This window comes from Trichosurus vulpecula, chromosome 6 (assembly GCF_011100635.1).
Source record: "Trichosurus vulpecula isolate mTriVul1 chromosome 6, mTriVul1.pri, whole genome shotgun sequence".
Lineage (NCBI taxonomy): Eukaryota > Metazoa > Chordata > Mammalia > Diprotodontia > Phalangeridae > Trichosurus > Trichosurus vulpecula.
The window spans coordinates 156,567,304-156,639,392 of record NC_050578.1 but is presented as its reverse complement, the minus strand read 5'-3'; the positions used below and the strand labels follow the sequence as shown (position 1 = coordinate 156,639,392).

Genomic DNA, 72,089 nt, shown 5'->3' with positions numbered 1-72,089 from the left:
CCCAAAATCTAACCAAAGAGAGATAAGAGATTAGTGTTTGATAAACCAAAGAAAAATTAAAACCAATTTTTAAAAAAGACTTAATAGAGTTGGAAATATTGATTAGCAATTTGGTGAAAAACAAATTTAGAGATACAACTCATCCTTCTCATTACATGAAGTCACAGCTAGATTATAGACTTAAACATTTAAAAATCTATTAAAAATGAAAGAAAATGAAGTCATGTTATCGTAACTGTGGAGGCGAGATAAAATTTTATCTGCTAAATAAGATTAATTATTGGGAAAAAGTTAGATGTATTCAATTGCACTTAAATTAAGCATTTTATGCAGTAAATAATATAATAAAATAAAAAACAAAATATTTATGGCAAACATAACAAATATTTAATAATTGAAATTACAAGGAATTGATAGAAATTTTCACGAACAAAATCCAATCCTTAATGGGTGAAGGATATTAAAAATTTACAAAAGAAGAAGTATGTAAATACTCACTTGAAAGGGTATTGAATCTCACCAAAAAGTAAAGAAATGCAAATTCAAACAGCTTTGAGGTACTACCTCATCTTGTAAAATGACAAAACACAATGCTGGTAGGACTGTGGAGAAGAAGGTATACTGTTACATTTCTGACGGGATTGCAAAGTTTAAAAATCTTTTCAGAACACAATCTAGGAGCATACTTTAAAAGTAACAAATAGCCATGTCCTCTGACCCAACAGTTATTGGGAATATGTGCAGACAATATTATTGAAGAAAAATAAAGCTTATGTTTAAAGATGTTTTGATCAGCATAATTAGTAAAAACTACTACAACTACAACGATAATAATAGCTAGCTTTTATATCATGCTTAAAGTTTGCAAAGTGTTTTACTTATTATCTCATTTGATCCTCACAACAACCCTGGGAGGCAAGTGCTGTTATTATGAAGATACCAAGGCAGACAGAGGAATGATCACTTGTCCAGGGTCGTACAGCTCATACATATCTGAGGCAGGATTTGAACTCAGGTATTCTTAATTCCAAGTACCACCTAGCTCTTCCATTGTTTATTATTGCATACTAGTTCTCCCAAGTCTCATACGATAGCACAATAGTAAGGTTGTGACTACAGTAATGGAGATGAAGATGTGTCCTCTGCAAATCTGTGAAACAAGTGGAATCTGTTGTCAGAATACTCTGCTTCCTTTTTCAGTACCTCTCCAATTAGCAGGGACCCATTGCCTTCATGCCCTCCTTTTTAGAGGCAATTAGGTGGCTCAGAGGATAGTGCTGGACCTGGAGTCAGGAAGACCCAACTTCAAATCTGGCCTCAGATACTTCCTAGCTATGTGACACTGGGCAAGTCATGTAAGGTCTGTCTGACTCAGTTTCTTCAGCTGCAAAATGGAGATAATAGCACCTACCTCCCAGAGTTGTTGTAAGGATAAAATGATATATTTGTGAAGTGCTTGGCAAAACTTATAAATGCCAGCTATTATTATTGTTTCTCCAATCACATAGAAAAAGAATCCAAACTATTCACACTATAGTCATAGATTTAATCCAATAGGTTATATATCATATCAATAGGATTAATATATTAATTTAATATATTCAGATGAAGTGACACTTTAAAAGAGAAAGGAGAAGCCAGTACTTAATAAAGAGTGATAAATCTCTTTTTTTTAAAGGCAAAGAGTTGCTAATGATGGAATTTTAGGTTTTAGTAAGAAAAAAACACCCCATGAAAATTCATCTTCCCACAACAGAGAAAAAACAAAAATTTGTATAGAACTAGATGGTAACTGAATCAAAAGCTTTATTAGGTGGTCCTTTGGAATACTGATTCAGTAAGAAGGATGAGGGTGCATTATAGCAGTAGTCCATCAGTTACTCTTTATGCTCTGCCAATCACACTCATGTTACAGCCTAAAGCACTTACACCAGGCTTTCCACAACCTACATCATCTGGTTGGCCTCCTTCCTGACCCTTTCCAGCACATAACCATATAAGATGATAATGGATGGAGGAAAGAAGTCAGACTTTCTCAACTCTCAATTTATGTTTTTCTTTGCCTAGGAACTGAGTAATGAGTTGAAACCCCCAAATAAGTAAGAAGATTTCAAGAGAACTCCCTTGATGAGTTCAATTCACTAGGCTGCTAATGAATTTTAGGGTATTAAAAACATGAGCAGCGTTATTGTTGAACCACCATCAGGGATCTTTAAAAGATTATAAAGAACCAGAAGTTCTGAAGGACTGAAGGGTAAATTCTATTCTGACTTCAGAAAAAAGGAATAGTTTTGTTTTGTTTTAAATAGGACAAGTAAGCTTAAATTCGCTACTAGAAAAATTCAAAACTGAGTAATAGATTTAGAGCTAGAAAGGATCTAAGGTCATCTAGTATAACATTCTCATTTTACAGATAGAAAAGTAAGTTATTCATACAAAGTCACAGAAGCAGTAAATGACAGAGATGAGATTCATACCCAGGTCCTCTGATTCTAATCCTAATGCACCACCTTGCACCTCAATATTATATTCAATCAGTCATGAAATCTTATCTATTCTATCTTCATAGTATTATTCAAATCCCCTCTCTGTTCATGATGCCATTACCGCAACTTACATTTTCATCAATTATCGCATGAACTATCTAAAAAGCCTTCTAACTGGTCTCCTTTCTTCAGCTTGTCTCCCTTTTCCAATCCAGCCTTTACATTGCTGCTAAAATGGTGTTTCTGAGGTGCAAGTCTGAGCATGTCATTTCCCTGCTTAACAAATTTTAGTGACTTCTTACTACCTCTAGGATCAAATATAAACTCCTATTGGGCATATGAAACCCTTTGACAACCTGGCTCCAACCTGCTCTTCCTGCTTTATTATACACAACTGTACTTTATGCCATCTACAATTCTGTCAAATTGACATTGTTCTTCCTCTTCCTCATCTCTCCCAGGTTCATGCCTGAGTCTGGATGTTTCCACCTCCTCCCCAATAGCCTTCTCACCCTGGAGATGTCTCTGCATCTGAACCCTCTCCCTGATTATTAAGTTTCTGGCCAGAAACACCCTTCAAGAAGTGTCCAGGTTATCCATGACTTGCAAGTGAATTGGATTTCAATGAGGGAGGGCTATACAAAGTCACCAGCCTCGCTTTCTCCTCTAGAGTCAGGTGGGTCTAGTGGCAAGATATAGATCAGGATGACTGGAGATGGCCCCAGATGTACTGGGAGGCCTTGGCCTTTTTACGCTAAGGTCTTTCTCAGGTCTCAGTTTGAGTAGGCAACGCCCAGTCAGTGATTAAGGCTAGGTGAGAAATGAGGCAAAGAATGGCCTCTTTTGAAAGAGAGAGAGAGAGAGAGAGAGAGAGAGAAGAAGAAGAAGAAGAAGAAGAAGAAGAAGAAGAAGAAGAAGAAGAAGAAGAAGAAGAAGAAGAAGAAGAAGAAGAAGAAGAAGAAGAAGAAGAAGAAGAAAGGAGAGGAAAGGACAGGACAGGAGAGAAAAGAGGAGGGGAGAGAGGAGAGGAAGAAGTTAGAAGGAAGAAGGAAGAAAGGAGCTCCTCCAACTGGAACTGGCCAGTTGCATCCTCATCATTGGGGCAGCTCTTACTACTCACAGGCTGTTGTTTGTCCTTCATCTATAAGAGGAACATGACCTCAGGAAAGCCAGTAGGGAGTTAAGAGCACAGAAATCTAGGAAAGGATGAAATGTAACAAACCCAGCCTCCAGGTGATGAGGGGGAAGGCAATCACTGTTACACTTGATATATCAAATGGGTTAATGAATGTAAAGTGCCTTGCAAACCTTTGGTTTAAATAGAGGCGAATGCACACACTAAGAAAACATGTTAGGAATACATCTATGTGTCTCCCCCTTGGGGAGAAGGGTCTGTCTCATCTTTGTCATGTCTCCAACACAAGCACTTAATGCTTGTTGGTTGATTGATATTCTAATAGCAGTCCCCCTCATTTTCCATCTCTCTCCATGTGTTAAGATCAAGTACATTGAGACTAAGGCTATTCTTAAGTGCTGTTGTCTGCTTATTATAGCAATTTTACATGAATTAATTAATCAACAATCATTTATTAAGAGCTATGTGTCAGGCATTGCGTTGAGAGCTGGAGAGACAAACACAAAAGCAAAATAACCCCTATACTCAAGGTGTTTACATTCCCACAAAGGAGATAATAGATGTACATAAAGATATACACCAAGTACAAGTGCAATACACACATGGTAACCTAGATGGGAGAGGCATTAGCAGATAGTGGGACCGAGAAAAGACTTCCTGGAGAGGTGACTGAAGTAAAAGACCAAGCATTCAAAGAATCACAAGTTCAGAGGGAGATAATTCTAGTCATGAGGGACAGCCAATGCTTCTCTAGCATGTTCTTTATCTGGGTCACTGGAATAATCAGGCCTGTGTATTTTAAAAATATCACTTTGGCAGCTATGTGGTGATTAGGGCCTGAACCAGAGAGGTGGCTACATAAGAGGACTGATAGAATAGAGGGTGTTAAGGTAGAATTGAGTTTTTGACTGAGTGATTGAATATGTATGGTGAGGGAGAGTGAGGAAGTGGATTGTGCCCTTGGTTCAGAAGACAAAAGTATTCTGAAAAATAACATTGAATCTGATACGTTTTTAAGTAGATCAATAAAGTGCAGTTTATATAAAATCATACAAAAACTCAGCATCCTCCCAAATGAGTCTCTCACACTGTATAAAATGTAAAAATAGCTAGGAAAAATTACCCAAAGAAGGTTGGAATGATTGGTTAAAAGAAAATTAAATTATGCTTTTTGAAGTTAGTACCAATGTTGTTCAAGGTTTGTGATATTAAAAATTAGAAGAGAATCAGATTGGATACCTTTCATAGATACAGCTAATATTTTTTTAAAGGAATACATGGAAATCAATTCTATTAGAAGTCCATTTCACAGGATTCTTGGGGAGTAATTTTACTTGCATTTCAGTGTATCTCATAATCCAACATTTTTATTTATCTCTGATAGCCTTACACAATTTTGAATGGAGTCCTTGGTACATGATTTTAGGATTCCTGTTTGAATTATTTTCTCTGACCTAGAAATTTTGGTGTTTGGCAAGCACATTTCTTAGGTGCACTAAAACTAGGTTTACTCTCTGATGACATTCTATGAATTTTTATGGCTCTACATTTTGCTCTCTGGGTCTGATATTTCTAGGTAATTTTCATATTTTGAAATATAATATTCATGGTTTTTTTTTTATTTTTCTAGTTCTTAGCATAGTGATTCACACCTAGATGCTTAATAAATGTTTAATGGATTGATTGTTCATGCTTTTCTTGGATTCTGAAGATAGTTAGGTTCTCTCCTTGAATCCTAATTTCCAAGCCATTTATTTTTTATTATAGAACTCTCAAGCATTTTTCTGATACTACATTTTTGACAATTATCATTATTAAAATTTTATATTATTTAATCTTTTAGGTTTTTTTTCTAGGTAACCATTGCTTTAATAAAGGTTTCTAGATTTTTAATCTGTCATCTATTTTATTTTCAAGTCTTCTATTAGAGCTTTAACTTTGCTAATTATCTTTTAAAAATACTATTCAACCCATTCTTGGGGTTCTTATGCCCACTGTATTCTCTTTTTTGGGTGGTTTAGTAAAAATTATTGCGCTTATTCTGGCAATTTCTCTTGGGATTGCTTATGGAAGTTTTTCTTTGCTTGCTCATTCCCTCAATTGTTTTTTTCTTTTGAGGATTTCCTAATGGAGACTTTGTTGTCTTTTTTCTTTTGTTACTGTTCTTTTGTTTGTCCTACTGGTTCTTTCCCAAAGTCAACACTTTAGCCATCTTCTTGCTACGCTAATATGCTCCACCCTTTACCACTTATCCAATAATCAATCCAGTTCTCACCCTGGGGCCCTTTGCTCCTGATTGATGTGTGCTGACCATAACTAGGTGTCCACCATTCATTCCACCATGATAAATGCGGGACATCATCCTGTCATCCTGCCACATGCGCCACCCTCATCTCCAGACTTACCCCCTTGGTTTCTACTTCGTGCTCTCAAAATAGTAATCAAGAGTGCTTTTCCTTGGAAGAACATGTTAATCAACCACCTTGACTGCATTCATCATCCCTGCAAAATTCCAGATCATAACACCCCTTTCTAGCTTTCCTCTTTGTGTTACCATTTCCTATTAGAATATAATCTCCCACTCCCATGTTAAAGTTGATGCATGCTTTTTTAAAAAGCTATAATGCTATAAACTCAGTTTTTTATGCAATCTTCTTTTTCTGTCCTTCATATGTGGAAATGCTTTTGTCTGTTGGACTGTCAAATTCACAAAAAAATTTTTAAGAATGTAAATTTGGGGGGGGGCGGGGTCCAAGATGTTTGAGTGAGAGGAAACATTTTTGCCAAACTCTCCCAACATCTCTTGTCTACAATAACAGAGAAAATGTGCCAGATCAAATTCTGATGGGGAAAGCCAAGATAAAGTCACAATGAATCATTTTTCCAGGCCAGAGCAGCATAGGAAGACAGAGAAGTCTGTAGACATTCGAGTGGGGCTGGTCAGAAATTTAGCATGATGGCAGGAGTAGCAGTGGTGGGACCAGGAACATTCCAGTGCCCAGGGGCAGAAAGGGAACCAAAATAAAGAACCAGATTACAAAGCACCATGACAGAAAGAGACCCTACAGAACCCCCAAACTAGTGTTTGAGGGGGAACAGAAACAGGTGCCATCTGGCAGCTCTGTCACCCATTACATAATTTCAGGTCACAGATCCAGGGAAAAGAGGAGTGGTAGCTTAGTACTGAACCTAAAAGAAATTCCAGAATCTTAGCTATGTGACTCAGAGCCCAGGCATAGTGAAGCCTCAATATTAACCTTTAGCTCAACACATCAACCTGCAGTGGAAAAACCAGGGCAGGAGACCACTATCAAAGTGGAGTCAGCAGTTCAGTCACTCTAAACTGTAGAATCTCCCAGTGGCTAACAGTGACTGAGTCCAGAAACAGTTGACTGCAATTAAACTATACACAAGGCAACAGAAGCAAACCTGGGTCAGGAACTTGCAGAATTCAGACCAGGAGGGCGGTGAACAGATTTCTCCCTGCATCATATCATTTTAGAAGCACTGAAAATTTGTAGGCCCCCAGACTGATCTGTGAAAGCAGCAGAAGCTCAGGTCCGACATTCCCTGTAGAGGTGACCAAAATCCAACACTAACATAAAGTCTAAAGACAAGAAGCAAAAAAACTCAAAAACCAACAAACAAAAACTCAACCACCACTATGGTGATAGGAAGCTCAAGACAGAAATACAGAAGACAATGACTTGAAAATATCTTCAAGCAATGCCTCAAAGGGAAAAAAAAATGCAGATTGGACACAAACTGAACAAGAAGTCCTAGAAGAATTAAAGCAAGAGCTTAAGAAAGAAATTGAAAAGGAGCAAAAAAAAAATAATTAAGAAACAAGAATGGTAAAAGAAAAATGAAAAAATAAGAAACAAATGAAAATTATTCAAGACTTATGAAGAGAATTAATGTCTTGGTAAAGGATATATAAGACTTTACTCTTCAGCAAGTTAATTTCTTCAAAATGACTCCTTAAAAATTAGAATTGACCAAAGGCAAACTAATGACTCCATGAGACATCAAGAAACAATAAAAATGAAGGCAAAAGACTGAAAAAAATAGAAAGATATGAACTATCTGGCAGGAAAAAAAAACTGACCTAGAAAATAGATCAAAGACAGATCATTTAATAATCACTGGGCTACCCGAAAATCATGACCAAAAAAGAGGCTAGACATTCTATTTCAAAAAATCTTTAAAGAAAATTGCCCAGATCTCTTAGAACCAGAGGGAATCATGGAAACAGAATTCACTGGTTGCCTTTTGAAAGAAACCCCCAAATGAAAATTCCCAGGAATATTAGAACCAATTTAAAAAATTTTGAACAACCAGAAAGCACTCAAAGTATTGAAGGGCCACAGTCAGTATTACACATGATTTAGCAATGACTACTATAAAAGAGCAGAGAGCTTGGAGTATAATATCTCAAAAGGCAAAGGCTATATAGACTTATAACAAAACCAAGTATAATCGTACAGAGAAAAAAATTGCAAGGATGCCCATCAATTGGGGAATGGTTAAACAAGCTGTGGTATATAGTTGTGATGGAGTATTACTGAAACGATGAGCTCAATGATCTTAGAAAATCATGGATAGACTTGCACAAAATAATGAAGAGTGAAATGAACAGAACAAAAGGAATGTTGTATATAGTGACAGTAATATTGTCTTATGAACAACTTTGAGCAAATAAGTCATTTTGGTTATTATGAATACCCAAATTAACTACAAAGGACATGTGAGGATGCTATCTGCATCCAGAGAAAGAACTGATAGATGTATAGAATGATTTTACATATAGATAGATATATAGATTGTGTGTGTGTGTCTATATGTGTTTGTGTATGTAAATTTGTGTCTAATGGTAGCTATCTCTATGGTGGGGGAAGCAAAAATGTACACAACTTTGTTACACATTTAAAAGGAATAGCAAGTTGTATATAATAGATTTGCAGTTTCCATCATCTTTTTTTATTATACTATGTTATACGAATGCTTGTTTTATTCCATAAATTACAATTTTTAAAAAAGGTAAGCACAATCCCTTCCCCCACACAGCCAGCTCCCCTTCCCCCCTCCCCCAGCACTCATGTGGCCAGTCAAAGGAAAGTTCAATTTAAAAAAAGACAAATAAAGAAAAGGTGAGTTGCAAACAAAAAAAAAATAAAATAAAAAAGGTAAGCACAATCATAAGGGACTAAACAAAGACAAACTGCTTACCTTCCATTTTGGGGAGATGATACTCCCCTCTGAACCCTATCATCAGGGAATCATAATGGGAGTCTAATTAGATAAGGCCCAGGAGTGGTTATGTCTGAAGATCCTAAGAGAAGAATGGAGAGGGAAAGAGAAACACATTGGTGGGGGGTGGGGGGGGGGATAAGGACAAGAAAGGAAGTTTAGGGGAAATTATCTCACATAATCAGGGTGAGCAAGAAGACATCTGTAACAAATGAGGAGTGGGAAGGAGGGAGTTGCTGGCACTTTGAACCTCACCCTCATCTGAATGGATCAAAAAAATAAAGAATAAACACACATATTGGGGTACAAAAATACATTTTTCTGTACAGGGAAATAGGAAGGAAAGGGGGAGAAGGACAAGGGAAAATTAGAGGATAGATTAAGGGAGGGATTAATCCTAAGTAAAACTCTAAGCATGTACAGAGATATTTATAGCTCATTTAGAGGAGACAAAGAATGAGAATCTGAGGGGGTGTCCTTAAAATGGGGAATGGTGGAACAAGTTATGGTATATAGAAACCTGTCGTAACATTATTGTGCTGTAAGAAATGATTAAGGGGATGGTTTCAGAGAAGCCTAGGAAGATTTATATGAACTGATGCAGTGAACAGAAACAACAATTCACACAATGACAGCAATATGGTAAAGGCAAACAATTCTGAAAGAATTAGAGACTTTGATCAGCATAATAAACAACCACAATTCTAGGGACCCAATGATGAAACATGCTACCTACCTCCTGACAGAGGCAAAGGACTCAGAGTGCAGAGACTTTTTTAGACATGCCCGATGCTTAATTCTTTTTACTTGACCTGTTGACATGTTTATAATGAGTTTTTTTTAAAATTCTCAATTTGGGGGGAGGGGGATTAGGATTGGACAGATAGAAACCTGATTTTTGCCAATTAAAAAATAAAATATAACCTTAAAAAGTGAAATGAGGAGTTGGGGGGACAAGTGTGTACCTGGTTAAATTTTGTTCAAAGGCTGTCAATAGTTAAGTGGTTCAAAATATAGCTTTTTTTTAAAATAATACAAAGCTAAATGGGCTGCATTCATGTGATGGTTTCATCAAAAATCATCTTCTGCAGACACTTGCATGTGGCAATCCCCAAAGATTTTACTCTAGCTTGTCACCATCATTAGCACTTATGCAATATGGCCGGTCTGCTGCCATTTTCACATTGCTTGAAATTGACCTTTTGCAATTTGTAAATTACAGTAGTAAGTATATGTGTGTGTGTATATATATGTACGTATGTGTGTATGCATTTATACATATATATAAAAACATACAAAAAGTTCATCTAATTAAAATTCCTTGTGAACACTACGTCACAAGAGAGCATAGCATGAATACATTAAAATTAATGTGGTTGATTGCACTTTTGTCAGATTGCCTTTTTTTTTTAAATAAGGAAATGTTCAAACAGGGTGGGAAGGGCAGGTATTTCCAGAAATTACATATAAAAACAAAAAGTCATTAGTAAAACTTATTTTTAAAAAACAGTATGGCTGAAAAATGGAACTGTTTACCAGGATAAAGCAGAGAAATACATTGCTATTTACAGCATTCCTTGAAGAATCATACCAAATTCTTGGAAAGGCAGTATATTGTAGCACAAACAGTGCTGGGTTCTGTGTCAGGAGTGCCCTGGCATTGAACCTGTATCCTCATCTTTAAAATTGGGAGCAGTACTTTCTATAGCTGTGAATTGTAGTATACAGGGTCTGATGGGCTGAACTATAAGTGTTTTTGTAGTGGCTGATGGTAGGGGAAAGTTAAAACTAGTATGAAAACAAAAGAGTACAAAAAAAACTTTAAATAAAAAAATAAAGTGAGGTTGGTGACAACCTGCAGTATGTACTACACGAGGTTCTAGAAGTGACTAATTGTGTAAAGTGTTGTAAATATCAAAGTCTTATACAAATATGAAGGGAACAGACAGAAAAGGAAAAGGAGTCCTATCTTTTCATTAATCTTCCAGAAAAAACTACCCAATATTAAGAGATTTCCTCTAGGTTTTAAACAGTTCATAGATAGCCAAGTACTTGAACTGTGTCTATTTTTTTTAAACTCTCACTACTCTAATGGTTTACCATCTTTTCTGGTATTTCCTTGATAGTATCTTTTACTCTGCATCTTGTGCAGTCACTAGTACTACACACTACAATCTAAATATATATGCCATGGGTGTTTCCACTACCATTACACAGAATTTTAAGTCTTTGAAGATTATGGTATTCCGTGGCTCACAGCCATCTCTCATCACCAGGAGAATATTCTGTATGTAAAAACAGGCATAGCTTGGAATAGCTCGGAATTTTTTAAAGTGCTGCATAATTTTCCAAAGGCAATCCAACCCCACTCTTGATTCTGGGCCCAAATAGTCATTAAGACATTGTCTATTTATAAACACAAAAATAAAAAGTCATCAAGACTGAATTTTCTATTGATGATGTTAAAAGAAAAATATATTTTTTTTAAAAAAGATTTTATTTCCTTCTTCCAAGAAGCTAAATTTAAAATGTACAACTAGAACCTTGATATAAAGAAACTTCTATAAGAAAGTAAAGTCTTAAGAAAACTCTTGTGATATGCTCTGCAATAAACAAGAGAAATTCCACTGCAACTAAACAAAGGAATGTACTCTTAGAGTTCCTAAGAAAGTTGTGATTACATACTGTAGAAAAAAAAAGTTATTGCTAAGAGAAGAAATTCAATCATTCTCCAATCATACAAGTTCTTTTGGAGGCAAATATATTCAACTTAATGGACAAAGCTGTAAAACAATAGCACACATAGCTAAGCAAAAGGCCAACTTTTAAAGTAAATTTTCTGGATCAAAATGGATCTTGATTTGCTTTCTCATTTATAGTGAAAGCTTTTTTGTTTACTTATTTCAAAACTGCAAAGAATTAAAATTGGGACAGCAAAAATGCCTGTTTCAAGTGATATAACCTTGAAATTTCAATAAAAATGGAACATACTATGAGTAGGAAATAAAAAAGATTTTGGATTTGTCGTTTGTACTAGGAAATGGTGTCTTTCTAAGATAGTTCCATGTCGATAGATTAGTGCTTGCTCAAATACCATCCCACTTGTATAGTATTAGGTACTTTATTTCTGTAGGATTGGTTGTAAATCTTGAGTAAATATGTTTAGCACAGTCTTAAGCTCAAATTTCTAAGCCTTAAGTTACTTTCTATTGAAGAGAAAGAAGGCAGAAGAATTTACTTATCAAAACAAACACAGAAATAAGGCCCAGCTCCTCAATTCTACATGTTATTTTAAGACAGAGGAATAGGTCCCCTTGGCCCTCTCAAACACATTCTTGACTTACAAAAGCAGTTCATTAGAGGAGTTTGTATTGCTGCTTATACTGGTGGCATCATCTCTACTTTTGCACAACCCCTTGTTACAAGATATTACATAAAAGCTCCTCATCAAAAGGTTTGCCTGTCATTAACATAGTTTCTAGAAGTAATATGTTCTGCGTGGATGTAAACTAACTTCCTGTTTTCCAAGAGCCTAATGGTGTCTTTGAAGCATTTCTTCACATTACATGGCAATGCATTACTTTACTTTCAAACAGTATTTTACTCAATTGTGGCATGAAGCCCAAATGCCATTAGTCTTGATGCCAGTGATTAGGAACAGGGGGGGCTTGCCTGCCATTTCAGAGGCACCAGCTTGCCAATCACCTTCAACAGACAGCCCAAGCCCAATAAGAAGCCAACTTCTCCTAGAATACAGAACACTTGGTCCTTATTTCTATTCATCGCAACAGCCACTATTACCCTAATCTTTTATTTTATCATGTCTACAACCTATAGAAAACAATACACTCAAAATTTGGCTTGTGCCTTCATAGAGCTTTCTAATGAGTGCTTGCAAAAAGAGCATATATGTGAAATTAGTGACATAATGGAATAAATGGTCACATGACCTCTTTTGTCCTAATCTCTCCCAGTAATCCTCAGAGTCAAGGCACTTCAACTCTTCCTTGTCACTCATATTATCACAATTACCCATTTCTGTTCTGGAGGGGCCCAGAATGAGAATGACAAGCCAATGGAGAATAAGCTTCCTATATAACTGAGCAATGAATTTCAAAGCACACCTCATTATTAAAAATATTTAATCATGTTTTATGTAACGTGGTATTAGGTAACATTTCCATGTGTAGATTATTCAGATATAATGAAGATCAATACTGCAGGATTTCTTGTCATTAATTTGTCAGCACCTGAAAATTTAAAGAAATCTAACATAAAAAGATGAAAGCAATGAAGACAATATTTGCAGAATTTATCTCACACACACTACCAAATATTCTGAAAAATGTAATTTGACACATATAAAAATCAAAATTTTTATTTGTGAATCTTCATAATCTAAAATGCTAATGAAACATAGTGTTTCTTCAGGTCAAAACTCATGAGCATTTATCTTCAGACTGTATCTGATCAAAGAAGTCTTTAAAAATTGTACTGTCATAGCTTTCTTACGCTCTCAACTATTCCCCTCTCCCCCAAAAAAGACATAAAAGTTCAACCAAAGATTATGCATTTTCTTTGACATCACTAAAGGACAGCAAAACATAAAAAAGATTTAACGTTACAAAGCTCAGCACATCCCACGCATTTTTAGTATAAAAATGAGTTGTTGGGGCTATTCAGCATGTACAGAATGTGTTTAATCTGATGTGAAGTTAGCTATCAAGCAGTCTAGCCAGCCCCAAGAATGTTTAACTCAAGTTCTGGTAGGCTGCCAGCCATTCTAAATGTTTTCACGTTGGTTTAATAAGCACTCCCAGGAAAGCTGAGGGCATGGGTGGGCAGTAATTAAAAGACTGTCATAAGAACTTGGATTGGGTGAGCAGGGGTAGGGGTGGGGGTTGAAATTTCCTCTCTTAAGGTTAACATTTTTTAGTCCTACAGAATTTTATTTTAAATAGACTAAGCACATGAAGTTTCCCATTATTAAGACAATTTGTCTATTTTTAATGTAATGAAGATTTTGCCAAAAGGAATGCATAGGACCTTTCCTCAACATCTGAGCTTTGTTTTAGAAGTCATATCTAGCTTCTAATCCTGGTCCTACCACAAATGAGCTGTGTGAGATTGTGCAAGTGAGTTATCCTCTCTGGACTGCAATTTTTTTTTAATTTGTAAAAATTGGGGAATTGAACTAAATCTCTTTCAATTGATTCTTTTTTAAAACAAATAATTCATTTTTAGAACAAATGTTGACTATGACAAAATTAAAAGGAATGGGATTTTTTTTTTCTTAGTTCTTTTTTGTTATGGAAAAGTACTCAAACAACTCAATAGTGTGTATATTTCTTTCAGTGATACATATTGTGAAATTATCAGGGCCTGCACACCACATTTGTCCATGCCGGGCCCTAAATTCACCATGGAGGCATCTACTCATCTTCTGGAGGCCTTTCTCCTGACAGCACATGGATGGCAGTACAGCACATGAACTGTCCAACAGTTATCTCTCTCTCACCATGCAATTACAATAATTAATAGAATGTATTGATGATAGCTACAATTAAAAAAAAAAACTTTTCAAGGCATTTTCACAAAGCCAATCCTTATCCTAAAACATTAAATGGAAGAATACAGCATGGCCAGAATAGATCAGTTTCTAATTCTGTCACTGGATCTAAGAAAACATGGTATTAAGGTGCTAAAGATTTAGAATTGACATTCCAGTTGAATTTCAACTTGGCTGATTCAGGAAAATTCCTCTATGTGCTAATGCTTTCTGGGCATGAAAGAACTTGCCCAACCACTTTCTCCTTAACAAGAAGTAAATACCAACCTAAATCAATCAATAAGCATTCATTAAGAGGCTAAGTGCCAAGCACTGGGCTAGGTGCTGGTAATTCTTAGACAAAAAGCTTAAAAAGAAACAAAAAACTTTGCCTTCAAAGAGCTTGCAACCTAATAAATGGAAAAAACATGTACATGTAGACAGATATATAAAAAATATAGACTTGAGATAATGGGAGAGGAAAGGCACTAGTAGTTGGGTTTGGGAAAGGCTTCATGGAGAACAGTGGTTCTCAAACTTTTTTGGTCCATGGCTTAGTCTTATTCTTTGCCCTGAGGAATTGAGATACAACATGGGTATGGGGAGAGACTCCCCAATACTCATCTATCAAAATCTGAGGCACCCTTTGAGATTCACTTGTGTATAAGGTGAACCTCAAGCTGATTTTGATGGAAGCTAGGGATTCTAAAAAGCAGAGGTTAGGACACAGCACATTCTAGGTATGAGATATCCAGTGCAAAGGAACAGGTGGGAGACACAACATCACATGTGAAGAATTCTAAGACAGTTTAGCTAGATGGAAGTATGGCCGGGGGAACAACATATAAAGCTAAATATTTAGAATGTGACCAGGTTGTGATGGACATTAAAGGCAAGCGCTGCTTATTAGGCAATGTGCTCACATCTTTCAAATATGTTTTCACAATCTTAATTCCTTAATTCACTTGTCAATCTGTTGAGCTGCTACTATGTATAATATGTATAATAGCACTGAGCTAAGTGGACATGTGATTCCTTCTTATTCTGAAAAAGACTGGAGCTTGATAGTCTTCCTTCAGAGACCATATGTTCACATAAATAAAATGAGATAGGCAAAGTAGTTACTTTATTCTGAAATACCTCTTCATAATGTGATGCTTTATTCACAAATATTCCAAAGGTTCTCCTTACTCATCATCCAAACCAGAGTCCAATGCTTGCATCTGGCATTTCAGCATAACTACAAGCGTGGGTTAGCTAAAAAATACACTGTTTTAAAGACACCATTTCTTTTCTTAGTTGATGGTAACTTCTCTAGTGTTACCAGACATACATCTGTCAAAATCTAAAGAGAAAACAGATTAGGGATCAGTTTTATTTCATCCTCTATCATCCTTAATATGCAAGCATACAAACATGATTTGAACCATGGTTTGAACATTATGATTTGAACATTACCTTAATAAACAATAAGCTTTAAGTTCCAGTTCCACCCAAGTGAATTCCAACTTGGAAGAAGTGTTCATGTATCTTTTTCCTCACTAACTTTAATGCCTGGGGATATTGTGGGAAAATGGAGTTAATGCAGGTAGAAGAGTAAAATAAAAATTTCCATAATTTTTCATTTCACTCTTCTATAAGCTGAAATTAATTCACTGAAAGTGTTTCTGAAAACAGACCAGTGTTTGTCAAGAAATACCTAAATCAGTCATGAGCTTAGAAGGATACACCAAGATCTTTACTGTCTAAAGGGCTGGATTCTCACCACTGAGAACAGAATACTTGATTGACGTCAATGTCTTGGTTTTCTTGTTGTTTTTACAATTTTCAAAAGTTTAGATGCAAAACCTTAGTTTAAAATGTCTTTAAAAGTATCTTTAAAAGATACTCTTGATAGGAGAAACCAAGATCTTCCTTTCCCAAACCATGCTTTCCATAAATTACATGCTTCCCAGTGACATTAGAATGCCTCTGCCGAATATATTTATTGGTCAGCTTAACATTATAACACTTATAGTTTAAATTTACAATTATTTTGCTGAATCAATTTACCACCTAATTTTTATTTTTGAAATTTTCATCATATAACCTTACATGTATGCAGTTCTAGTTTATAAAAAGTTGAGACTTTCCATAGTGTCAAATTCTGAAATTCCTTTAAACCTTGTTTTAGAAACTATTTTCCCCATAGAATTTGTCAAGTCTATGCAACTTTCAAATAAATCAACACCCCTAAATCTTAGTGACATCAGTGTATAATATAATGGAGTATGTGCAGTCATGTCCCCCTGGAATGTTGTCATCTTTGAATGTAAGCTCCTAAAGGGGTTAAGAACATGAAGTGCTCAGCTCTTCAGCATAGCACTTAGTAAGTTGCAAGCAAGCCAATTAATAAGTTAATATGAATCCCTTCTTAGGCTCTGGGCCTACTAATATTAATCCCAAATACTCTGATGCCATCAGAAAAAAGGGCAGGTAGCTAAAACCATTTATACTTCCAGTTGTCCTGCCCACAAAGTAGAAGCACCAACCTCAGCATTCACATACCAGGAATCAAAAGCCCAATGACCTGGTCCATCATCCTTGGGATTCCCCTTAAAATACTTGGAGATCACCTGGAATCCAAAATGTGGTCTTAGCCATGCTCTGGGTGAAACAGGCCAAAGAGCTACAGGGGTAAGCTCTTTGCTTCCTCCTTGTTTCAGGAGGAGTTTCTTGCTTTGTAATGGCCCTATATTAGTCAATGAGGTAATCTATGGAGTGCCAAGCAAGGCTACAGAAAGTGGGTGGTCTTTCAAGAGGGAGGTGCTCACTCTCCCTCTGCCTCTGGCTTGGGCCAGTTCCTGCAGCTGGACTGAAGGCAGCCACAGACTGCACTCGGCACATTTCTTCATTTCTCACTTGAGTGCCCTTCTTTAGTTCCCTTTCAACTGCCCACTTTATATCGGCTTCATTACACCACCGCTCCATTTGTGATGTAAATTGGGAAACTCGGGGAAGTTTTTCTTTTGGCCTTGTCTAAGGAAGAATACCAAGAGGTATTCAAAACGTATTAACACAAATCAATGGCACCAATAAAAGCAAAATCTCCTTAGCAACATAATCTTGATTGCAAAAGGAGAACTGAGAGCATTTAGCAGAACAGTGGCCCACATGGAATACGCATTTGTCTGGAAGAATCCTGCACAAAGCCTAAAAGAGAGATTTTGAAAAAATCCAAAATTAACTCACAGGGAACAGTTACTCTTTTTTTCAAAAGTACACAATTGGCTACATTAAATCTTTCGTGTGCTTTTCTGCTCAGCAACATTGTATCATACCACTTTGCAAACTGAAATTATAAGACCCTGCATGCTTCACAGGAGCTCCAGGGAGGGGTTTTTTTTTTTTTTTGAGGAGTTTAAGATTTCTTTAGTAAAGAATTATCAAGTTTCAAGAAATATGCATCTTACACACAACATACAGAAAGTTAGAAGGTTGCTTGGCTCTGTCATCTAATAGGTACCAAATCACTACATCTATTTTAGGGCTGGATCTAGGGATGCTAACTATTCACCATTGACAATAGTGTTTCTGCCGGATACAAATACAAAATGTCACAGTAATCTAGGAATTATATGTATTTCTTCCACTAAGTAAGAGTATTTAAACAACTTGTCCAAATGGCCATTATCACTGCATAACTGAGGTAGAACTCAAGTAATATTAACAGCAAATATTCAAAAGCATTTCTGCCTACTGTATATAAAAGACTAATTCTTAGTGAAATGATTCATAATTGTTTTATTAGTTGTAATACAAATAAGCCTATTTTTAAAAAGGTTTAAATTGCAATTTTTCAATCCCAGGGTGGTTAGGAAAACAAAAGATCATATCTGAATCCTCTGTATCTGTACACACGCACACACACACGCTTATTTACCGATGTGAAAATACTTAAATTTATTTCTACCTTCTAAATTTACTATGACGCTTTAAATACAAGTGGAAAACTAAGACACTACAATTTACCTTTTAAAATGGTGGCACTGTAATAAGGTTTTTGGAGGAAAAAAATATAGTAATGAAATCAGACTTTATATCTAAATCTTCTTCCAAACATGAGAAATTCACTAAGACAAGTGTACATATTTTTCTTTGGAGAAAAAAAAAACCTAAGCTTTAATCCAAACTCTTAAGTATGTACTAACAAAGTCAATGTATTGGTTTGGAAAATTTATTCCTGGTCATTGTATAAAGGAAAGACAAATATACATTTATTCATTATGAAATGCTCATTTATTTAATCCAGTTAAATAAACTGCTAGTTTGGTCAATTTCCTTTAAGTAATTGCTCCCTTAGTCCCCAGCTTCCTTCCTCATCTCCACTCAAATTGGTTTAAAAGGATTTTATTCAATATTATGATCTATAGAGACAAATAAGCAATAAATCCACCACTCCATATTTTAGATTTGAGTGTTGAATAATAATCTTAGTTGCACAAGTCATCTAAAAATTATCACCTTGTGTTTAAATTAAGGTGTGCTAATTTGTTTACTAGAAAAATTCAGGAAGTGAAAATTTAATACAATGAACATTTTGATAGTTTTTTTTAATCAAGACAATTATTTTCCTGGTACATGTGACTCAGTCAAAATACAGACTTATCCCTAAACATATCTTTCCATAGCCACATTACAATGGTAAGTCCCTACCTACCTCTTCTATTTCATCATCCCTAGATCCAACATTGCCAAAGCATTATAATTTTTTTACTTAAAAGGAGGAAAATGTTTTTATTTTACCATGATTCCTAATTTCTTAACAATAAAAGAAAAGCAGCTTTAAATATTTGTCACGGAAATTCACAGAACATCAACCATTAAAATTAAATTTAAAACACTTGACCAAAATTTTGCTTGAATAAAAAGTATTACTTGACTTACCTGATTTTATATTCTTTGATGGCAGAATGGAATAGAGTTCCAGCATTTTATTTTTTAGTTTCTCATGGGTCATCAGTAGTTTCTGAACAGTGAGCTTTTTTGTTTGCAATCTACCCCCAAAGTTTTATTAGTAAATATTTGCAAATTCCCAAAACCCTTTACTTTGCAATCACTGTTGAGCTAACTTGAGATCAAATTTAACAAGACAAATGAAAACATGCTTTATTTGACACACTAACCATAAGCATCTCAAAGAACAACTTAGTGGACAAAATCCCTATATTAGATTGACTTTTTAAAATAATTTTGCGTGTGATACACATAAGATCACATTACTCTGTCTACAGCCATTGGCCATGGCATAGCCTTCGACCTTTGTGAGTCAGAACCCCTACGTAACAATGTAATTACTTCCCCAGTCTGGCAGTTACCATGAGTGCCTTGTTTCCACTGTCAATACTGGTAAATTTTTAAATGCTTATATTCTGAAAGAATTCAATGTCATTTACTTCGCCAAAGGTCAAAAAAAAAAGGAGAAACTTTAACAGAAATTTAATACCTGCAGTTAACAAAAAAAAAAAAAAAAAAAAAAAAAACAAAAAAAACCAACCCAAAATTATAAAAAATTGATGAAGCTATAATAAGATACGGCTGAAATTGCCTAGTTAAATGGGATGTTACTAAGGAACGGGAAAGTCTTCAATCTGAAGCATAAGTTTCCATTAGAAAGTAGAAAAACCTCTCACACCTTCATGCCGGACTCTAGAGCTAGACAAACATTGTTTGAAACAATAAGGCTACAGTAAAAAATTAAATGGGGGCAGCAATCTTTTTAAAAAAAAAGAGTCTGGGGAAAAGGCAGTTTTTCAAGAATAAACTGAAATTCAACAAATGACAGTAGAGAAAAGCATTTCAGTAGATTGCACTGCTCTTTCTATTGAAAACTAATCTGAATTTTTTTTCTAGGCAAGAGATCCAATTTTCCATAAACAAAGTCTCTTGCTCTAATCATTCAATATTTGCCTAAGAAATACTGTACTCAAAATAACAATAATAACTCATACTTAGTGTTTTAAGGAAAAATAAATTTCCTCATAGCAATCCTCTGAGATAAATAGTGCAAGTATTACAGATAAGGAAACTGAGGATCTGAGAGATTAAGTGATTTGCTAACAAAACACTAATAAACGTTGGAGCAAGGACTCAAACATGGTCTATTTGAAAAGAGAAAGGAAAGCTACCTATTCTAAATTTCAAAGCAATTTTTTAAGTACATGTAACATGACACAAAGGAATATTGTATCAGAAGTCAAAGAATGTTAAGAGTAGGAGACCTTAAGAGAGATCAGAAGGCCCAACCCCTTCACTTTATTGAAGAAACTGAGGCCCAGAGCTTAAATGGCTTGCCTACACACATAATGATTTCCTGTAATAAACAAAACAGTATTCCAGCCACATACACCAAGTATAATCAATTCTGAAAATTCAGATGTAAACTTAAAACTTTTAACTACTGGTCAATCCACTGATGTTTGTGTTGACATGGCAAAAATAAAATGTCAACTACTACTACTCAAATATTACTCTTAGATGTTGATTAGTTACTTTCATATAGAATTTTAACAAATAACTATAAAATACTGCTTCATATAATACTATGAGGTAGATAGTCATATCTTTGTTATGTAGATGAAGAAACTAGCAGAGATCAAGTAACCTGGTCTCACAGAAGTTAGCAGAAGAAATACATGTCAACTCCTGAATTCCAGTGTTTGGCTAGCCTAAATAATTTTGAGGTGATTTTCTATTTTGTGAAAATCTACTCCTCCATGATCAAGAAATTTTGAATCTTCTGACTGATAACTTTCTAAACCAAACCATATAAGACCTCTAGAAAGAGAATACAATAATAACTCTTAACACTTCAGGAGATATGGCTGAACCACCCCATATTACACTGCCAGGATATATGCCTGAAAAATATGGAACTTCATAGGCATTAAGCATATGGAAAGTTGGGAAACAGAAACTATAGTAAAGAACTGGTAATCTCAATTCATTGTTATAAATGTATCAAGACTCAAAATATTATAATAGAATAACCTTTAAAACCTTTAACAAAATACTAAGGTGCTAGAAGATGGGAGAAGAGCACAGAAAAGGAAGTGATTCTGATGTGGGGTAGGGGGAAAAACTATCTATTCTAGTACTTTAGCTAGGACCTGTCCTAGATTCAGCCTTTCCTCCAAAAGCCTCCTGAGACAGCAACTATGCCTCTTATCATAAAACAGGGCAAAAAGACTGGAGTACAACAGTTCCATTTTGTCCTATTTTCATTTCTTTTGTTCCCCATGGAAGGATTTTTTTTATGTTTTCTTTGAGAGAACAAATGCATCGTTCAATGAAACAGCTTTTAAGGGGAATATGAAATAATTAAAAGGTTACAGAACAGCTTTGGGGTCAGAGGGTGGCAGTAATCTTAGAAAGGAAGAGAACACTAGGTTCTATTTATGTACAAAATAAAGACCGAGTACATGCTTTGAACAGGGTGCTAGGCATGAGGGCTTAGAAAGTTAATCTTGGAGCTGCAGTTAGTGGCAACAGAGATGAGGCTAGAGTGATATCCTCTCAATAATACAAATAAATAAGCAAGTCATCTGGGCTTTATTAGCTTCTCTTTTAAAAATGCAAATATCCCCAGAAAAGGCTGAACCTATCAGTGATTCTCCCTCTTCCCCCTACAATAATCAGACTGTCTAATACTCAGTTAAGAAGAAATTATGAATTTTACTTTAAGAAAACAGGAAAGGAAGAAGAGATAATTTGTGTGCTTCAAGGAAAGGAAAAGGCAAGCTTATAAGAAGGTAGGTTGTCTCAGATGAGAACAAAAGAGCATGGGAGATCTAGATATCCAGGGATAGAGAGGGAAAGGCTTCCAGGAGAGGAAAAGGGTACAGAAATGAAGGTACGAGGGGCACCAAAAACAGACTTTGCAATTCTGCCTTAAGGTAGCCTATAAGCTACTGAAAATCATCAAGATATAATGGGATTGACCAGTTATATTTAAAGAAACAACCTGAAATGCTCTACAAGTTACACTAGTAACAAAACCTTTAACCATCATCTTCTGGTTCTTAGCTAATATGGGTAGCTAATGAAACAAAGGAAGCCTTTGGCTACTACTGTACTGGCTTTGAAGGTATCACTATTTTACAATATACACACAAGTTTTGCTGAAAAGAACAGTAGCCGTCACTACTAGATATCCTAAAGTACAAACATAGTCATACAATGAACATTTTCTACATAGGCAAAGTAACTTAAGAGTATAATTGAGGTGGGGGGGGACAATTGACATTTGTCTTATAAGCTAATAACATCATCTCAGACTGGTTATGGTTTTTACTAATAAGTGAGTCATAACTTGCATAGCTGAGTTTCCAGGGACATAATTTTACCAACATAATATCCAAATCAATGGAATAACAAACCATATTGTAACATGGTTCTATTCTACATTTAAATACCACCAAATGTTTTTTTCTACACAAGAATGGTGAATTATTTCCAAAACCACAAATGATATGCAAATGATTCACTAAGCTTATGTAAGAATCTACACATTCATTGAGGTTTTTACAAATATCCCACTTTGCCCGTACAAAAATAATAATATGGCTCAGAACTGATGGGAACTATGGAATAATTGCCATTTTAAGTTATTTCCTTCAGACCAGCCTACACATAAAGGCATCTCTGACATTTGCAATTTCCAGGAACATGGCCACTCAAATTCATAGTCTGCAAAAAAGAGTAACCCAGTTACACTGGGGGACACTAATGAAAACCAAAGCACGAAAACCTAACTGTTCAAGGCATAATTGGCTCATGGTAGTGCCGGCATATTAAGCATTCATGGTTCTTTTCCAGATACACATTGAAAGTCTAAGAGTGCACATTCCCAGAGAATCTCTTTAAGCAAATGACACACTTCTCCATTTAATTAAAAAAAGAATTAGAAAGGCTTAAAAAGGACACTATACTCAACACTACCAAGTAAGTTTCATATTCTCTTGACATTAAAAATGTCAATTCTATTAAAAATACACTGTTAAAATACCCTACATCTTTTTGGAAGGCTGATTAAAAGAAAGATTAAAGGTAGGAAGAAAAAATATATATCTTTCTAATCAGGTCCAGCTCTTTTTACTAAGGAAGCCAAGACACACATCTACACATGCAAGATAAAGCACCACATATAGAGACAGAGCATTCTACTGCATCATCTAACTCTATACAACCAGCCTACCTTTCCTCTGGTTTTACATCCTGAAGCAGATAAAATATTCTCTACACATTCTTTTACACTAAACCCAATAAGGAATATTACAGTGTTGTTTTGAATAGCATAACATTTTAATTGCACTATTCAAAGGGCAGCAGAACATACCCTAGATACAAGTTAAGTGAGGTGAAACATGTGATTGGACTCTGCAATTTGAGCTCTTCAGAAGAAAGGTAATCATTCTTTTCAAATAGTTACTATTATTTTGGGCACCAAAGGTAAACAATTCTCAGGAAAAAAAAATGATAAGCTATTCAGACAGTTCCTGATGTCAAATATAAGATGATATTCAACCATTTTAGAGAATACAGTACTATGGAGAAATACACTGAACACTTAAAAAATACAGATGTATAAATTAATGAAACTGGTATTTAAAAGATTTAATACAAGGAGGAAGGTATTTTGTAGTGGTACCAATTCTTAATACAAAGTATTAATCAGAGTATATATTTTTCAAAATTATTCACATTATTGCTCGATACCACAGCTGTATGGAACAAATTTTTAACATACATTAAAATTTGTATAACTCCAGGCTTATAAAAAGAACAAAAACTTACATATACACCATTGAAAAGTAAAAAAAAATTTAAATGCATGAAGGTATATACAACCAAAAGAAAAAAATGATACAATGAATATAACTGGACTGACTCAAGAATAGGTCACATCCCCATGAAAAAAAAATTCTTAAACAATTGTGCAGAAAATTAAGTCGCTCTAATGGATAAAAATTTTTAAAAGAGCCATCACATACACAAACTGTCTTCTCCATATCTTGAGTTCTCACTACTGTCTTACATACCCTATTTATCCTTTGGAGATTAGGTAATGACATGTATTTATCTCCATTATTGAATTTTTCAAGACTTTTAAAGATTATCCAATCTAGAACTGCAAGGAAGATGTCATGGAAAATGTGTTCCTTGGACAAATACTTAATAAAAATTAATATTTCTGCACCTTGGTATATAAGATTTGGTAAACAATAAAAAGTAACCCAAGTAAGGCCATGATTAAAGATATAACCTTGAATAAAGATATATGTAGGTTGTGATGCTACTATGTTTTCTGTGATCCTGAGCTCTAGTAACCATTAGATGCATGCATACCTTTAATCAATTCTCCTATTCTAGACAAAATAATTCAATGTCTGTTTTAACAACATTGAAGGTAGAATATTTTTCAGAACTATTTGATATGATTTATCCATGAATGAACATAGATATTACTACTCAGAAGAGGGGTAAGGATTGGGAGCTGGACTTGGGGAATGGAGATTTAAGTCTCAAAAAGACTAGTATGGAAAATTCACTATTTCAAAAGGGATACCTTGATTAAATTAAGAAATAAAGAATATAAAATAAAGCATATCCACTGGGAATGATACACAAAGAGTCACAGAAAGTGTGTTTATGTTAAAGGAATTTACAATGAAGGGATCGTGAACCTTGGGTTAAAAATAAAAAAAGCCTGGTCACTTTTAGGCTATGTTCAAATGTATTTTTTTGATAATACAAAAAAGTAATCTTTGAAAATCAGAATACATTAACAGAAAAAGCACAATAACTTAATTGTTTAACATCTGTATGAAATAACTGTTGCAAAGTCTGACAAAAATGCACACTTAGAACATGCGGTTATTTAAAAAAAAAAAAAACACCACAAGATTCTGTAGAACCAATGCTATGTCACCACCAGGAGAGCACCAAGCAAGGCACCATTGGAAAGACAACATACTTGGATAAGTCTCTATAAATAAAGCAAATGCTAATCTGGTCGAAAAATCGGTGTCTTTGGTAAAAATTCTATGAGGATGACCTGTTAAAAAAAAAAAAGACAAAATTGAATAAATTTGACTGTAACAAAATGTTAGCGCTTTTCTATCATTTGAAAAGACTGCTAAGAATACAACAATCACACACACTCCTATCATCACTACTTGGCATTCAAATAGTCTTTCCCTGGGAAATTCTGATGATTTAGAAATGCGACCATAAAAAAGTTATCCTTATTAATTTTCTCTCTATCTCTACCAAGCAGGGCTTATCTCAGTTTTGCAATTTATAAATTGAAGGACCAAAGAGGCAAATGGCCAAACTAAGGTGTGAGGGGATGGCCCAGATAGGAAGGTATTCCTTTCTGATCCTAATTCCACTTCTGGTCAGATATCCCTACTGGGTTCCGAACTTATGTACCCTCTACTTTCACTCTGTATTCTTGATCAAGGTGTGAATAATTAATTCTCTTTCCCTCCAATTTCAATCAAGATAGGACTATAATTTTTCAGCATTTTTACTAGAAAATTTTGGATAGTAGTGGGAGGAGAGTAAACTAAAGCATAGAAACAAGTATTCAGAGTGTAGATTTCTAATCCCCAGTGGCTCACCAAAGATCAGCATAGCTGACACAAATTACGAAGCATCAAGTCCTAGTTCCTTTGACTTCACTTAAATCCTATTTAAAGTTGATAATAAGATTCTCAAACTTCAAGCCAGGTCTAGTGGGATTCTTCAATCCTTTCCAAAATCAGTTTCCTGATTTTGAATTCAGTGAATAGATTGTCTAGCCTTGGGCTAAGCTGCACTTCCACTCTGTTAACTAACTACATTGGCCCTCTCAGGTTTTGCCTCATTGTTAGTCAATGGAATGAGCAAAGAGCTTCTCTACTTCATCACCCAAGATTCCCTTCCTGGTTTCACTTACCCTGCACTGAACTTACACCTACCTCCTTTGCCTCTCTACTGCAGGTTCTCTAATGACTCCAAATCTTTGAAAGTTGTACCCCTACTCCAATCCATTTCTTCTAACTTGTTTGATTTGATTGAAACATATTCATTAGACTCTCAGTTGCTAAGGTTGGTTCTATCTTTTGGTGAAAGTATGTTTTTCTACCTATTTATCTCAGTTGGCTATCCAGGTTTGCTTTCATTATCAATTATGTAATCTTGATGGAAGATACTAACTTACTGAGGAGCCCATTTACATCATTCAGGTCCCTCAGATGGCCAAATTCAGATTCTGTCCCTTTCTGGAGGAAAGTAGGTGGCACAGTGGATAGAACACTAGGCCTGGAATCAGGAAAACCTTGAGTTCAAATCTAGCTTGAGACACTAGTTGTGTGACCCTGAGCAAATGACTTAACCAACTTGCCTCAGTTTCCACAATTGTGAAATGGGGATAATAACAGTACCTCTTTTGCAGAATTGTTTGTGAGGAACAAATGAGAGATTTGTCAAATGTGCCTGGCACACAGCAGACATTATAGAAATGCTTATTCCCGTCCTCGTTCCTTTTTCCTGTTCAAAATCTATTGCTTCTCTTTTAGAGTTCCTCAGTAAATTCCTATTTCCTATATGAAAGGTGTCTCCAAGCTCTCAATTAATTTTTAGACCATAAATAGTTGGTAGGTGCTGTGTCTAATAAAATATTAATTCCTTCCTGGCTCATATTACCATCTCCACAGTGCTTTTCTTACTTGCTCTTCAATGAATTACCACTTAAGAAGCCTGAGGAAAGAATCTAAACAAATTACTGTTTTATCAAACAGCAAAAAGACGTCACATAAATTTAAATCAAGTAAAGGCTATTCCTTCATACAGAGTAATTCATAAAATAAATGACAAAGCCAAGACTAGAATCCAGAACTCCTAACTTCTAAATAGAGCATACTAGATCCAACAGACTAAGGATGTCCACTATGAACTGTTTGTTTTCACCTTTGAACAATTGTGATCCTATGATAGTGAGAAGAAAAAATAGTTGAGGAAACAAGAATGCAGAGAAAGAACAAGCAAGGCCCAGATGATAAAGATGGAATATATACTTAAGGGCTTTGAACAGAAACCTAAGGTTTAAATCTATGTAAATTTAGAATTCTTCACATTTTATCCAAGAATTTTAATAATAATGATTCAATAATATAATACTACCTCTTTCCAAACAGAAACAATACAGTATAAAGATAACCAAAAGTCTCTAGGGGACCTAGGTGCAGATCTACCACTTACTAGATGTATTATCATAGGCATTTAATCCCTCTAAATTTCTTTACCTACAAAAAGAGGGAATGATGCTGATAAAAAAGAGGGTACAATTTCTTTAAGATAATCTTTGAGTTCTAAGAATTAATATTCAACATCTCTATTCTCAAATATTAGAGATACTGCATTTGAACTATGTTTTTCCAGGTACAAAATTCTATGGCATGTGTACAGCTCCTAGAATACTGAATTCCACAAGGGCATCATGCCTTATATCAGTCAATTAAATTAAGCAATTCATAAAGGATTTATGATTTCCTTGGTCAACAAAAATTTCAAACCAACTATAACGTAGTAGTAGTAGTAGTAGGTAAGTCTTAGAGAGTTGCCTGAAGCTCAGAGAGGTAAACTGGATTGCCCATGGTCACAGAGCTAATAAATGTTAGAGGTACAATATGAAAACAGGTCATCTTGACTCTGCAAGTTCAACACTAAGGCTATTTCATTATGTTGTCTCTAATTTCATCAAATATTAAAGGCCTATCTCTATCTCTACCAAAGGCATGGTGCTAAGTGCTAGGTGCTAGGCTGGGGTGCGAAAACAGAACTATTTAGCCCTCACTTAACAAACATTTGTAGAGTTAGATGGCAAAGCAGAATGCTAAAATATAAACTCTGTTCATACCTAATATTTGCTGTACCATACATATTATGATATTTAGCATTAAATACTACCATCAAAAATAAAGCCAGCTCCAGTCATATTCTTAAGCATTACCAATTTTTTGAGAAAACATGTTATGACTATGGTCTCATTACTTTATATTTATACCATGTAGTTATTCTGCTCCAAAGATCTATGATCTCACCTATGTGTGTTCTTTCTCTACTAGCAAAGGTTGTAAGCCCTTTATGAATTAGTAGATGGTTTAATTAATTGCTATGATCCCCTCCCCTCCCCTGCCCTCCCAATCAAGCAATATCTGGTGCCAAACCTCAAATGATGAGCTTCTCCAAAGTAAATGGAGCTATCCTCACACTAAAGACATATAGAGGCAATATTCAAAATAGTGAGAGGACTACCACAAATCATTTTCTATTGGCAAATTTTTGAAAACTTGGAGTCATATTTATGCCACAATGGTACCAGAGTTGCAATTAAACTCCACTGATAAAGCACTGCCATTTCAAGTTGGACTATAAGTCTAAATTGGGTTTTCCCTAGCATGCCTCTAATATTTGAAATATGACTGGAGTCCTTTCTTCAAACTCAAAGTATTGCTCAAAATTACCAAAAATTTGTCCTTAAGAGGAATACTTAGCAAAAAAGCATGTATTAACTAGAGAGAAAGCAGTATGTTCTTAATGGAGCACTTCACAGAAAAACATAAGAATATCTGAGATTATGTTCTTCCCTTCCAACTTCTTAAAAATATAAAGACCCTTCAGTGAAAAAAGCAAAACTTACCTGAATTTTTAAATTTAATCTTCTCATAGGTAACTTACATGTTATTACAAAGTACAATTTAGCTAATTTTACTAATCAATCTCTTAGTGTTCTAACTAAAAAGTGTATATAAGCATAGTAGAATACAGAAATATCCAAAGTGACTTAAAGAAAACTAATAAAAAAAAAAACTTTGATAATATACAACTGAGAATGTTTTCTAAGATTACTGAAAAAAAAGATAACTATATGGCTTAACAAAATAATTTCATAAAAAGAAGCAATGTCAATGATAAATATATTCATTAAATAGGTGAATTTCATACACGTAAACCTTGAAAAGATAAAACAGTATTGGCTTAAGACTTCTGCTTTCTCCATAGCAAATTCAAGAATGAAAAGAAAATCAAAGCTTGAATTTTCAGGTTAGTGGGTGAAGTCTTTGATTTGTCAATGTATTAAATATTTCTATACACCCAAAGTAACACTCCCTAACCTACATTCAAACTGTCCTCCTGACCAAAAAAAAAAAAAATTAAAAATTACCTAAAGAAAGTATTGTATGGTTTAAAAAACATATCTATATAGGACTAGCATTTTTACAGGTCAAGCTCAAAACAACTTATTCAGATGTGCTTTTTTTTATGGTTATAGAGAAGTATCATGTGTCTTTCTCATCATCATAAATTAACATGTTTGATATAATAGATAATGATACGAAAAATCTACATTATTCGGTTCAGTGAATAGAGCTATTCTATGAAAAAAAAGAAGCATTTTTAAAAAGGTCTTTTATGTTTCAGGCTAGAAATAGGACTTGATAGTATGAAAATGGAAGAAAGGGGAAATGCTAACAGAGAAAAGATGATTTTAGGATAATTTCCAACTATTTAAACACTGTTTTAATCAATCTTTTTATAAGCGATCTATGATGGCTGCATTGTTTCAAAGAATAGACAAAATATCAAGCAATAAAAGACCATAGATATGTTAGAAGTACTATGCCAGGTACTTCATGAAGGTTAGTCTTTAGTTTCAGCAATTAACCCTTTAATGGACCTTTCACTTTATCCATAAACCTACACATAAAGGACCCAGTTTCGAGAATATCAATACCTCAAATTTCCTTGTTGTCCATAGACTTTTCAGAAGGACCAAAAAATTCACACAAATCAAGCCAGCAACAGGCAAGTTAAATCCCATAACTAAATTATTCTAAAAAATTATGTAATTGCTAGATTATATACGATTTGAAGAATAAACACAGAACGGCATATCTTTTGCTTACTTTTAAGATGAACTTTAAAAGTAATGTTCTAGGAACCCAGTGAAAGATACTTTGAAGACTGCTGAGGTATGGGCAGTTAAAATCTATAAAGGCTAAAGGTTTCTTAAGCTCCAGCAGCTTGGCTGAAAGGTCTTCTTCCATACTTGGAGACTTGATTAGCATTATATAAAAAAGCCATATCTGACTTGCTGCGTAACCAAAGTTGTGGTTATTCTTTATACAGCATCTAAAATTTCACACTCCATCAACACACGCTCAGGCTATTTTATTTTGGCAATTAATTTATTATTTTTCAGAACACAGTGAAGCCTTGTTTTCAAGTCATTCATAACTTTATAAATCAGTCTTGCACATGAAACCATGCATCTGTGAACCGTAGAAAATCCTTGCACTCAGGAGATTAAGCTCCTGACACCTTTGCTGATTAATAATCATGAAAAGAATAAGATCAGAAGCAAAATAAATGATCATTTAATAGAGAAACTCACAAAACAGCCCTTTAACTTACATATTCCATCATGTTATTCGTTTCACATTTCCTTTTGCTCAGTCTCCAGTGCAAGCACAACTAGACAAGAACGAGAGTAAAGGAAGAAAAATGAGCTCTATTTTATTGCAGCACAGAGAGTAACCCATTTGTCCACCTTTCATATTTTTAGTTCAACAAAAGCATCTGTTTCCATACTGTGCAATTCAGACCCCAACAGTACGAAGCTGCTCCCTGCGGCACTCACCTTGTGGTATAACCTATTGTTTTCCCATTCTAATAACTTCTCAATCGATCTTCGTGTCTGGAAGACAAATGAGAAAAAACTTTACTCTTGACTGGTTTTAGAAAAACTTTCTTTTGCAGCTGCTTTTTGTGTGAGAAGGGGAGAGGTATAGGACAGTGACTAAGTACAGGGTGGTCTATAACACTATCAAAACTGCCTCTGGTGATAAACAGTAACAGAAAGGGTCCTCTCTATTAAAAAGCTAGGCTTTTTATTTTAGCATGAAATGGCAAGTATTTTTTACTGCTTCAAACTTAATGGCCTCTAAATTTAAAATATTAACACAAGAATTATTAACATTAACAATGTTTTCTACCAAATATTATATTTATTATATAATATAATATATTATATTATATACCAAATAAATATATTGCTTTCTATGTCAATTTTAAATACTTAAATGACAATAAAATAATTCATATGTTAAAATAATATATTAATATTTAAATAGTCCTGTTTAATTATCAGTTTAAAACTAGCCATTAGTGAAAATCAGTAATAATGTCATAAAAATCAGTAACTATAATATACTTAAATTGAATTTCGTCTAGTAAAGGCTTAAACTTGACTTAGAAAAGATAACCTGTAAAGTTTTTGTTTTTGTTTTAAAGGGGAGGGGAGAGAGATCTGTTGGTAAAATAACTTCTGTTGAAAATTCTATTTTTATTTTCACACCCAAAGTTCAAACTCAGGACTGAAAATACATTCTTTGGAAACTCTTCATTCAGTTTCATAGAACAGTTTAGACATTTACTTGACATTTATAACCATTTTGCTACTGCAACAGATACCATGTAGCCCTAAAAGTGACCTGCTTAGGAGTATGAATAAAAGAGAGGATAATTCATGATGCCAGGTGTTAAGATGAGCCTGACACAGCTGCAGGTGCAAAAGGACAGAGAACTGCAGCAAGAATCAACTGCAACTTAGTGCAGCTGCAGCTTCTTTACAAGGCAAGAGGAAAAAAGCATCTTGTAGTTAATACTCCAAAACAACTGAGACGCTATAAAAAATATTAATATAAAGATGTCAAGCAAAGACGATTTGTAAAGTAAAAACTGTTAGACTCAAAGTGTTTTAAAATTTTTAACATTTTACAATCCAAAGTTAATATTTATTTAAAGCACCCAATGCCAATGTGGATGCCATACTACATTTTTCATTTTAAATGTGCTTAAGACTACGCTATAGTCACATGAATGCCAATTATAATTCATCATTATCTATGAATTGCCACTATTGGCATAAGTTCCCTTAAATTATGCCATAAAAGCAGGAACTCAAGTAACTTTCTAGGTAGCAGTGTGTCAATGACTAATTTATTGCATTACTTTTTTTTTAACATAGTCTTTTGGGCAAGAATTTAAAAAAAAAAAAACAGTGCCCTTGTTAACAATGATCAGCAGACCTCACTTGTTTCTTTGTAAAGATAGCCTTTTAGAGACTGCTCTCCTTTTAAATGAAAATAGGGCAGCAGTTATGGTCACACTTTTTGTTAATTTAGTTGCCAGTCAGCTCCAAATCAAAAGAAAATAAGGCTGCAGAGTGTAATTAACATTCAGTTCAGTCGTTTTGTCCCTTGTCTAGCCCCCAAGCTTTGTTAAAATTGCCATCTGAATGCTGAAGGCTGTAGGGAAATCGATTTGATTCTAATCGCACCATGAAAAGAACATGATCTAACTGCTTTCAGCCCTCCGTAAATCTGTACTAGGTCTTTAGCACAATGCAACTTCCAATTTAAAAAGCACTGAATGTCTCGTCAATGACTTTGTGAAGAAAAAAGAACAAGGAGCAGACATAAAAATTCCAATAGTTGTTTAAGCATTAAAGTTCATTTGCATCACAGCGAACCTGAAAAGGGCTGACCTCTCAAACCGCCTCTCAGGTCTATGAAGTTGTAGCCTTGACAAGCTCACATTGACAGAGCTCATTGACTCTGAAAGGCTACTCTATCAATGGTGAAAAATGGCAATAGGTTCTACTCTGAGCAGGCATCTGCCTGCCCACCCGCTGCTAAACCAATGGCAAAACTGATTCAAAACCTGAATCTACCTTGTAATCTTCCTTTCTAGGACCTTTTAATAATAGATTAAGATTACTATACAATTTGAGGTTTTAATTTTACTGGTGGTTTGAAAAAAGAGAGGGGAGAGGAGATGAATGAAAAGAAAATCAGGCTCTCCAAGGCTACCCTTTTATACTTAATTTTTAAAAATAAGACTCTAAAGTAGTAACAAATTAATATGCTATGAATGTTGAGAATTAAATGAAAAAATATAGCATTCACTATAAATGCATCCACATAAATCCTATGTTTGCCTGATAACAAGACTTTAATTAATCAATCTTATGAATCCATAGGGATTTCTGATGCTTCTAGCATTTACTGTAAACAACATGAAATCTCCCGGATCTATAGTTGACAATGATTATATAACACAATCTGCAAACTTCAACTAATTTACATAGGAATTATCTCTACTTATTATGTTCCTAAATAAAATTTCAATAATACACTTTACTACTGTGAATATACTTTGGAATGCTTAAGCCTTCTAAATCATACATTCTGCTGGTCTTTGCCAAAATCCGAATAAAAATTTGAATGTAATAGATTTCTGCAAACTTCACCGTCTGGCGTAAAAGCTATGAACTAAGACAGCAGCATCCAACCTCTATAGCAAGACTTTTCCTACTTGACAGGTGAAAAAAAAGCACTTGCACGTGCAGCTTAATTAATCACTGCACTTGACATCTCAATGATTTACAGTGAGGAGCAGGTGAGGACATACAAAACCAGAAAAGAATCCTTGATTTGAGTGGAGCATTTCTAGCACACTATGATGACAAGCATATAGATACTAGCAGTAGTATTTAAAAAAAAACCAACCCTGTGCGACAAATTATTTGTTAGTAACAACAAAAGCTCAAATTAAAAGAAAAAAGGCTTTAGTTACTAAGAACATTTGTCAATACTCTACAATTATTTTGGTTCACAAAATCAAAATATAGTTTTAAGAACAAATACAATGCCAATTTAGCAGACACTGGAAAAATATACCATTTTATCACATCCATGACAGCTGTATTTAATTAGATGCCTTTAATCACTGTAAGAAAGCAGATTATAATTGCATTCAAGAAAAAATTATGTGTTTATGTCCGTGGGTTTGTCATATATTTAATCTAATAAAACGTTCTGCAATACTGCCAAACTCTGAGGTTTTTACATCACCAAATGAAGCAAATGAAATGTAGTTGGAGAAATTTTTCTTTGGCTTTTGTTTACATTAATCCCTTACCCTTACCCCCAAAGAACTTAAACCAAATGAATATACATCTGAAAAAATTTGTCTAGGGTCTGTCAATGACAATTAAACCTTAACCACTGGTGAAATACTGGTCTTTTATGTTCTAGTCCAGTGGATTTCTAAAAATGTCATTTTAATTTTTTTTAAAAGAAGTGAATTTAGTGCTTAAGAAAAGCACCAGATTGATAGTCCTGGGAACTAAAATCCTCTATTTAACTGAAAGAACAGTGGAAAAGGCAATGCAAGCTTCAGTGTAAGCTTCCCCACCGTGCTCCACCAGTCTAGTGCCTTAATCCTTTTCTGTGCTCACACCCGAGGGGTGAGAGGACAGGTTAGCAGTTTTTAGCATTGAATCTCTAGCCATTCTGCTTAGATGACCAACAAGAGAGTTAATTTTATCATGGGTTCTTGCCCTTTACAAAATGGACCAAGACCACCAACTCACTCCATAAAGCCCAAGTAACCTTCCAGTGGTAACAATATTATGATTGAAAACATAGCATGAACTGATATTCTTAGAAGCAGAAGGCTCCACTACCTGAATAGCATACCTCCAGCACATAAAAGACCTATTTTACTTTTTAAATACTTTTTGTTCACTCCATCTCCTTGCGAATTTTCTTTTACTAATCAGAAAACTAAATTACTCAATAATAATGATTGAGACAGAGACAACTAGTATGAATAACTAAAATCCACAGGATAAAATAATCTTTAGCCAGCATCTGACTCTATTAAGCCTAACACTACTAACAAGTCTAGACTATAAGGTGGGAATTTTAGCTTTATTTTCTTCATTTTGACTTCTTTCTCATTTTTTTAGTGTGCTGGGGAACAGAAACCAGAAGATGATGACAGAGTTCGAGAAGGAAGAATAAACGGCCATATAGTCTATAAATCAGATAATCAGATCATAAATAACCAGGAATTAAAACCATAAGTGGAAATCCTTTCATACATTTTAATAAGTGTCCTTGTTTCTGATTTTCCCAAAGAGATTATTTCCTAGGAATAAACTCACTGGTATTATATACTGATAAACAAACAATATACCAACCTTTCCAGTTTCTAACCCAAACTGCCATAATATGCTCACTAATAATATTGCTCCTATCAAACTGCCTTAATTTTGATTCACCTAATATCGTCTTCTCAGAGGATAAACTGATGATATTAACCAGGGTATGCTCATAAACCATGTCTTTTAGAGATGGACTTGCCCAGGGTCACCAAACTAATAAGCATCTGAAGTCTTATTTGAACTCAGGTCCTTGACTCCAGGCTGAGCATTCTGAAATCTAATTGCTGACCAAATAAGTAGGGTTTCTGTAGAAACTGCCCAATTTGAGTTTGGGTTTCGTCTTGGTGGCAGAGTTTGTTTTTCTGTGTTTCTAGCTGGCTACTTCACAAATATTAGGTGAGGTTTGGTTTTGAGGGGTTTGCTGGTTGTTATTGTAAATGAAGTTTCTTTTTTTCTAATAAATGAGAATGTAATGATTTTATGGATTAATTTTGTATTAATCCAACCCTGCTGGACTTGTCTTATTCACACATCTTGCTAATTGCAGTTTATTTTTTTATAAGTGCCTTTTTTTAATTTTTAAATTTAATCTCAAGTACACTGAAAATATATATCTAGATCCCTTAACTATTTATTCTCATATTTTTATTCTGATATTACTGATAAATCTTTTATGAATTTAACTGTTAAATTGTTTGAAACATAAAAATTGAGAACTGCAACCTCTCATTTGTTCTCTATTACTTTCCTCAAAACAAAACTGTGGGGTAATTATTAAGTATTATTATCCCATTTTGTAGATGTAATAATGGGGTACAGAGAGAAGTTAATTTATTTTCCCAGGACCACACAGCTAATAACTGTAAAAACTAAAAGCTGAAACCAGTCTCATATCACCACATCATGCTGCTTCTCAATGTGAAATAAAAAAATTGTATTTTTAAAAAACCATTAATTACCATACTTCCCTAAAGTTTAATTAAAAAAAAAAGCATCTATTGCAAGTTTATCATACTTAGAAGTTTTGCCTTCAGGGTAGCAAGCTCCTTTCTCCCTCTCCTTTTCTGAATTGTTTCTCATCTGGTTTTTCTGACTTTTTTTCCTCTTCTTCCTCTTTTTCTTAAAAAAACAAAACAAAACAAAACTATTTGTTATAAGAGATGGTTCTCTGGGAGGGGGAGAGGGAGCAGTCAGTAGGGGAGGTACTAGGAGTAGCAACAGCTGATGTAAAGAGGGGGAAGCAGCATGGCAGAGAAGATATTTGGAGACCAGGAGGCTTGGGTTCAAATCCTGCCTGATGCTTGCCAGCTACGTAACCTTGTAAAAGTCACATAACCCCCTTCAGCCTCATATTCACTCCTCCCCACATCTGATTGGCTTCAAAATCTATCAGTTCCACTGCAACAATTCTAGTGTCTGTTTCCTTCTCTACTTATACACTGGGCCCTTATCACCTAAAGTCTCTCTGACTCCAGTCTCCAATCTATCTTTCATACAGCTTCCAATCTGATATTCCTAAAGTACAGGACTGGCCATACCACTTCCCACATTCCTAAAGAAACAAAAATAAACTTCTCTGGCATTTAAGGCCCTTCTCAATCTAGCTTCAGCCTGGTTCAGACTGATTACATATTACTCCTCCCTCACAAATTCTATACTCAAAGCAAACAGCCCTACTTGCTGTTCCTCATACTTGACATTGTCTTCCACTTCTGTGCCTTTGTACAGGCTGTCTCCCACACCTGGAATGATATTCCTTTTTATATTGACCTCTTGGAATCCCTAGAACTCAGTTCAAAGGCCACTTCTTTCAAAAGGTCTTTCCTCATTTTGTCAGTTGTAATTCCCAGGCCTTCTTCCCTCACCCTTCAGTGTTTTGTTTTGTTTTTTTGTATGTATCATATATTTACATATCTTTGAATATGTCATATCCCTCCAGTAGAATGTAAGTTCTTTGAGGACAGACTGTCTTTAGACTTTGTATCTCCAGAGCCTAGTACAGTGAATGACACATGGTAGGTGCTTAATAAGTACTTAATGATTGACAATAATACCAATATTAACTCTTTTACTGGATTTTGTGAGGCTCAAAATGAGATAAAGAATGTAAAGTATTTTGTATCAGAATGCAAAGAGCTAAACAATAACTTGTGCGAAGGAATGAAAAAATAAAGGAAGGGAGGGAGGGAAGGAATATCTAAGCAAACTGATATGGAATATTGTTATGCTAAAAGAAATTATGAATGAGAAAATTATAGGAATATGGGAGAGACCTGAACAATGTAAAATACTTCCCTCATCTTAAGAGAGGTAAATTGCAAAATTTTAATGTTACATATGCTACCAGACACGGCCATTTTGCCCATTAGTTTTATTTAACTATTTTTCTTTGTTACCAGGTAGGGTTCAATTCCAGAGGGCAAGAGCGTAAAGAAGAAGGTAGTTTTGTGGAAAATGGCTATGCTGTGGTATCAAGAATGATACTGTATCAAAAAATGAAAAAAGGAGAATACATGGCAAATGCCCAAGAAATAATGAGGTATCAATGTAACTTGAAAAAAAGCAACAGATGAGTTTTACTGAAGGGAAATGAAATAATGCATTTAAGGAAAAATAACCCAAATGCATTTAAAAAATCAGAGATTACTCTCTGAAGAATATTCTTAGAAGATTATTGCTTTGCCTAGAAACAAAAGAGATCCTACTGTAGCATAAAACTCTGGCACTTTCATACATGGAATACTACCAGCAATTGTGGTCACATCCCAAAAAGGACATTCAAGAGCTAAAGATGATCCATCCAGAAGAAAAAAAAGCAACTGAAATGATCAAGGGAATGCCATAAAAGAAACTAAATTAGAACTCAAAAAACGATAAAAGGCTGAGAGAAGGGGTATGATCAAATCCTACAGACTCATAAAGGGTATAGGTAAGATAACCACATATTTTATATACTATTTCAAAAAACTGAAATTAATAGTAATTTAAAGATAAAAGAAAGAACTATTTCAAGTAAGTGGCAAACAAAAGACTTAAGAAATGATGTAGGCTAAAAATATAAATAAGATTGAGAATGGTTAGGGGATAACAGTAAAATTCCCATATGACAATGGCAATCTATAGCAGAGAACCAAAAAAGCAAAGGGGGTGAGGTGGACAATGGCGTTTTAGTAGTCCAAATAGATGCTATATGATCTATGCACTTTAAGAGAGACTGTCAAGTACCCTCACTCAGAACCTTCTTGCTCTATTTTAGAATAAGTCTGATAAGCCTATTTGCTTTGTTTCCCAGCCCATAGATGATCAGAAATTAGAAGTAAATTAGAAGATAGGATGCTAGAGGCTGAAATACTAAAGTAGCAACAAATGATAGCTGATACCAAGGATAGAAATGGAAAATTTTAAAAACCGGAAACAAAAACATGAAGAGTATGGCAATGTTCTCAGGACCATTCAGTCTAGTGACACATAGTTCCATATTCTTCAATAACCTCTGAAGGAGAAGTACATAATACCTGGTATTCACAATAATTACCTTGAGTCAATTCTGTTCTGTTTAAAGAATACGTCAAATAAATAATATTTTTAAAATGACTAGCATCAAAAGTATAAACTAAAACAATATAATAAACTAATAAAACAAAGCTGCAACATGAAATTTTTTAACCAAATTTACCTTTTTGATCAGCAAAAATCTGCCTTCTCTCCCACTCCTGCCCCACCCCCAATGGAGAACAAATGAAAAACAAAACCCGTTACAAACATGTGTAGTCAAGCAGAACACCTTCAGCACTGGCTGGGCCAAAAAAAAAAAACCACAACACCAAAACTATGTGTATACATGTGTATGTGCATGAACACATATGTATTCACATATATTTACATTTATTTACATGTATGTGTCTCATTCGGCACTCAGAAGTTTTTCACTCTATCAGAAGATGGATAATATGTTTCATGACTGTTCCCATGGTGTATGTTGGCTGGTTCAAACTTTCCAAGTCTTTCAAAATTGTTTATATATACAATATTGTTGTGATTGTATATAACCTGTTCTGTGTTCATGACTGTTCCCATGGTGTATGTCGGCTGGTTCAAACTTTCCAAGTCTTTCAAAATTGTTTATATATACAATATTGTTGTGATTGTATATAACCTGTTCTGTGGGTTCTCTTTACTTTACTCTGCATCAGTTCATATAAGTCCTCCCACATTTCTTAGAAATCATCCCTTTCATTATTTCTTATAGCACAATAGTAGTCCATCACATTTGTATACCATAATTTGTTCCCCCATTCCCTATTGATAGGTATCTCGTTTCCAACTCTGCCACATCATAAAGAGCTGTAGTTCTGTACATTCTTAGAGTGAGTTTTGCTTAGAATTAATCCTTTCCTTAAACTACCCTCTCCTTCCTTATTTGCCTGAAGTACATGTGTGTACCAGCTCTGTGTCTGAAGTACAATATATTTCTGTACCTAATTTGTGTGTGTGTGTGTGTGTGTGTGTGTGTGTGTGTGTGTGTGTGTGTATCCTTTCCTCCTTTGATCAGCTGAGTGGAGCTTAAAGTGTCAGCTGCCCCCAATCCCTTCCTCCTTGACTTTATACCCTGATTTTACACACATAAATTTTTAATATATATATATATATATATATAAAGATAATTTTCTCTAACCATCCCTCCTATTCCTAGTGTATTTATTCCTCTTCCTCTCCCTTTTCATTTTTCTCTTAAGATCATCAAGATGTAATAGAACCACCATTTCCAGGTGTTCTGTCTAACCAGAATCCCTCTATGACTACTGATAGAGATAGGTTCGGAGGAGACAAATGTATCATCTTCCCATGTCCCTTTTTAGTCCCTTATTCATGCATGTTTACTTTATCTTTCGCTTAACTCTGATTTGAGCTTTAAAGTTTCTACGCAGATCTGGTCTTCATCGGCAATGCTTAGAAATCCTCTTATTCCATTAAAGGTCTATTCCCCTCCTCCACCCCGCCCTCACCCCCCCATAGGATTCTATTCAGTTTTCCTGGGTAAGTTGTAAGGTTAGCTATAGACTTTGCCTTCTGGAAGGTCAAATTCCAAACTCTCTGCTTCTTAATAGTGTGGTAGCTGCTAAATGCTGTGATTATTCTAACTCCTTAGTACTTGAATTCTTCCTTTCTGAGCAGAATTTCCTCTTTTGCCCTGGAAGCTCTAAATTTAAGCCATAATATTCCTGGGAGTTTTCGTTTTTGGGTTTCTTTCAAGAGGTGACCAGTGGATATTTTCTATTTCCATTTTGTCCTCTGGTTCTAAGAGATATAGGCAGTTTTCTTTTTTCTTTTTTCTTCTTTTAACATTCATATTTTTATTTTCAGTTCCAAATTCTCTCCCTTGCTCAAGGCTCTCACCCATCATTGAGAAGGCAAGCAATATGATACCCATTATACATGCAAAGTCATGTAAAACATATTTCTGTATTAGTCATGTTACAAAAGTAAATAAATAAAAGCAAGAAAAATAAAGAAAGGGAAAAATATCCTTCAATCTGCACTCAAGAGTTCAATTCTTTCCTGCACATGGATAGCATTTTTCATCATATTGCTGTTGTTCAATCACTTCGGTCATGTCTGACTTTTCGTGACCCCATTTGGGGTTTTCTTGGCAAAGATACTGTAGAGGTTTGCCATTTCCTTCTAAGTCTTTCACAGCTGATTATCATTACAATATTACTGTTACTGTGTACAGTTCTCATTTTTCTTTGCATCAGTTCATATACATCTTCCCAGGTTTTTCTGAAACTATCCCCTTGATAATTTCTTACAGCACAATAGTATTCCACCACAATCATATACCACAACTTGTTCAGCCATCCACCAATTGATAGGCCTCTCTGGGCAATTTTCCTTAAAGATTTCTTGAAACAGGATGTCTAAGTCTCCTTTTTTTTGGTCATGGCTTTCAGGTAACCCAATGATTCTTAAATTTTTTCTCCTCCATCTGTTTTCCAGGTCAGTCTGTTTTTCCATGAGATGCCTTTATATTTATTTCCTTTTTTTTGTAAGTCTTTCAATTTGTTTTAATATTTCTTTATCTCATGAAGTCACTGGCTTCTATTTGGTCCATTCTAATTTTCAGTGTTTGTTGCTTGGGCAAATTTCGTCCCCCTTGTGCCAAGATATTAATTCCTTTTCCAATTCTTTCTCATTTCTCTTCCATTTTTTTCTTCTAGTGATCTCATTTCCATATACATACATACATAAATATATATATATATATATATACACACACACACACACACACACACACGCACATATGTGCGTGTGTGTGTGTGTGTATGGGTTTTTTTAAGTCTTGTTTCATCTCTTCCAGGAATTTTAGTTGAATTTGTGCTCAAGTTGCATTTTTTTTTATTTGTCAAATCTTTATTGGGTAAGTGGGAAAGATTGGCAGGGTCCAGTTTAGTCCTTCTTGGCAGCAGCCTTCCTCATGGCAGCTAGGACGTTGCTGAGCTCCTCTCTCTTCCTCTTGGCCCGGATGTGAGTTCCCACCCTTTTTTTGATGAACTTAAGGGCTCTCTTATCCTTAGAGACCTTTAACAATTCCATGGCACGCCTCTCATAAGGGGCAAATCCACACACTTCCCGGATCATATCTCTCACAAACTTGGTGTGTTTGGTCAAGCGCCCACGGCGGCGGCAGTGTCACGGCTTTGAAACGTTTTTGGTAACTTTGTGGCCCTTGTTGAGGCCCACGGCCATGGGGTATCGGATGGCCATGGCTGCGGCGCGTAGCCCCAACGGCAGCCACAGCAGAAGCTCAAGTTGCATTTTTAAGGATTTGCTGTTAGATGTTTTGGAGTTGTTCTCTTCTGGGTTTGTGTCTTGAATGTCCCTGTTACAATAACTTTTTATGATGAAATTCTTCTTTTGTGTGCATTCTTCCAGCTTACTTCTTAACTTTGAACTTGATCTTGGGGCCAGGATCTGCATGCTTGTGGAGGAAACGTCTGGGTTGGCCCCGTTGCTGCTTTCTTGACTGTTATGCTACTCCAGGATCTCAAGGACAGCTTGGATTGGGGACCTGTAATCTTTCAGTACTCCCAATGTAGTCTGGAATCCAGGTAAAGTCTCATCACTGGCTCCCAGATCTTAGCAATTCAAGTTCCTGACCTGGGCAAAGGTCTGAGCAACAGTAGATTTTTTCTTGGACTTAGCCTCTATTAGCCAGCTAGAAAGCTATACTCCCACTGGTCTGAGATTCACACCCTGGTTACTCCTCCATAGAATTCAGACTGGACTAGAAGCTGTAATTCAGACCCTGCTCTGCTCCTGAGATCCGGACCACACAGCTGCTGCTTGTTTCTGAACTTATTACTTGCTCAGTACACAGTCTAGGGCTCGTGACTGTTCATTACTATGGACAGCTACATAGGTCCCTGGGTTTGTTATCCAGAACTGAATAGTGACAAAACTGCCAGTATGAACCTATTCCTGTACCCTGCATGAGGTCACAGGGCCCTGTTATGGGTCTGAGACCTCATCTTGTTCTTGAACACAGTGCCTGTGGCACATTTCTAACTAGCTCCCAACCCGAATGCATACAAACGATTCTGTCTCCCTATGCCAACTCTGGCTGGACAAATGACTCACTGTGATTTTTCCTTTGATTCCCTGACCAAGATTTGCTCTAGTGAATTGTGTGTGTGTGTGTGTGTGTGTGTGTGTGTGTGTGTGTGTTGGGGGTAAGAAAGCTCACTGTACTTCTTCCTGTTATTCCACCATATTGACTCTACCCTGTTACATATAAATTAATGAATAATAGATTCAAAATAGAAAACCAGTGATGTTTTGTGGACCCATTACTAACTTTTTGATCTCTAACACTTTCATTAGTCTTGTTTCCAAAGGCTCATGCTCCTTAAATTATTTATGATCCCACTTAACCAGGTCACCAACTAACTTGTACTCGCCTCAAGGACCAAAACTATGTATCATTTTATCCTTGACATGGTAATTTGTTTAAATAAATGTTTGTTTACCATGGTAATACTTATACTCACAACTAACCAGATATGACAAGGAGCAATTTAGCTTCCAGTGTTAAGCCAGTGACTTCCATTCCCTCAAGCACTCTCTGACTTTCCCCCATAGTCTAGTATTTCTACTACCAAGTCTAGGCAAATTTCAGATGTGAGGCTTTTATGGATTTCAGAAGTAGTTTTGGTCTTTTTCCTCTAATGAAAAGAAGCAAAGGATACTAACTCACCATAGTCTAAAATCATGTTTATTGTTCAATGTATCTTTAATTTTTTAAAGTCACTTTTCAAAGCACCAGCAGACAAGTATTTCACACGTGTTATAAAGAAAATGGCTTCTGAAATAGTAAGGACATTAAAAAAGAATCAAGAAATTTCAATGTTCTTAAGGGAACTAAAGCCTTTATTTCATATATTAATCAAGATAGCAATGGCAAGAAATTAATACTATGTTAGAACACTTTCCACCCCAACTATTTATAAAAGTTAAAAAAAAAACTAAAATGTGAGCAACCTGGACAAATAAAAATTAAAAACAATGCTTTGCTGATCACAGAGATGATGGGATTCAGAGATGAAAGATACTTCAGAGATTACCTAGCCTAACTTTAGGGTTCCCTTTCCCTACCTTTTGCTTCTACCAAGACAAGAAATTACACCACAGTACTGTTTTCAAATTTACAAAGTAACATCATAAATTATTCCTACAAAATTTAAAGCCTTAAATGTAGGGAATTTGCATATACCAGGACCTAATCCAGGCTGTGTCACCATGGGGGAGTCACTTAACCTCTCTGTGCCTTGGTTTCCTCACCTATAAGTTAAAAGGATGAGATTCTAAGGTATTTTCCAGCTCTAAAACTCTCTAGGTTCATATGATAAACAGCCCCTACCGCACAAGTGTGATATTGTACTTCAGCTTTCTCAAGCACTGTAAATATGACAGAAGTCACCTAAATTATAAGATTTCTACTATAGAGCCAGGATATACTAGAGATGGAAGAATTCCTACAGTCTGAGAAAAGGATGGGAGAACTCTTAATAGAAAGGAGAATCTGGACTTGGAAAGGATATATGAAGTTCTTCAAAGTTCATAAATTCCTTAAAAAAAATCTTTTCTTCTATGCCAAAAGCTTTTATACTTTTCTATTTATATTGCAGGACAATGGACAAATAAGACTCCCTTTGTCAAATCTCCTGTTCTAAGAAAATTAAACTAAAAATCAACTCATACGGGAGGACCTGAGTTCAAATCCAGTCTCAGATACTTGACACTTACTAGCTGTGTGACCTTGGGCACGTCTCTTAACCCTGACTGCCTTGCTTCCCCTCACCCCCCAAAAAATCAACTCATATTTTAAGCATCCATGATCTCATATACATGGATACTCCCTCTCTGATGGTTCATATTATGAACATGTAAAGACTTTAAGTTCCTTGAGAGGAGAGACTTTGCCTTTCTTTGTATACCCAGCACTTAGCATAAAGGCTAACACATAATAGGCACTGACTAAATGCTAGATGACTGACTGACATGCTTTGTCTTTTGTGATTCTTGTACATATCCACTCATCTTCCAAAAAGGAATTATGCAGCATGCTGAAAGGCTTTCTCAGGTTTTCACCTTTTCCTGGGTAATAATGAATTACTCAGTCTATCATTCATTTGTTCTCTCTCTAGACTATGTGAGTAGGCCACCTACTTTTCCAATGTTCTCCTCATTTACGTTATAGATTTTACATCGTTTCTTGCAGTTATCATTGATAATATGCTGTAGCATATAATTTTTACCCACTGTATCTTCCCTTTGAGTCACTGGCAGTTTTGATTCTTAAGAGATTGTGGTGTTCCAAGATTCACAACTATATAGCATCACCAGGACAACACTGGGATTAAAGAATGAATACTTGTGGACAGGGGCAGCCTGAGATCCTTGAAAGACCATACAACTTTCCAAATACACTCTAGTTTAATCTCCTCCTCCATTTCAATTCAGGGACAAATTTCCTATCCATCTGCTGTTTGTCTAAGATCCACATGTGATGGACTAACTCACTGGACTGCGCACCCAAATGCATGTCACAGCAGGGGCAACAGGCATCTTCCATCTACTTGTTTTTTCCTGTATGACTATTAAACTAATCTCTCTTCAGTGGCCATGGATGTCACTGAGGAAGTCGTATGGAATTCTGATGTTTTATGTCTGAAGCACAATATTATACAAACAACCATGAGCATCTGGAATAGTTCATGACCTATAAGGATATACTGCTATACTTGGACATCCTCCATGATAGCACTGTTGAGGCATCTGGAATACTGTATTCAGTTCTTGGTGCTACATGTTAGTAAAAATGCTGATGCCTCAAGAGTGCCCAGAAAAAGGTAACAAGAATGGTAAAGGGCCTTGAAATCACGCTACATGAGCACTGGCTAGAAGAGTTAAGAGTGCTTGGCCTAGAGAAGAAAACAATCAGGGAGAGTATTATAGCTGTTCAAAAGTTTTCAAATATTCTTCAAGTATCTGAAGGGCTGTCATGTGGATGAGGGGATATATTTGTTGTATTTGGCTTCCAAAGACACACTAAAAGTAGTAAGTGTACAAAGATTTAGGTTTGATATGAAGAAAAACTTCTTATCAATTAATGCTATCCAAAATGGAACGGGAAGGAAGAAAGCAGTGGGTTCCCCTAACTGAAGGGTTTCATGTAAAATTTGGATGACTAGTTCTGGGACATATTATAGACAGAGGATCCTTTTTTCAGGTACCAGTTAAATTAAATGGCCTTTGAAGTTGCTTCCGTATTTTAAATTCTATCATTCTGCAATTCTACATCTCCTGTTTTGTGCTATGCTTGATACTGATAATCTGAAGATCTTTAAACAAAATGATCTCTGCAGTTATATTCACAATTATGTAAGATCTGTTAAATAAATTTATTGTAAAATCAATAACCATTAACAAAAATTAAATACATAAGGAATAAAATCTTATAAATTCCTTAGCATTTAATAAGATATAACCAGATTAGCTAAACAAGGAAAAAAAAGTAGTTTTGTTTCATGCCCCTTTTTCAGATATGTCTCAAATACTGCTACTTTTGACTTAGTTTTCTTCCTTTAGAAAATATACAGTTGTTAATATATATGTAGGTCTAGTGATGTTGAATTAACTTTGTGTGATTTTGTATAAGTATTATACTTACTCCAGCAGCATATATATTAAAACAGAACAATACAGAGAAAATTAACATGGTCTCTATGAAGGATGACACTAAGTCTTTCCATATTTCTTTGATATTTATTATTTTTGTGGCATCATAGCATACCAAATGTATTCATCCATTCACTAATTGATGGATTTGTATTCACTTCTAAGATTTTGCTAAAATGGTTATAGGAGCTATTAAAATTCTTATGGGGACAGATTGCTTTTTCCCTTCTGATGATATTTTTAGGATGAAGTTTTAGCAATGAAATCACTGGTACCCAATAATATACTCAGTTTTATGTTTCATGTATTATCATACTTTTGTACCAGCTTTTGGTTGCAACCATATATTCAAGCGTCTGTTTTCCTACAGCTCTGACAACACTGAATTTTATCATTTTTTTAAACCATATTCCCCATTCTAAAGGGGGTAAGACAACATTTTGATTTGCATTTTTTGTTTGTTAGAAAATAGAGAATTCTTTTCACATAGATGTTAACAGTTTATAGTCAAAAACTGCTCAAGTCCTTTAACCACCCCAAAAGGGAGCGTGTATTGTTAGTCTTATGTCAGCTCTGTACATAACTAATGTTCTGGATATCAGACCTTGATCTGATTTACAACAAGTATTTTCTCCCAATCTGTCTCTTAACTTTAGCAATAATGCTTTCCATTATACACGTTGCTTTTATTTTCATATAATTAAATTTTATCTAAAATAATTTCTACTTCCTTGATAAAATATCTTATTCCAACTGAGAAAATAAACAAGTCTTTCTTCTTCCTTTTTAAAATATAATATTGATATAGTCTTTTTAGTGTGCTGAACAGTGAAGCATATAGCTCAAGACATCTATTTTTCTTTTGCCATATGGCTATCCAATTTTCCCAGAAGTGTTTACTGAATATTGATTACATTTTCCAGTGTTTCTAAGTGTGGGGTTAGAATCTTGAATGATCTCAATATATTCATCAAAGACACTTCAATGAAGAGATCTCAATGCTCTTTTACTCTACTGAACTTTTCTTTTAAATCAACAAAACAATAAACACAACACTATATCTTTCAGTCAATTGTATGACTGAGAAGATGTGGTCTGCAGTAGAGAGATATCTTTAGAAGTTTACCCATTTTATCCTCATATTTTCATTAAGAATACCCTTGGTACTTATGCAGATCATTTTCACGAAGATTTTAGAGATAAGCAAACTGTATTCTACTGATATATATGGTGCCTTGAGTGGCTTTTGTCAAGTTCTCTATAGAATTTATCTCCTTAATTCTCCACAACAAATGTTGGCATACACATTGGAATTACCTTCATCATAAAGTACTGAAAGGTAAAATGATCAAATATCCTAAGAAATTATGTCAGATCTGTGGGTACATGATGCAGCCAACTACACAAATTCCTTTATTTGCTTCTCTAAGCAGAACTCTTGTGGCGTTCTTCTAGTTTTATTTATTGTGAGAAGGTAGATACTGATGTGGTTTAGTTTTTATAGTAGTATATCAAAATCAGGTCAACAGACCAAGATCGTACATTTAGAATATAAACAGTTAGATTAATGTTTATAGAACATTTCAAAACTATGTTTTAGCACCCTTATCAGTCATTCCACTAGCATCAATCACTGAGGAAGCAAAAAAGCTGCAATGAAGGCTATTATGTATTTTCCTCTGTGCCATGTATTGACATGGCCAAAGAATTCATCACCTAACGCCTAACCTACTGGTGATTATCCTTCTCCATATTTTTGGTAAGCCTAGTCCTCTGAAAACAGGTACAAAATCAATTCATGATGAAATAAAATACATGGACCAAATAAGCTTTCATTCTATTTCACTCTAACAGAAATTTGTGCATACATACTTTACACACTACTACAAGCAACTTTTATGTATTCAGTCTGTGATAAAGAGCTAAGTATTTATTTCCATTATGCAGGTTTTAGGTTTTAAACTACTAGGATTAATGGTTAAACAAATTGTAGTATATGAATGTAATGGATTACTATTGTGCTATAAGAAATGAGGAGCAGATGGACTTCATAAGACCCTGGAGAGACTTACATGATCTGATGATGAGTGAAGAGAACAGAACCAGGAAAACACTGTACACAACCACAGACACATTGCTTCTGTGATGACTAACTTAGATAGACTTGGCTGTTCTCAACAATGGGTTCTAAGATAGCTCCAAAAGACACATGATGGAAAAGACTATCCACATCCAGAGAAAGAATTACAGAGTCTGAATGCAGATTGAAGCAAACTATTTGCCCTCTCTTTTTTTATTTTATTTTTGGTTTTGTTTCATCTTTTTCATGGTTCATTTCATTGGTTATAATTCTTCTTTACAACTTGATTACTGGGAAAATAAGTTTAATATGAAGGTATATGTAGAACTTATATCAGATTACATGCCATCTTTTAGAGGGAGAGGGGAGGAGAAAGGGGAGAAAATGTGGAACTCAAAAACTTGTGGAACTGAGTGTTATAAACTAAAAAAAGTTAAATAAAAAAAAGAAACCACTATCTTAAAATAAAAAAAAGAAACTACTAGGATTGTAATTATTTAACTTTGTTTTTGTACATTATTCCTAATAGCACTCTTCACTCAATACTATTCAATATGACTATCAGTTATTGAAGCATAAGAAACTGAACAAGACATGCTTTCCTGTTTGCAAATATATAAATATATAATCCAACTTACTCTTTTACTGAGACAAATAACTGGCCACATACTGCAACCTAACGTACAGCAGCAACAAAGGCAACCACAAAGTAGCCAACGGACATTAACTGGAAGGTTCTTCTTAAGACAACTGTTAACTCTGTTGATGCTGGCTTTAAATTCTTCAGGTGCTACCTAGAGAGATTTTAAAAAAAAATCACTAAAATATTAAAGCAGAAAATATTTCCTACAATCATTAAAATTCAAATAACAAAATTTTTTCTAACAAGACCGTTAGTTGAATGGCTGACAAATATTATCAAATAATTCCAACACTCACTTTTCCAGTTAATGATGAAGGGAATTCTGATTCAAATTTGTTGCTCAGTCCAAATCTATGAAAATAAAAAACATAAGAATAAAGTCATTGCATGATATTATTGTGCTGAAAAAATATTAAATTGCTCTCAACTTAATAATATCATAAAAATACTTTACATAGCTGATATTTCATATATTGCTTTGGATTTTGCAAAATGACATATACATACATATATGTCATTTTATCCTCACAATAATATCATGACGTAGCTATTATAGATATTATTTTTCCCATTTAACAAATGAGGAAACTGGGGCTCATAGAGGTTAAATGATTTGCCCATGGTCAGAGAGCTAGTAAAAACACACACACACACACACACACACACACACACACACACACACACACACAGATTAACAATGAAAGCTTAAATATGATACAGAAACATTTCATTAAATAGTACTCAAAGTATTACAAGTCATTATGTTGGATGATGCAATAATAACTATTGTAAAATGAAAACTGGCTATATCAGGAATTCTTAACCTTTTTATGTCATGGACCACCTGGGCAGTGGGGTGAAGCCTATGGACCCCTTTTCATAATGTTTTATATGCATAAAATATAAATATATCGAATTATAAAGGAAACTAATTTTATTGAAATACAGTTATCAAAATATTTTAAAAAAAAACAAATTCACAGACCCCCTGAAATATATTTGAGGACCCATTGGGGGTCTACAGACCTAAGGTTAAGAATCCCTGGACTAGATGTTCATTGAATGGGAGTATATTAAAGAATACTTATTCATTCACATATGCTTTACCCTAACAACTGACTTCAAACATTTTATATGATTGCTGGGTTAGCAACCTTTTTAAAAGAAAAAGTAAAAATAAGGGAGAAGTAAGAAATCAGAAGACAGAAGGAGAGAGGTGGGGAAAGTGAGTAAGGGAAAACACAAAGAGGTGGAGAAGATTACCAAAAATTGCCTCAGAAGCCAAGAAGTAAAAGAGGTAGCTAGCTATCTCTTCTGAAGTTTTATCAGAAACGAGATGTTTAGACATTAAAATACTGATGAGATTTTATCATTCTGGAAATGAGATCAAAACACCATGGGATAAATCATTTGGCTTTGTCTATTTGTTCTTGAATTCTTACCAGCCAAAGAGACTATGGCTTTACCAAAGGATCCCTATCAACAAGGATATATATTGTTTTTTCTGCTATTGAACTGCCATCATGTAAGATGGCACAGAGGGAAAATGCAAGAAAGGAAATATATGTTATGAAATCGAATGCTATATAATTATAATGACCAAAAAGTTTGTCCCTGGAGAATAGTAAATGCACTTCCTCCTGTTTTTGGAAGACTGAGGGTATAGAAGATTACATACAAAGTCATATTCTGTTGATGTGTTGATTTTGATTAACTTTTTTTTCCTTTTTTAAATTCTTTGTTAGAAGGTTGGAGGGATATATTTGGAAATGAAAATAATATAACAACAAAAGAGGTCAATAAAATCCTTTATCATTTGACATCTGGGATCATCTCTTTAAATGTTTATTAAACATTACTACAAAGTAAAACAAAGCACATCATGCAAAATTGGTAATGGAAACAATAATTTTCAAAGTATGGCAAGTGTCCCGAAGAGATTAAATTTAAACTAGTAACCATACTTAAAATACTTAATTTTGTGTTCCCTGAAGCTCCTTAGTAATGGGCTTCTGCCTTCTAAGTGAACATATATTGACAACAGATAATAAAAACCACTACATAAGTCTGTTAGTGACTGGGAAAATAAAAATAAGAGGTGTTATGCAGCTTTAAAAACAAAGCATATTAGGCAAGCTTGCATTTTCCTTTTAAAATATTTAAAAGCAATTTTACAAATTCATGTAATATACTTTTAAAAAAAAATCTCCCAGGGAACATAGCATTTACCTGGCTAACTGCTTAAATGCTTAACTTCAGTTATATAACAGATTTCTGAAATAGGTATGATGTCTCCCGCACAATGCACAAAGATGACATGCAGAGAAGAACCCTATAGTAAGCAACTTCGAGGAGAAAAAAATAACATTGTAAAAGACATTTAGAATTTATATAGCTCCAGTACTCTATAATGAACAGAGCACTGGTTTGAGAATCCCAAGACCTGGATTCAAATGCTAACTTGCCCATTAACTCATCTGTAACCTTGGGTAAACACTTTATCTCTCTAGCTTTACAAGTGCTCTGTAACAATTCCTTACTAATCAATTTTTCAACATGGTAGGTCAATATCAGTATCCTGTTTGACAGAAAACAAAAGTCAGATTCAGGGCCAACCCAGTTCAAAAGTAGAATAGAAAGCTGCTTCCTTAGGGGGATCGATAAGCTCCTTTAAGGCAAGGTCTATGACTTACGCTTCCTTATAGTCTACATAATACCCATCATAGTGTCTGGGATAACACAGCACTTAAATCAGTTCTTACTTTCAAATCCGAAAAATATGCTCCCCTCATAATAGAAGAGGCCAGGACCTGAAATTCTCATTGATCTCCAAAATACCATTACTGAAATATGCCTCAGAGTATCTCTCTAGGAAGATAATACAGAATAATTACATTAAGTTAGTTGACAAAGTTCAAAGTTGTCCTGAGAATATTAGCTGTGTGACAAATCACAACTGAGGGGGATCACAAAAGGACAAGAAAGAGCAGGGGTGGGGAAATCTGGCATTGAGGTTCTGGCAGGAAGAGAAGGGAAAGCACTAACATGGGGCAGGAATGTTGAAAGTAAGCTTTACTTACTTTACTATTCTGCCTATTGCTGACCCTGGTCATACAGAAAATCTGTGACAGTGGTGAAAGAAAAAGTCAATAATGGAGATGTATATATTATAGGCCATGTACCAAATCTGGGTGTTCCCTCCAAAGGCAAAGTCCTGAACAAGGAGAAAGCAAACTAAATTGAGAAGTATTCATTGAACAATATAATTAACATTTAACCAGTCATAACAAGAATACACTTTCATTTTATGTAACAGTTCTTTCCTAAAAAACATATTTATAATGAATTTTCACAAGTTTAATTAATATTAAATATTTTTATCAACAGTTTAAGTATACAGAGAGGTTATTCCTACCAAGAGTGAGGGTGGGATATACAGTATGCCTCAGTTAATACGAATAAAATTAATTGCTGCTCATTCCCAGCAGCAAATTATGTTCTCTCTTAGGTCTGCTTATGAATAAAAACAAAGCTACCAGTCCAAGTTTTCACTTTTTCCTGGGTTTAAAGTAAGAATGACTTTCGTCAATCTGAGAACTTAATTACAGACTATGACAGTAGCAGAAGTACAAATATATGCATGGTGTATATACATGTATAAATATGCATAAAGACAGTGTTGGCTTAGTAGAAAGAATTCTGGACTAGAATCAGGAAATCTAGGTTCAAATACTGGCTCTAACACTTAGTAGCCATGTGATCTCGGACAAGTCATTTAACCTCACTAAGCCTCAATATTCCCATCTAAAAGCTGAGAGAACTAACTTAATTTTTAATGTATGTATATACATACATTTGCTTGTCATGAAAAGCATCTATCCCATCTAACAGAGTAATTAGATGTAAGTATCATATGAGCTTGGTAGATTCAAAATAGAGTTTCTTCAGGTATTGGTGTGAGTCATCTAGTTACTGCAAATTACTAATAAGACCAAGGTCACAGGTTTGATCCCCACACAGATCTGTGAATTAAAAAACATTTATCAAGCATCTATCATGTGCCAGGCACTAGGGATACACACAGAAACCACATAGTCCCTGTCCTAAGGAGCTCACATTCTTTCAAAGGAAATGATATATTCTCATGTAAATAAATACAAAGTAATTGGGAGATGGTAGGGCAGGGGTGGGGGGTGGGACTGAAGTAGGGGTGGGATCAAGCAAGGAAAAATGTGGTAACTGACTTGAGTTTTGAAGGGAAATATAGATAATAAAAAGCAGAGATAAGAAAGAAATACATTCCAGGTATGTAGTACAGCCTCTATGACAGCAAAGAGAAATCAATGTCATTTAGGAGTAAGACTAGACCACAGAATACATGAAGGGGAATAGTAAGTCTACAAATGAAAAATGGAAACACTGTAAAAGGGCTTTGAACGCCAAACAGGGGAGCTTGTATTTTATCCTAGAGACCGTAAACAGAGAGCTACTGGAGCTTTTCAAGCAGGGATACATACATGTGCTTTAGAAATATCATTTCAGAATTTATGTTCTATCCAGAGCAAGGCTGCATCTTTAATTTTACCCTGACCCATTTTGAAAAATATACCAGGCAAGAATGCATAAGGCATAGAGTATGTGTTCATACTACTAAAAAAAGTAAGTCAAAGCACTTCAAACTGCTGGTGGTCATTGGTGACCTTTTTATATAGAAAGAAAAACATTAATTTCTTATCTACAAGGATGAGGATTTAGAAATTAGTTTTTGCCTGAAGATATTATGAAAATATTCTAAAGGAAAGCAGAGAGCTAGGAAACAATCTTTACAGCAAGTATCTCTGATAAAGGCCTCATCTCTCAAATATATAGAGAAATGAGTCAAATTTATAAGAATACAAGCCATTCTCTGATTGATAAATGATAAAAGGATATGAACAGGCAGTTTTCAGATGAAGAAATCAAAGCTATCTATAGGCATATGTCTGAGATAGCACCTCACACCTATCAGATTGGCTAATATGACAAAAAAGGAAAATGATAAATGTTGGAGAGGATGTGGGAAAATTGAGACACTGAAGCACTGTTGGTGGAGTTGTGAACTGATCCAACCATTCTGGAGAGCAATTTGGAACTATTCCCAAATGGCAACATACTCTCTGATCCTGCAATACCACTACTAAGTCTGTATCCCAAAGAGATCATAATAAAGGGAAAAGGACCTATATGTACAAATATATTTATAGCAGCCTTTTTCATGGTGGCAAAATGTTGGAAACTGAGGGGATGCCAATCAACTTGGGAATGGCTGAACAAGCTGTGGTATATGAATCTAACAGAATACTATTGTGCAGTAAGAAATGATAAACAGGAAGATTTCAGAAAAACCTGGAAAGACTTGTACAAACTGATGCAAAGTGAAATGAGCAGAACCATGTATACAGTATCAGCAATGTTGTGTGATGATCAACTATGAATGACTCAGCTCTTCTCAGCAACACAATGATTCAAGACAAGTACAAAGGACTCATGAATGTATATGTATATGTATAACTGCCACACTGCCTTGGAGAGGGGGGAGGGAAGGGAAGGGGAGAAAATTTAGAACTCAAAATCTTATGGAAGTGAATGTTAAAAACTAAAATTAATTAAATGAATAATTTTAAAAATTTAAAAACAAAAGGCTCATTAGGAAAATGTTATTCACATCCAGATAATGAACTAATAGACTCCAAGACAGATTAAATAGCATATTTTTTCCACTTACTTTATTCTATCTCATTTTTTCTTTTTGATCTGTTTCTTCTTTTATAACTATGACTAATTTGAAAATCTTTTTAACATGATTGCACACGTATAAAGTATATTAAACTGCCTACCATTTTGAGAAGAGGGGAGGGGAGGGAATTAGAAAATCTGGAATTCAAATCTTGTAAAAATGAATGCTAAAAATTTTCTTGACATGTGACTTGGGAAAACAATAAAATACTACGAAACTTAAAAAATATACATTCTAAAGTATGCTAAAAATTATTTAGTAAAATCTAGCTATACTAATGAAATATCTTTTAAAAATGATTTTGATTCATTTGAGGGGTCCAGACATGTCTTAAGCAGTTGCCTGAGGCACTGGGAGGTTATGTGACTTGCCTGTGATAACACTGCTAATATGTATCAGAGGCAAAACTTGAACCCAGATCTTTCTGATTCCAAAGCTGTCCCTGAATCTACCAAGCCTCACTGCCTCTCTAGTGTGTTGTACTAGACAAAAAGTTAAAGTGATCTTATTGTAACTACCTTGAGTGTTGGATCTTTTTTTAAAATTTGTATTCAAAATTTGACATTGAACACAAATACAAAAAACTAAATTTGCTTAGTGATTCTTTACATTTAAAATAATCTCAAAATACATAGAGGATTGTTAAAGTCACTCTAAGTCTTCGCTGGAATTCTTTATTCCTTTGTTCTCATTTACTTTTCCTTAATGTGAACAAAGTGTATATTTCCTTATAGTCCTGTTTTTGCTTTATGATATTTCATGTCTTTCCAGATTTCTTTGTATTCTTCATAATTTTCAGTCTTAATTGAATTACAGTATTCTGTTACATTAATGTACCACAATTCATTCAACCATTTCCATTTTGTTGAACAATTAGGCTGTTTGAAGTTTTCTGTAATTATATACAATAAAGCTATAAAAATTTTTCAGTGGATAGCTCTTTTTTTAAAATAATATTTTCAGGGTATGTGCCCAACAAAAGAATTATTGGGCTAATGAGGGTATGTTAGTTGACTCTAGACTGCCCCACTGCTCTCCAAAAAGGCTTTACAGACAGGTCTACAATTCTACCAGCCATGAACAAATACACCTATTTCTCTCCAACCCCAACAATAAAGTTAAAACAACTCTGAGATAACACCTCACACCTATCAGATGGGTTATTATTATTATTATTATAGAATTTTCTTGCTTTTAATTGTTATTGCTAATTTGATAAATATGAGATGGTATCTCAAAGTCGTTTAAATGTGCATCGCTGATTATTTTTTCGCATTATTATTAACAATGTATTTCCTCTTTTGAAATTACCTTGCATAATTTGACCTTTAATCAATTGTAAACTGAAGTTGTCACTGGGACTTTTTAAAATTTCTAATTTATTTTATATGACATTTTGTTCTGTCATATTTGCCACAAAATTTTTTCCCAAACTATTCAGTGTCTTATTTTTACATCCCCAGCAACTAGCACAATGCCTTGCACATAAAAAATGTTTGTTTAATCAGTGTTTTTCGAATAAATGCTTTTAACAGAGATTTAGAAAACAGACTATTACAATTTACAAACCATTTAAAAAGGAAATTTCTCTCCATAACCTCAGAAGTTCCCATCGGTTTAACTAAAATATCTATGAAGATGATTTCCAGATCTATAGATCCTCCTCCTCCCCACCAAGTTTTAGTCCTGGATCACCAACTGCCTTTGATACAGTAACAGTGGCCTCTTTGCTGCTCTGAATAAGACACTCCCATCTTTCAGCTCTAGGCATTTTCTCTCACTGTTCCCCCATGCCTGCAACACTCTCCCTTCTTACTTCTACCTACTAGCTTCTCTGGCTTCCTTTAAAGTCTCAACTAAAATCCCATCTTCTATAGAAAGTCTTTTCCAATTCCTCTTAATTCCAGTGTGTTCCCTCTGTTAATTATGTCTTATTTATCCTGTTTATAGATTGTACATATTTGTTGTCTCCCTCACTGTGAGCTCCTTGAGGGCTCAGGGCTGTCTTGTGCATGCATCCCCAGCACTTAGCACAGTACCTGGCCCTAGCACATAGTATGCCCTTAATAACTGTTTACTAATTTGCCTGTTAAGATATTTCAAACTGGATGTCCAAAGGACATCTTCGACTCACATGTACTATACAGAACTAATTTTCTTTCCCCACAAACCTCTTACAAACTACTCTATTTATGTCAAAGGCAACAACACCCTTCCAGTGTCTCTGGTTCAAAATCCTGGTCCTCCACTCATCAGCCCTACATACATAATCAGTTGTCAAAATCTTCCCACTTTTACTTTCATGGTATCTATTACATCTAACACTTTCTCTCCACTCCCAGAGCTACCATCCTAGTTTCATACCACTGCAACAACCTACCAATCAGTCTCTCTGCCTCAAGTCTTTCACCACTCTCATCTATCCTATACACAGCTGCCAGTATAATCTTCCTTGAGCCCAAATCTGACCATAAAACTCCTCTACTCATTCAATTCCAATTACATCAAGGATCAACTCCTATGTTTAGTTTATAAAAGTCCTATACAACCTGGCCTCAACCTATCTTTTCAGTCTCATTGAACACTACCCTCCCTCCTGCCCTCTATAATTCAGCCAAACTAGCCTTCTCTCTAATTCCTCACTCAGACACTCCATATCTCTCTTTTCTGTGCCTCTAAACTGGCCATCCCTTCAAGCCATGCAATGTACTCCCTTCTTACCTTGTATTCAACAGAAGCACCTTTTTCTTTTAAAATATAGCTTAGGCACCATATCTTCAGTATGAAGCCTTTCCTAATCCCTATCACTCAAGCCATCTATTCCAAACTACCTTATATTAAACTTGTGTGTGTGTGCATTTGTATATATATACACACACATATATATTTAAATATATATCTGTTATTTTACAAATGTAGGCATACTTCCACCTATACAGGTGGAAATCTTCTACAACTTAGCAGATAATTTAATAATTTCTGTGGTCAAAAATAATCACTTGATATGCAATCTCAATGATGAACTGTTCTGATCCAAAGTAATCTGGTTCATCCAAAGGTTCATACAATATCTCTCATCTTGGATGCAGTCTTTCTAGTCTTCTAGGACTAGCTAAAGTCTGTACGTCCTTTGAAGAACCCCTTGAAGAACCACTTTAGTTACCAAAGTAAGACTTTAGTGGAAGCGTCAAATATTTGGCAGACTAAAATGACTGCATTTATTATCCAGAGGGGATATAGGTTCAATTGATTCAACTCATAAGTAGAAAAATTCCTATGCCAGAACGTTAGTACTATTTTTAAATTATTTTCTTAGTTCAAATATATTTAAAATAATTTTCTAAAAGTACTTATGTTTTGCACTGTCTTTAAGGGTAAAACTTCTCATGAGAAACAGTTTTGATTTGAAAGACAGGGCATATAGTTTCACCTTATGTTGTCAAAATCATCCCTTTAAAAATAATTAATTCCAATGAAAATTTATAAGTAAACAGACTGGAAAAAAAAAACATCAGAAAGAAGAGTACTGGATACACAGGAAGTCCTTCATTAGAATAAACAAGGACTGCTTTATAACTTCAAAGATCAAAGGTAGTAAGATAGGAGTTGAGATGGATACAATGCAGAGAACCCTGACCTGGAATCTAGAAGATGCCCGTTCAAACTGAGACTGACACTTACTAGCCATGTGACCCTGTCACTTAACCTCTCTCAAACTCAGTTTCCTTGTCTGTAAAATGGAAATAGTAATAGCACCTGCCTCCTCCTAGGGTTGTTGTGAGGATAAAATGAGATATCTGTAAAGTGCCTTGCAAACCTTAAAGCGCTACATAAATGCTATTATGAAGATTATTTATAAAATGCAACCTAAATCAATTGCAAATATAGGCTGCCTGCACCATCATTTAACATTCTCCAAGATGTATCATTAAACTCAAAGGTTAATACTTTGGTTGATGCCTCACTAACAAATACTGTGTTCTCAAGAAAGGGCTTTTCAGTCAGTGTCGCACACAACTTTACTTCCACAAACAGGCTAAAAGCTGTTCTTTTGCCTCGCCCCTGACCCAGGCATTTTATAAAACTGGAGGGGGTGGAGGAGATAGAGATTAGATGAATAAGGTAACAAATGACCAATGCCAGGATTCCCAAAATTCCCCAGACACTTTCAGAGAGATCATATCATCTTAGATTGAAATGAAATGTACTGCTTGTACTAATATTAATTCAATATTCTCCAGAAATCAATTATCATCCAGAACAGTCCAGAAATAAGAAGTAAACAAAAGGCATTAAGTACATCAAATATATATATACATGTGTGTACAATAATTAAGCGTAGCATTTTGCTTAGTACATAGCAGGCACTTAACACATGTTTGCTGAATTGACACTATATAGCTGTTGCATTTTATTCTCGAGCCCCTAGACCCTCCCTCACCCTATTGATTCTAACATGAAACACAATTCTAATAAGCCTGGTTATCTGGTTTCCTAGTCAACAATAGGAGGGAGGGGAAAGACTTCTACAATAGGGAACATTCATAGTAACAAGAAATAAAAGCTAATTTGGGATAGAGGCCAAAAGCAACAAGAATTCAAAAAGCATAGCATAGGAGGCAGAGTGCCCTAAATACTTCAAAAGTCCCTTGAGGGCATCACTATATTACAGTATAATACCATTTATAATGATAGTTATACATTTAGAGCTACTAGGGATCTTAAAGGTCATGTAGTACAACACTCATTTTACTCATGAGGAAATTAAGGCTAAGATGTTGCCCAAGATATCACAAAGCAGGGAATTTGAACCTAGGACCTCTGATTCCACATGTGGTGCCTTTTTCTAATGTAGCATGTTGCCTCCCGATGACTGGAAGTCTTCAGGACAAGGCTAAATATAATATGTTCAGCATATTATTTTAGATAACGGGAAACTATATACTGTTATTTACAAAGAGTTTCATAAAAATAGTTGATAAAAAAAGTTTTTGTCACTTCTGCAAAATAATCATGTTTTGGACCTCTTCCAGATTTAAAATTTTACAACTATTAAAAATTTCTAAGTTCAATTTATCTGGAAAACTAACCTACATGGAATATCTATTCTCAATGATGCCAAGTCAGTGAGGCACTACTGTACTAGGCTACAACAACATAAGAACTGGAAAAAAGATCTGTCTAGAATTTTATAAATAAATCCTGAGTAAAATGATGTCAAAGTCATCTTAGAAAACATTTTACTATGGTATTTCACCAAAGAAGCAAATGCTACCTCTGTTACATTTACACTTACACTTGACTAAAGATTAAGTTTCTCAGGTTTTACAAAAAAATACAAAAAATTGTAAATTTATCCTAAAAGAAGATTTTTATTATATTAATTTGTAAGATTCTCTTCTAACCACCTATTTCATCTCATATTCAAGGCCCTTAAGTATCTGACTTGTTAGAAATATAAATTACAGTGTTATTAGCCTAGACTTCCAGAAAAAAATCTCAAGTTAAACAATGTTTTAAAATAATATATTTGATTAGTTATTTATTAGTAATAAATAAATATAATTTACTTTTCAATTTTTAATTATTTTATTTCACATACCTATTCACATAGAATTTTTAAAGCCTTGTCAATTTCACTTCTCTTATCAGGCGTAAGTCCAATAATACTGCAATATTTGAATTGCAAATACCATAAGGCATTTAAAAATTCAAATACACATATAAAACTTACTCATACATTCAAATTCTGGAGCCCTAACGATAACAGTCTACTGAGAAAGGCCTAAAATCATTATATTTTAATGTTGTTTGGAATAAGAAAAATTATGTGAAAAACAAAATTTAAATGTCTGTTTTCAATTACATTTTATTATTAAAATATACAATGTTTTAATCTTTTAATGTGATTGTATTTACAAAACTCTTAGGCCTTAGTGCATTGTAGAAAAGATGAAACTAGCATCTCCAGACCCAGGCTTTGCAAGACCACGTTATATTTCCAATTTCCAAAAGTATATAATACAATTTCTCAAAAGTCTTTAAACAAAATTAAATTTAACTTCTTAAAAGTAAACATGTACTTTTGGGAAGGAAGGGAGGAAAAATTAAATATGAATACACTACAAATCAAGCAAAATGAGTAAGGAATAACTCCTTAGGCAGAACAGGTTTCAACTCTCAAGTACCAGATATTCCATCAGTTATCTTCGAATACGGAACTTTTCAGGACAACCAAACTTGCTTTGTGGCTATTGTAGCCTTGACCTAACAAAATATCAAAAACTTCTGTAAAATGAATAGATACTCTGTTGAATTTCTTGCACTTCTGTAAAGCAAAAGTCATGTCCACTGGACCAAAAGTAGTTACCAAAACTTTTCAAGTCATAATTGTTCTAAACTTGTCACTGCACATGGTTGGGGTGGGGGGGGCAACTCCAAATTAAATTATGAAAATTCCTTTTGGAGGATGAATGATTGATGATGATTAGGAATGATTTTTTAAAATAATCATACTTAACTACAATAATCAAGCAGGGAAAAAAGAAAGCAGATATAAAGAGGGTATTTGAGCACAAAACTTGGCAAAAATGGTATTCAGATACATAATTAGGCTTAGATTAGGAGCCAAAGACCATGTGAGCCTTCAGTTTGATTCTGATTTAGAAGAATGGATAAAAAGATATGGATGGAGTAAAAGGAAGGACAAAGAGCAAACTGAGCACAGCCCTTACCAGAATCTACAAAAAAAGCACTACATTTGGAGGCCCAGGGTTCAAATTCCAACTATCCCACTTACTAAGTGAACTTGAGCAAATCATCTGACTTCCCTGACAATCTTATGATTGAGGAGACTGCTTGAGGGTATGGACCACATCTTAACCTATCTTTGTACCTTCCCCTGAACACCTGTCACAGTGTACTGCATGTACTAGGTGCTTAATAAAAATATACTTACATTTTTATGAGAATAAAGCTTCATTGTTCAAAACGAAATTAACCAGTGACTTTAGAGGAAGGAAAGTGAAGTATGACTATGACCACTGGTACAGAATGAAGCATAAACTTTCAAGTATAATCAATGTATTGATTTGCTTTACTTAATTATACTTATTTATTACAAGGGAGGGCCCCATAGGGAGGTCAGAAAAGTAAGGTGATGCAAAAAGAAATCATTAATGAGACTTTAAAAATGAAAGGAAAAGTACATTAATCCTTCCTCCCAACAACATACCAAAGTAAGTAATTATCTTTTATGGAACAATAATGCTAGAATGGACTTGGAAAACTTTAAGACTATGCTCAGATCCCAGAAAAGAAATGTATATTTTTTAGGTAACTGTAGAGTGACACAGGAACAAAATCTCTCTGAATGCATTTTAAAAAGATACTTTTGTTATCCCCTTTGCTTTTCCTCAGAATACATATTTTCAATGATGGTTCTTCTACTCTGAAGCTGTCTAATTTGAAATACATTTCTGATGCCCAAAGAAAACATATTATTCAGGCAATTTTCAAGTATACTGATGAGGAAAGAAAAAAAGGGAATCTGATTTGCTGTCAGTCTTAAGAGGTTTTATTAAAACCACAATATATTTTGTTTACGTAACACTAGACATTTTATAATGATTTCCCACATACCAGCTTAGCCTCCAAACCAACCTTGACCTTTTGAAACAAGAGGGGAAATGAGAATATTGCATATAATGTCAAATGTAGTCACTATGTGGTTTTTTAAACTATCATTCTTTGTTACAGGGGAAAGCACAGGGCAGGGGTGGAGGGTGGAGAATTAATATCTGGAAATCCTAATATAGAACTAAATGGATTACTTACTTTTAAAAAATAAAAAGGCAACCTATTTTTGCCCATTTTCACCATCATTCAATAATGTCTAAGTTCTAAACATGATTTACAAATAAAAATAAAATAGCATATATGTACATTAAATTAGACATGGAACAGGCATGGTACAGCATGATAGGTATAAGATTTACACTAATAATTAAAGAAGTGCAAATTAAAACAATTCTAAGGTTCTACTGAATACCAGTCAGACTAACAAAACTGGTTAAAAAAGAAGGTAAATGACAAATGCTGGAGGGGCTGTGGGAAAATAGCTATGACAACATGCACTCCTGGGGGAGCTATGAATTGGTACAGTCATTCAGAAAAGTAGTTTGAACTATGCTCCAAAAGTTATTAAATTGTGCCTACCCTTTAACCCAGCAATATCACTACTAGGTCTACACTTCAAGAAGATACAGAGCAAAATGATGCATGTATACAAAAATATTTATAATAGCTCTTTTTATGGTGTCAAAGAATGGGAAACTGAGGATATCCAGCAAATGGAAAAGGTCTAAACAAGTTATAGCATATAAATGTGATGAAATATTATTGTGCAGTACTCAGCACAGTGTGTGGCTCATAGTAGGTACTTAATAAATATTTGTTGTATTGTAATGAAAGAAATGATAAAGGGGACAACTTCAAGAGAAACCTGGGAAGATTTGTATGAACTGATGCAGAATGAAATGAGAAAAACCAGAAGAACAATTTATATAAAAACAATATTTTAAAAATAAACAAGACTTAAGAACTCTTGATTAGTGTAATGACCAACCACAAATTCCAGAGGACTCATGATGAAACATACTACCCACATCCTAACAAAGAAGTAATGGATTCAGAGTACACATTACAACATATGTATGTGTGTGTATTTGGACATAGCCAATGGGGGAATTTGTTTTGCTTAAGTACAAATATTTGTTACAAGAGTTTTATTTTTCTTTTTGGAGGTGGGGGGTAGGAGAGGGACGGCAGATTCTGAAAAAGAAAAAAAAGTTTAAGCAATCAGTTTCTTTTTAAAAAGAAACAAAAGTACAGGATTTAGAATCAGAAGACCTAGAGTTCAAATCCTAATACCTGTATGAAAAATCACTTAACTTCTTTGATATTCAATTTACTCATCTGTAAAACAGAGTTAAAGTACACGATACCTATGGTCCCTTTTACCTTCTAATGATTTATGAATAAGATAACTCTGATGTAATGAAATTAGATTAAACATACTTAATAAAATACTGCTTAAAAAAATCTATGAAGTACATTATAGATCTTCATATCTCATTACTCATCCATACTAAAATATAATTCTTAATATATTTAAGTTTAAATCTATTCAAGTTGGTCAATGGAAACTGTCTACATAGCCACTTAGTAAAAACAGTAATAGCTTTTTCACTCTAAAGTCTTGTTTTTTTTGAAGTTAAGAAAATTAAATGTCATCAGTCATAACACTGAGAGAGGGCCCTCTAAGAGCATTTCTCCTACCTCTATATGGAATTAACATCTCTGTTAAGTCTCTTATCATATTAAAATTTCCATCTAGAGAACACATTCCCTATGTATTCATCCAGTCTTTGACCAACTCACTTAACACCTACTACATATAAGGTTCTCTGCTTGGTCCTAGGGACAAAGACAATGCAAAGGATTAGGGTAGTATGTTTCATCATGAGCCCTGAAATTTGTGATTGGTCATTACGTTGATCAAAAAAGTTTTGTTTTTAAAATATTGTTTTTGTATAAACTGTTCTTCTGGTTCTCATTTCATTCTGCATTCTGGGAAGCTTACATTCCACTGGGTAACACAACATATACAGATAAGTAAACACAAAATAATTCAAGGAGGAAGGCAGTACTGATATATAAGGGGCAAAAAGGAATCAGGAAGGCTTCTCAATGGAGGTGACGCTAACCTGAGTCTTGAGGGAACTAGGTACTTCAAAAACTCAATTTAAGTTTGTAACTATCTTCTAGAGATAGCAAGCTAACACTTGGCTAAGATAATATTAGTGAGTTATTTTATACTTGGAAACAGCGATTCTACTTCCTAAGCACTATTCTCTTAATCAGATTTCCTCAAAGTGGAAATAAAGATAACCCAAGGGAGAAGAACCAAGAAACTCTGGGAGATGCAAGGGACACAGATTTCTGATCTGGAACTGCTTTGCTACTTTTTGGTAAAATAAACTTCTTCTAAACCTATGCTCTCTCCCTCCCTTGCTGGCCCCTTCCAAGTAGTCAATATTTTAATCAATATTTATCACATATTTTGTTCTGAACCCTGTTCTGAACTTAGCAATTCCCCCAATATATCTTCCTTTTCTTTCAATCAAATTAGCCTCTTTCCCTCTCAGTTACAAGAAAAACTATTCTACTACTACTAAGTCTCAAGAAAATTCTTAATGCAGGAGAGAGAGAGTGTACCCTAGGTATGACAAAGTTTGGGAGCCATTATTCTGAGCATTCATATTTACCTACTTCACAGGACTGTTGTGAGAAGTGACATAACATGTGAAATCACATGAAAACTAGAAAGCTATATGACAGTGTGGAAAAAATTTAAAAAGATTCTAAAGTTAATGACCTTTTAAAAAATTACTAAGGTAATTTTAAGTGTCAAGAAGGTGCAATATTAAAGATGTGCTGTGATGTGACAGGAGTATTTGTTACATACGTAATTTACTATGTTCATTACTTTTGATTGTGTGCTAGTTAATTTATCAACAATTAATTGTGGAAAAACATTATATATAGCAATGGTGCTCCAGGCATGGGGTGTGACAGTACCTATCCAATGCCTATGCTCTGTAAACTAATGGGTGCCGATGAAACCAGGGTATTATTACATAAGCACATCCAAACAACAAGACAGCCTACTGGTTTGCTGAGAAATATTGATTTTTACTAATAATGATATGTCTGAAATCTATTTGGCTAAAAGTTAAAGTTAGTACCCTATTCACTAGATTATAAAAAGTAATAAAAATTGTTTAAAAGTATACTAATCACTACTAGGCACTCACATGTAAAAAGTAAATTACAGAGCTAACTAATAAACATGACACTTGAATTTATTATCTGAGAAAACAAGCATCTATTCATTTATTAAATGCCTACTATGTGCACTGTGCTGGGTATTTTACAAATATTATCTCATTTGATCTGTAACGAAAAGAATAAAAATAATGTTGCAAGTTGCACATAACTGTACTTTTCAGAGGAACATTACAAAACTTCCTACTTCCGGACAGGTCATTATTTGGTTCAAGTGTTCACATTCCTTTATTAGTCACAACCCTAGAAGACAGGTTTTTTTTTTCTTACTGTTTCCCGAACACCTAGATGCTAAATGTTTGCCGGGATTTCATCAAGCCTTATAAAGTGAGATTCAGGTATATTCTAAAGAGAAACGGATGACAGTGGAATTGAGGAAGGAAGGAGCCAATGGTGTTGCATCCCATGTTAATCTAAACTGGAGAGTTTGGGTTTCTTTAGTTTTTTTTTTTAAATTATTTAGAGGTACTAGTTATCTTGGCAGATTTGAAGCAGCATGTTAATCCAAATCACGAGCAAGCACAGGATCTTGGGAGGTTTCTCGAAGAGGAACCCTAACATACTTAAAAGAAACTAGGAACACCGACCGCTGCGGTCTCTGTGTCTATCTCTCTGACATGACACACTAGCCGAATGACTAATTTTCATTGGGGTCTTTATGTTCATTTCTACACAGCCTGAGCCGCATGTCACCGGGCACGGAAGGAAGAGAAACCAAGGTTAAGGAGAAGAGAAGCCAGGAAGGCAGGAAGCAGATGACAGAAAGGACTGCTCGCTCACACACTGGGGTGGAAGGGAGAATGGATAAGAGAGAAACCCTGTCTATGGGGCTTTCAGTAACATCGAAGAGACTGCGGGGCCTGCGGAAAGAGGAAGGAGAGAGACAGAGAGAGACAGAGAGAGAGAGAGACAGAGAGTCAGAGAGAGAGAGAGAAATCCCTGCTCTTCCTGGTCGCCAGCCCAGGCCACAAGGCCCCGGATGGGCGTCGCGGGGAGGGGGCCCCGTCGCTGCCCTCCACCTCCCCGTCCTCTCCCGCACCCTCCTCCGGGCCTTACACGGTGACGTGACCGGAGCCGCGAACCACCACGGGGTCCGGCGAGTACTTCAGCAGCTGCTCTTCCAGGGCCCGCTCCTCGTCCTCCTCCTCCTCGTAGATCTCGTCGAAATCCGCCATGCTGAGGCCTCGCAGGCCCTCCCCCCTCCCTGCCCCGGCCCGAAGGGGGCTTGAGTCCCGGGGCTGGGGTGAGAGAGCGGCGGAAGGGTGAAGAAGGGGAGAGTCGCAACCGCCGGCGCTCGGGGAGGGCCGCTCAGCTCGTTCTGATCCGTCGCTGGTTCTCCTGGGGGACTACGGTAGGGCGGACGGAGTCCCGGCCGTCACTGCCGCCGCCATTACCGTCAAGCCGTAAAAACAGACAATGTCAACATCCGCTCCGGGGCCGACACCTCCACCGGCGCCGCCGCCGCCGCCGCAGCAACTAAGGCAACCACAGCAACAGCGGAGCCACCCGCAGCGGGAGCCGCGGCCTAAAGCATCGCGAGACTTGGCGGACGGGCCGACCGGGGGACGAGCAGCGGGGCCGGCGCGTGCGCGGCAGCGGGAGCGGGCGCGTGCGTGCGCCCCCTCCCTGTTCTCGCTCTCCACGTCATCCTTCCCTTTCCTCGGGCGTGCGGCCAGCTCGCTACTTCTTTGCCCTCTCTCGGGATTCCACCTTTTCTCCTGCTTCCAAGAACCCGAGCGACTTCCTGGATTCTGGCCTCCTAAGGGGAAGGAGGAGGAAGAGAGGAAAAGGGAGCTCTTGCCTGGTTGGAGAAGACCTAAACTTTAGACGCTGGAGGGCGGGGCGGTGGGGGTGGGGAGGCGAACCTACTGGGTCCCTATGGAATAGACGCGGCTGCCAAGAAAAGTAACCCCTTCATTTCCCCCAGCCCCCCCAAACCCAGGAGCTAGCAGAAGAGCCCCACCCTGATTGCCAAAGCCCGAGGCTGCGCGCACATCCCGTGGGGTGTGATTACGGTGCTGACTTCTGATCCTGCTGCTGATTGCTGAGATCTCTAACCCAGACACCTCGTCTCTACCGCCGTTCCTAGGTTTTTCAGGCTGGGACAGTTTGGGGAGGCTGCCCTTTTGATAGGCGCAGAGGTTTGGAGGCCCAGACAAACTCCGTCAAGAAGCCTCACCAAATTCTTAGCAGGCTAAGGGCCCTGCAGAGTGTTCCTGCCTCATTTACCCTCACCCATCTCCAGGAGCATCCCCACACTTGAAGGGTGTCCCCCCCCTCCCTTTCCCCAGTAGCTCCCCCAGGAAAAGTGCAAAGATACAGACAGGGTGTTCCTAAAGTCATAGTGCAATCTTAAACTCTTAAAGCTTAAAGAGTTTTGGGACACTCCATATAGACTATCCTGGCCCACCACTGGTGCAAAAAAAGAACCTGGCATTTTTCTGGGGAATAGAGTGCTGGACCCGAATCAGGAAGACCTAGTTTCACAAACTGCTTCAGATATTTACTAACTGTGTAACTCTAGGCAAGTCACTTTACCTGGATAGGCCTTGGTTTCCTTATCTGTAAAAAAAAAGAGGGTATTGGATTCAATGATTTCCAAGTTCCCCTCCAGTTCTCAATTTATGATCCAATAATTCCTTCTTCCCCCAAAGCTACTCTTTCAGACTTAACCAGTTCTTATCAGTGACACCACCTTTGATTAATTCTTGCCCATGTTACAAACTCAACTGCCTTTGATTACTTCCTCTTTTTCCCCTCCTAGGAACACTGCAGTCCCTGTGTGTCTCTCTCTGTGACATGAAACACATGTTTCAGTTGCCACAGTTGGTTGAATCAGTAATCAGTTGCCAAGTTCTGTTAATTTTACATCAATATTATAAAACCATTTATTACATACCTACCATGTGCCAGGCGCTGTGCTAAGCACTGAGATACAAAAAGGAGGCAAAAGTTAGTCTCTAATGGGAGAGACAACCTGCAAACACGTGTATTATATATAGCAAATTATATATAGAATCAAGAAGAAAGAGAGAAGGCACTGGGATTAAGAGGTATTGGTGAAGACTTCTTATAGAAGGTAGAATTTTAGTTGGGACTTAAAAGAAACCAGAGAGGTCAGCAGCCAGAGTGGAGGAGGGAAAGCTGTTCCCCAACCATGGGGAGCATCCAGAGGAAATGCTCAGATTCAAGAGATGGAGTGTCTTGTTCTTCGGATAGCCAGGAGGTCAGTGTCACTGAATCAAAGAGTATAGGGCAGGGAGCAAGGTGTTAGAAGGCTAGGAGGAGGCTAGGTTTGAAGGGCTTTGAATGCCAGGGTATTTTGTGTTTGATTCTGGAGGCAATAGGAAGCCACTGGAGTTTATTGAGTAGGGGGTAAATATGATGGGGTTTTGTGCTTTAGGAAAATCACTTCAGAAGCTGAATGGTGAATGGACTGGAGTGGGAAGAGACTTAAGTCGGATAGACCCACTAGCAGGCTATTGCAGAAATCTAGGTGTGAGTTGATGAGGACCTGAACTAGACTGGTGGCAGTGTCAAAGAAGGGAGCTTATTGAAGAGATATTGCAAAGGAGAAATCAACAGGCCTTGGCAATAGATTGGATATTCAGGGTGAGATAGTGAGAGATGCAGGATGACTCCCAGGTTTTGAGCCTGAGGGACTGGGAGGATGTTGTTGCCTTCTACAGCAATAGAGGAAGGTGGAGAAAGGGGATTTGGGGGGACAATAATGGGTTCCATTTTGAGTTTAAGATATCTATGGGACATCCAGTTTGAGACGTCTGAAAGGCAGTTGGAGGTTAGCAGGGTATTGGCATAGGATTGGTAGATTGGAGAATCATCAGCACAGAGATGGTAATTAAATCCATGGGAGCTGATGAAATCACCAGGTGAAGTAGTATAAAGGGAGAAGAGAAGAAGGTCCTGGACAGAATCCTGAGGGACACCTAAAGTTAGAGGGTATGATCTGGAAGATAGCAAAGGAGAAGGAGAAGGAGCAATCAGATAGAAGAAGAACCAGGAGACTGGTGTCCCAAAAACCCAGAGAGAAGAGACTTGAAGACAGAGTGATCAGTAGTATTAAAGGCAGCAGAGATGTCAAGGAGAATGAAGAGTAAAAAAAGGATGTTGGATTTGGCAATTAAGAGACCATTGGTAACTTCTGAGAGCAGTTTTGGTGGAATGATAATTCACGAAGTCAGATTGTAAGAGGTTGAGAAGAAAGTGGAAGGAGAGAAAGTAGAGGCACCTATTGTAGATGGCCTTTTTGAGGAGAGCAGGGAGGGAAGGCTTAAGTGAGGGTTTTTTCAAGATAGGGAAGACATAGGTATGTTTCTAAGCAGTAGGAAATGAGCAGGTAGAGAGGGAGAGATCAAAAGTAAGTGAAAGAGTTGGGATGACAAAGGGGGCAATCTGTTGGAGAAGATAGGATGGAATAGGATCTCTTGAACAATCAGTAGAAGAGTTAGCCTTAGTAAGTTGTAGGGCCACTTCATCATGTGAGACAGGGGTGAAGGAGGAGATAATGGCAGAAAGAACCCGAGTGACAGAAGATAAGGAAGAAGAGAGAAGAATTAACTCACAGTGAATGGCTACAATTTTCTCTATAAAATATGAGGCAAGGTTTTCAGCTGAGAGAATGGGGGAGAAAAGAAACGATGGGAAGTTTGAGGAAAGAAGAAAAAGTTTAGAAGAACTGCTCTGCAGAGTGAGATAGTAAGTCGGTAAGGGAGGTATAATAGGATTATCTAGCAGCAGTTAGGGCCCAGTTCAGATTATGTGACACAAATTTGTAGTGGGTCTGTTTCGAACAGTTGCATGATTTTATCCATTTTTGTTCAGTAGCACAAGTGTAGGAGCAAAGGTGATGAGTGGTTGGAGTGATCCAAGGCTGAGGCTTAGCCTGGCATCATTGGCAATATGATTAGAGGAGTCAAGAAAGGAAGACAGTGTAGAATTTCATTTGTTCACCAAGGGGTCAAGATGGCTAGTACAAGGGAGATTGCCTGGGAGAAAATTGAAGGGTCAAGGGATTTGAGGTCATAGTGCTGATAAAAGAGTAGGGTTTTATAAAGTAAGGCGGAGGGAGAGCTGCAAAGCTAATAGATTATGGTCAGATAAAGGGAATTCTCTCTCAGTAATATATCTGTTAACATCCCCTCCTGTCTATTGCTACTACATCTGCTTTTCCCAGGCATTCATTCCCATCTGCCTAGACTATTAAAATAGCCTTTTAAACAGCTTCTCCCATCTCTGGTCTTCTCCAACTTTCTGGCAGTCATGATCCTCAGAGCTGAAAGGAACCTCAGAGGTTATCTAGTCCAACCTGTACCTGAAGAGGGGTCTCTTTCAGCATTCCCAACAAATGATCACTTTCACCTCTGCTCAAAGACCTCCAGTGATGGGGTACTCCCTAATTTTCAAAGGAGCTAATTATACTTTGAGATGTTGGGAAGTTTTCCCTTTTCAAACCCGTCTCTTTACAACTTCTACGCACTGATTCTATTTATAACCTCTGTGGTCTTACAAAATCATTCATCCCTTTGCTGCCAAATTAATCTTTCATATATATAAATATATATATATATACATATATATGTATATGTATATATGTATATATATAAATCATAATATTCCTTTGCTCAAAACCCTTCAATTGAAGCTAAGGAATGTGCTTTGGAAATCTTAATGCATTGTGTAAGTGTGTATAATTATTTCCCAATAAAGTCCAAACTTCTTATCCTTAAATTCAATATAACCTGGTACTTCCTTACCTTCCCAGCTTTATGCTGGGCTATTTCCCACATGTACTCTACGTATGAGCCAAACTGAATTACTAACCATACACTATTTACTTCTCAGACTTTACACTCAGATAGTGATACCTTACTTACTGGAGTATTCAATTTTTTAAAAAAAGATTCA

At 35.7% G+C, this 72,089-nt stretch overlaps 1 protein-coding gene and 1 pseudogene across 1 annotated transcript; both read right to left on the bottom strand.

The window, feature by feature from the left end:
- Positions 1-23,873: 23,873 nt before the first annotated feature.
- Positions 23,874-67,761, bottom strand: CHIC2 (cysteine rich hydrophobic domain 2). Its single transcript, XM_036762637.1, has 6 exons — positions 67,221-67,761; positions 49,777-49,831; positions 49,476-49,631; positions 31,146-31,202; positions 30,920-30,979; positions 23,874-25,514 (listed from the first exon to the last, which is right to left on the bottom strand). The coding sequence occupies exons 1-6, from the start codon at positions 67,337-67,339 to the stop codon at positions 25,464-25,466; spliced, it is 498 nt and encodes a 165-aa protein (XP_036618532.1). The 5' UTR covers positions 67,340-67,761; the 3' UTR covers positions 23,874-25,463.
- On the bottom strand, positions 41,909-42,315 carry LOC118852909 (annotated as a pseudogene).
- Positions 67,762-72,089: the final 4,328 nt, after the last annotated feature.

What these genes read in the sequence shown, in the direction of transcription:
- CHIC2 (XM_036762637.1), bottom strand. Translation starts at nt 67,339, where the DNA reads ATGGCGGATTTCGACGAGATCTACGAGGAGGAGGAGGACGAGGAGCGG. An exon ending in ACAATAGGTTATACCACAAG is followed by an intron (nt 30,980 to 31,145) that starts GTGAGTGCCGCA and finishes GTTCTTGTCTAG; the next exon opens with TTGTGCTTGCACTGGAGACT. An exon ending in CGAATAACATGATGGAATAT is followed by an intron (nt 25,515 to 30,919) that starts GTAAGTTAAAGG and finishes TTTTTTTAACAG; the next exon opens with GTCATCCTCATAGAATTTTT.